Below are 59,779 nucleotides of genomic sequence, written 5' to 3' on the forward strand. Positions count from 1 at the left end.
GCGGCCGGAGAGGAGGAGTCGGGCAGATGGGTATCACAAAGCACCGAGAGCCTCAGCAACTCCTTTTTTCCAGCCCATGTCCTGCGAAGGGACAATTATAAGGTTTTCCCTGGGTGTGACACATGGCGTGGGGACTCCCCGAGCCGCCCCGGCCGGTTTGGGAGGGTGATGTTCCCCCCCACACCCCCAACTGCCGCCAGCACCCTGCTCCAGGCTTGCTGTCCTGCTCGCAGGGGTGGCCCTGCTCCTGCCCTGGCTGTGACAGCAGGCTGGTGGCAGACGTGTCCCCCGGCCCCTCTGGTGTGGCTGAAATGACAGTTCCCACGGGGACGATGCAAGCCCTGGGCATGGGAGGGGCAGGGGGCAGCATGGATGGAGCCATGGGTGGGTGCTGGGGGTGCTCAGCCCTGAGGCTGCGCCAGGCTCTGCTGGGCTCCGTGTCCCTTCCCGATGCCCAACACCTTGCGCTGGCACTTTGGCTCTGCCATACGGCACCTCCCGGCACCTCTTTACGCCACGAAGCGTGGCCGGCTGAAGGGGCTCCGACATTTCAGACACCCCCCAGAGCCACGGCTCAGGGCAGCCCTGCGTCTTCCCACCTGCTAAATACCTTCTCCGTCAATATTTCAGCTTGAAATAATTTTCCGGCGCTCACACAGCTGCTCCTGCCTAAACGGACCTCCTCATCCTTCCCGATGGATCCGCCCGGGTGCAGAAACCCCAGGAGATCACCGCCACGCTGGTGTCCCCTGTCACCTCCTCCCGCAGCCAAGTCCTCCCTGGAAACGGCCCCGGTTGGAACGCCGGCCTAGCCCAGCCGTGCACGGCTTATCGAGCTGGCCCGGCTCCCAGACGCCCGGCCAAGATCAGGCAGGGTCAGGCTCTGCTCCGCACTGGAAGGGGTCCCCCCCTCCCAGCACACCCCGTCCCCGGCTCCCCCCCAGCCCGGCCGCTCTCTCTGCGCTGGCAGGGCTGCGTTGCAACATCTCTTTTCACCCCGTTAATCTGCCGAGCCGTGCCAGAACGGCTGTCGGGCAGCTCTAATTCATACCCACCCACCAGCCGGGCCTGGCCGCGGGCTGCAAAGGGGCAGGCGAGCCGCCGGCATGGGCGAAGGCGGTGGGTTTTCAGGCCACCCGAGCTCCTCAGGTGCCTCAGCATCCTCCTCTTCCTCTGCCTTCAGTGATGGAGCCAGCCCGGCAGCCGGCGCAGGGAGCATCCCTGCCTGGGGAGGTTTGCATGTCCCGCAGGGCATGGCAGGAGCTGGGACAGACCGCGGCGTGGGGCTGGGCTGTGGGGCAGAGCGACGGGGGCTCGGTGGTGCCCCCAGCCCAGCCCAGCCCAGGGCGAGGGAAGCCGTGGGTCTGGGCGAGAGGCAGCCCCCCGGGAGCCCCCTCCTTGCAAAGGGCTGATTTAGTGAGGCGGGTCTGGCCGGTGGCACTGGCCACCGTGTGTCCTCCCAGGGCAGGGAGGACACGTCCACCGCCACCACCATGCCTGGTGACAAACCACGGGCTGGCAGAGCTCACGGCTGGCCGGGCTCTTCCCCTTGCCGTGAGACGGGCAGCAGGAGGAGGCTCGGGATGCTGGAAGAAGCTGGCACGGTTTCCCGCGTAGGCAGATGTGCCACATCTGGAACTCACTGGTGAAACTGGGCTTGGATCCGAGTCCTGTTACAGGCACAGACTCCGGGGCAGCCGACGCTGGAGCGCAGCTCTGCTCGCCGAGGGATGTCCCAGCACAGGGTGCAGGAGCCGGGGCGCAAAGGGACAGGCTTGGCAGCGACCACGCTCTTTTCCGGGGACGAAAAGCTCTTTTCCCTCTGCGGGGAGGAAGAGGCTCCTGTCGATACCTCCACCGAGGAGAAAACCTTGTGCAGACAATTAAGCTTTACCCCAAAGCAGCCCGGAGGCAAACGCAGGCAGCTGCCGGCCTGCAGTTAGAACAGAGAGAAGAAAAAAAAACCCAACCCAACACCTTTGATCCCGCAGCCCTCGGTGGCACGAACCGGTAGCCGGGGGAAGCCCTGCAGCCACCTCGGCAGCTTGCCGGGCTCCCCAGCCCCCCGCGGGGCCGGTTCGGGGTGGCCAAGGTTGGGGGGTGAGGGGGAACGGTGGGCACCCCCGAGAAGATAGGAGGAAAGGGAACGAGGCGGCAGCCGCCGATGGGGCTAATGAGAGGGTGGATTTCCTCAATTATAGGATAACGCCAGTAATCCCAGCTTTCGAAGGTTTAGGTGAGTGACAACTGCTGTGGGATGAGCCTCCCTTCTTCCCTCCCTCCCACCCACGTGATGGCCAAGGAGCCCGGCACCTTCGCTGGGCCGTGAACCGGGGAGCGCAGCAGCTGCCCGCCGGCCGGCAAGCACAAGCCTCCAGCACCCAAACACCCGCCGGCACCCTCGTCCGTCAAAGGGTCTCCCCTTGGCATCGGCTAAAAACCACCGACTGCTCCCCCCAGCCCATCGTGGTGGCTCCTGGCCACCGGCACGCTCAAGCCGGGATCGTCTGCCGTCGCCTCTCCTGGAGGCAGGAGCCAGCAATTCCCGGCTGCCGGTGGGTCTTGCACTTACCTGGAGCTGCGAGGAGCCGCCAGAGGACGGCTGTGCCGGTGGGGAAGAGCAGTGTGCCTTGAGGGCCGGGTGCACCCGGTTTCTCTGAGCATCACTGCCCTGCAAGGGAGGAATTTCCTTTATTCCGGCCCAAAAGACGCCATCCCTATCGCTGGGGCAGCAGGATGGCGGTGAGGGGAGCACTGGCGGAGCCAGGCCGGACGCGCTGCTCTGCTCTCAGGGAATCTGGTTTCTTCTGCAGGGCAGGTTCCACGCAAGTGGGGAAAACCCCGATTTAAAACCTTGTTTTCCCCCACTGCCAGCCCCCCTGGTCCCCCGCAAAAGCCCTGATCATCTCTTTTATTCTCCCCATCCCAAGGAGCGAAGAAAGAGGTGCTCGCAGATGAGAAACTGGAGGGATGGCTGAGAGATGGGGCTCGGTTTTGGCACCGGCTAAACCCAGTTCATCCAGCCTGGAGCCGGTTGGAAGATGGAGCTTGTCCCTTTGGTCCCTCCTGGCTCCCCTGCGCAGCCCAAGGTGGCCTCGGGGCGGAGGGGTTGAGGTCGGACGTAACGCAGCCTGCCTGGATCAAACAAATCATCGCTGAAATTAACCACCGGGTAATTATTGCTATTAGCAACGCCGACCGTCTCCAATTCCCTGGGCATTAATGGGAGGCGGAGGGTACCCGGCCCCTCCCGGGGTTAGGTCAGCCGTGACGTGGGACGGTGGTGAGGATGCGCTTACTCACGGCGCTCTGCACCCTCCGTCACGGGCAGCACCCACCGAGCACGAGCCGGAATAGCAGCATCCAGCCCCAAATGAGCAGGTTGGGTTCAAAGGCCGCCTGCTTTGGGAGGGCACGTTCCAAAACCCCCCCGAGTTGCTGGGGGGTAGGAGCAACCCTGAAGGACACGCGTGTTCCGCAGTCCCTCGCAGGTGACGGTCACCGTAGGGAAGGGCTGCAGGGCCGCGTCCCTCCTGCCTTCCCACCATCCACGATTAGGGAGGGAGTTTTTTAGCCTCCCTGGGATGGCAACGCTGCTCGCCATCTCAATAAAACACCCCCGACGCAGACGATCATCCTTTCAGGGGCCGATTCCTCCCCAACCCCATTGCGGCGGCGAGAAAACCCCTCTGGGAAGGGGGGGATGACCCCCATCTGCTCAGCCTTCGCCGTCATCGGAGAATGCAGGGACCATCCAGGGCTGCAGGGGAGGAGGAGCAGGGGAAGAAACTGGCTCAACTCGTTACACTGGTGATATTTGAAAAGGGTGGTTAGTAAGTGGCACGTTAACATTATGTCCAGCCTTTAAGGAATGCATCCAGGATTCATTAGGGGAGCAGTAGTTAGGTGAGTCACGCTGCGGACATGCGGATTTAACCGGGATTTCAAGCCCAAGCGACCTATAATTGCGTATTAGTAGAAGGATGCTTAAAGTAATCAGCTGTTCCAGCCACGCCGGCCGGTGGCTACTGGTGGGGGGGGAAGGGAGGAGGGCTGGAGGGGTGTCGTGCATCCAGCGCTTCCTTGGATTACAAGGAGAAAATATAGGCCACACAAACACCCCGGGGAACGGGCTGCTTGGTGGCTTTTCCTTTGAAGACAGGGTGACACTGCTCTTGCTGCAACTGGGGTTTGATAGCGGCGAGATAAGCCGGGTAAATATGCCGTGGTGGCAGGAGAGGGCAACGATCAACCACCCCGGTGCCATCGGCTGAGCCCCGGCCGGCCCGGCGCGGAGCCACCCCAAGGAGAGACGTCTCCATCCGTCACCAAAGAGAAACCTCCTGGCCAGGGAGGAGAGGTGGGAACGGCTACGACGCTCTGGAACAACGATGTGAGCTCTTAGGAGTGAAAAATGCATGTTCTCGCTTGCACGGGGAGAGAGAGATAACACCTTACGCATCGCCCTGCGCCTCCCCTGGCGCCGCTCCAGCTTAACGCCTGGCTCCGAAACCGCAGTCCCACCTATAAATCCTCTTCTCTCCTGGAAATGCCATTATTCCCCCTTGGCATCGCCGGGGAGATGTGCAAGGGGTTGGGGTAGGGGGGTACAAGGACACCCCGACCCATCTCACGGCTCAAGGCTGCGGATCGACCTTTTTTTTTTTTTTTTTTTTCCCCCTCCTTTCCTAAGAAAACGTGACTTGGCGACGGCCGTCAGTCATTCCCCTTCGTAACTTGGGATGCCAGCAGCTGATTTCGATCAAATTTGTCAGAGCCATCAAGTTTCTACAAGCTGAGACGGGTGGTGGGGCACAGGGATCCACCCAGCCGAGGGAGCAGCAGCCCGGCGCTCGGCACACGTGCGGCTGGCTCCGGCTCCGGTTCGTTCTTCCGAAGCCGGAGCTGCTAGAAGAGAAGGAGCAGGGAAGAGCCGGCACCCGGTGAATCGGTGTTAGCTTTTGCAGCAGCACACGGGGTTTTTCGGGGGGAAGCTGGGCTGTTGTCCTCGGTGGAGGAGGCGAGAGGCTCCGCACGAGCCGATCTCTTCTTGCCGTGGCGCGGGAGGGACGGGAACACCTGAGCTTCCCATTCGGGGCTGGATGAAGAAGCCGGAGGTGGGGGATGTTGGTTGACCAAGGGGATTCACGAAGCCTCCTCGCCCAAAGGTCTTGCAGCAAACCGCGTTCGGAGGCGACCAGCGCAAACGCCCCGGGCGCAGAACCAAAAAAAAGAAGGGGAAAAAATAAAAAAAAAAAAAAAAAAGCCTTTTAAAAGCTCCTCCACCCCCATGCCAGCTGAAATCCGATTTGTAATACAAAAGCCTGAAGGAGAACCTCCGGCAGCCAGGGCCGGGAGATAAGATAGGAGGGTCCAATGACAGCGCACAAGTCGCACACCACATTTCTCACTATCAGCCCCCCCCCGGCCCCGCAGGCTCAGCTCCTCCCGGGGCTCAGGACCACGGCAAAGGGGCCCGAGTCTGTGCCATCCTCCGGCAGCTCAGCTCCGTCCCCAACCCCGCTGCCGGGAGCAAACCGCCCTCCCCCGGTCCGTATGTATCAATGAAGCATTTGTCTCGTGCTTGGCACCGGGCGTCGGAGCACCAGGGTCCGTGCGCCGGATCGCCTAAGCACAGCTATAAATGGAAAGAGGAGCCGCACAGACAGACTGTTCTCTCTTTCTGCGCCATCTCAAACAGCAGATTTAACACCCGCGTTGCCCGAGCGGCTACCCAGGAGGAGGACGGGCGGGTAGAAACGCCAGCACGCTCTACGAGAGGCTGATTAGAGAGATTGAGAGGCGCTTTGAACGCCACGCTGGGTCTAGCTACCCGCCTGCATACACCCGGTGCCACCCTCGGCGCTGAGCCAGCAGATTAAGGACAGCCGAAAGCAGCAAGATGCTTCTTGCATTCTGGAGATTCAAGACAAATTCCTCCCCGTTTCAGTGATTTTTTTGGAGCTCGGCCAGGTGTCCTTCCAGGAGAAAAGCTGCCGCGGGCAGAGCTGCAGATGTAAAACCCGCATTGCAAACCCTGGGAAGGACCTAGCTGCCACGAGGCTGGGTATTTTTGGACGCGTCTCAAGGCACGGATCCCCCACCAGCCCTTTGCAGAGGTGCCGAGGGGCACGTGCCGTACTGCAGCGCTCACGCGCAGACCGCCCCGGGGGCTTCTCCGCTCCAGATAACCAGCAGAACCCAGACCAGTCTGCCCCGGGCACACCACCAGTGATCTAAGTACAGGGAATTGCCAGGGCAAAGCCACAGGCACCCCAAAACACATCTTTCCGCGGAGCAAAGCTCTAGAGCCAAGGCTGAGAGGTGCACTCGGGCACCCAGGGCCCACCGAGGCGCCCATCACCGGAGTCCAAATCTCCCCCCACCAGATATTCGGGCGCATCCTGACTTGTCCATCCGCCTGCGTTCAAAGGGAAAAAAAAAAAAATAATGACAGGCTACGGGCTGTGAGAAAAATATATGGGTGGGGTTTTTTTTTATTCGACAATTAACAAAAGAGGGATCCAAATCTCAGTTGTAAACATTGGCAGCTCCTTTCTGATCACAACTAGTACTTTCCACCAGCATCCCTTTGTACAGTCTGATCCGCTCCAACAATGACAAGCCGACTCTGTCAGGGCTTTTGCCGCTCTGCTTCCAGGGTCACAAATCCAGAGGCAGCTTATTCACCAGAGCATCAACAGCCACCGGCCGGACCCACCGCTGGCACGGAGGAGACGGCTGACAAACTAAGCAGATATTTTAGAACCACTCCCATAGACAAGACGCTCGGGGAAAGGCAGGAGCCGGGCACTGGGCTGCGTCCCACGGCCCCGCCAACAGGTTTAGAGAGAAACGGGCTGGGCAAGAGCAGAGTCCTACTCGCGCGGGCGATAGGGACAGCCTTACGCGGTGCCAGCCCAGCAAGAACCACCCACACCTGCTGTCAGAGGGAAATTTGGCTCCGGACTGTAACAATTCAGAGATGCGGAGCCAGCAAGTTTGTCCCAAAGAGGGACCGGCGCGTCACGGGCTCGATGGCTGCAGTGGAACCAGAACTGCCTGTAGCTTGACAAGGGGAAATGAAACTTCATCTTAGGCTGGAGGAGCCTGCACCCAGCTACCGACAGCCAGCTTCTAGCCACGGCATGGGAAATCCGGCCTAAACACCAGCAGATTCAAGCTTTTTTTTTGGGGGGAGGTAAACCTTTCAGAGCCTCTCGCCCTCCCCTTTGCAAGAGGAACCACTCTGCGGGTGGGTCAGCGACACAAAATAAGCAAGTCTTAGTTACGCAAGCAACCTTTGGCTGTTCAGGACCATCAGCAGACAAGAACGAAGTCGTGGAAAGCCAGCAGCGAGAGTCCCCCCGTACCATCCCCCAAGACAAGGGACCTCAGGTCACCGCTGCCACTGGCGGGCCACCCTCCCCCACCAGCAACTTGAGGAGGCACCAGGAAAAGGGAAGGTGCCCAACACTAAAGAACAGTGTTATTAATAGAAACCTCCCTGGGCCGCCGGAATGACCTGCCAACAGCTACACGCTTCCCAGGCTCCCACAGCTGCTTCGGTTTGAGGGACGGAGCAGCTCGACATACGAGGAGCATCAGGCCAGGTCCAGAACCAGCATCCCAGCTCGCTCCTCTCCACGGAACCAGTTGGTTCAGAGACTGGTTCTTGGTGGGAGCAGGGTCAGCCACCTCAACAGCACGCTACTCGGATGGACAAGCAAACAATAATAATTAATAATAAAAAAAATCCAACAAATTTGAATACACTGTATTTATTTGTAACAGATTCTAAAGAATCTAGTGAGTCTATGTCAAGCCCATCGCATGACAAGTGATACAGGTGTAGGAAAAAACAACATTTAAAACAAAATCAAGTGCCATTCAAGCTACTGGAATCTTCCAATTGCCCCCCCCTCACAGGAGGCAGCACAGTATCACTGCAAGGTCTAGAAAAAAAAAAATATAATTCAGATTCAATCCATTCGCAAGAGTCCCACCACACACACTCCGTAAATCAAAAGTGCAATCTCAACGGAAGTTGCCCTGTCGAGCTGTTGGCCGTAGGGAATCTTTTTGACATCTTAAACGGGAAGGAGGGAATCTCAGTTTAGTGCGTCTATGTGTCTGTGGGCAGAGGGGAAGCAGCCCGTAAAAAAAAAGCACGCTACATGTCATCTACGTTCATCTGAAGTTTAAAACGCAAGAAAAAAACCACAAGCGAACAAATATCCTCCTTTGAAGCCGTGAAGGCGGCATGCTTAGGATCTCAAAAGCAGCCCTTACACCAATTTTTTACCTTGCACTGGGGGAAAAAAAAAAAAGTCTCAAACTCGCACCACAGGGATCAGGCTCTGGGCAGCAGGGAGTTACCGGGCTGGGGCAGAGTCTACACACCAGCCCTGGCCCTGAAGGCAAAGCTGTTCTACAGGAAGGCAGTTAAACCTGTAATAACTACATCGTTAGTGACATTTCTTCAGCTCTGACTGGATAGGAAGCGAAGCTGGACCAGTTTCAAATTGGTTAGTTCATGTTAAGTGCAAGAGCCCCCAGACTGCTTCCCCCTCCCACCCCACATCGCCCCTACCCCAAAAAAGGTAGCAATCTGGCTATACACGTTCCAAGGTTCTAATCTTTATTAAGAGTGTTCAGTCTGCCCAGCTATTACAGTTTCGTCACAAAAAAAAAAAAACAAACCCCACAAAAAAAAATTAGTAAAGAGACTCAAGTATGTCAGCCTCGGAGGAAGCACCATGAAGCCACGGTGTTCCCAGAGCAGCATCTCTAGGGAGCGCCTGCTTGCTCACCCACCTCTCCATCCGTGCATAGTTAAGTCTGAGATGATGTTTCACGAGAACGGGCACGGCAATCCAGGCAGCTCAGTGAAAGACTGTTTGTGCTCTAGACACCCAACAACTTCAAAGCCAAACATTTGACTAAGAGAGCGTCAAACTCCCAAGACACAAGAGGGTTTGTTCGGAGAAGACATACTTTTTCCCCCCCTCTCCTCCCTCCTAAGGCCAACTGACTTCTGCACAACCTTCTCCCCCCTCCCCAAGCTCCATTTCTAGCTAGAGAATGAATTTCAAACGCTATCAGTGGCTCGCATGTGGAATCACGTAACTGGAAATAAGCTGCTTTTGAAGATAGGACCTGCCTGAGGGCAGAGGGAAGATCTCCAGCCCAAGTCTGGAAGAGGTCTGCCTAGCTCCTAGAAGGACACGGGCTCCAGCCCCCATCACAGCAACAGCTGGGGATAACTGACTAGTTAACTAGTTGGTTTGTGCTTCAAAGGACAAGCCTCATCGTCCCAGATAAACCCAGCCGGCCTCTGGCTTTACGCATTAAAACCACACTTGCATGCCAAAAAAAAAAACCAAAAAAAACCCAACAACCACCCAAACAAAATAAGCAGCATTTCAAATTCCCCTAGAAAATACACGATTAGGTACGGTAGCCTGGGGCAGGCTCCTGGACAGATCATCTGCCTCGTGGTTTACGTACACGATTACGTTTTGGCACTGCAGACTCGGGAGCTTGAGTAAATTCATACGTAGGTCCCTGCTGCCTTTTCTCCACAAAGCTCCGCACAGCATTTTCCACCATGCACTCCCCAACCCCCCCCCCCCCCCCGCCCCCACCGCCGTCCCCAGTTTTAGGCATTTACACAAAAAAAAAAGTCATTCCAAGCCCACCCCTGTTTATGCAACTCCGCTTTGACAGCTATTTGCTACAGCTGGTCCTTCACAGGCAGCAAGCCATGCCAAAAAACCTCAGCGACATGTAACCTGCGATCCCATTCTTGCTTCAGCGAGGCTACTAGAAATGATCTTAACGACCCTCCCACCCCCAACAGAAACATTTTCTTCGTGGGACATCCCCACTCAAGCTCTTGGGATGTCAGCCCCTGCGAAAAAATAATAAGGTTTACAGTACAGTTGTGTTTATATTGTTACAGGCACTTAAACAGGATTCTTTGGTCCTTCAAAGGAATTAGCCACTCGGGCTTCTATCTTCAGAAACCACAAGTCTGCACACCCATAACACCTCCCGCACTAAAAAAAAAAAAAGACAACCAAAACCAATTCAGATCCGTTTCAGGGCAGTGCAGCTCTACCTTAGCGTAATTCTACAGTCTCCCCTCACACAACCCCCACCCTCCCCCATTGCCTCCAGAATTCAATAAGCGATCGAGTCTTCCTGTAAACGTCCAACGTCAGCTACTTTCCGTAACACTGCACTTCCCATCACAGTGTACGGCAGACAGGCCTCGTTCCGACAACCCCAGGAACGAGACACTCAAGAAAAAGTCCAGGAAGTTTCCTTTTGTTGCAGTTCTAAGAAGGTTTGTTTGTTTTTGTTGTTTTGTGGTTTGTTTGTTTGTTGTTTTTTTTTTTTTTTGCCCCCTCCCCACGGCAAGGAAATACCTTGGAGGACAGACAGACCCTGAAGTTCGTCCTGGCTCAGTTACAGGGAAGCCACGTTGGGTAGGACTGATTGCAAGGCAGGAAGGGCTGCACGTGGGTGACATAGTAGTTGAAGTTTATTTCACTGACGTAGGGAGCTGGCTGGTAGTAGCAGGTAACGTTTGTGACCGTGGGGATGATGTTCTGCTCAGCCAGGACTCTCACGGCCAGCATGGCAATGAGGTTGAGGGTCTGCCTCCTTTCGTGTCCCATAAGGCAGACTGTGCTCTCATTGACCACCCTGTGGAGGGTCATCAAATAGTCATATCTTTTGCTCTCCATGCCGACAAAGTGGCTCTGGAGGTAGCACTCCAGCTTCCTCTGCTGCTCACCGATGTCAGAGAAGTCTATGAAAAACCTGGAGCACATGTACCTCTGTAGTGCCTTCATATCCACTTCCGATTTGGGCTTAAAACCCCTCACCAAGAGGTTGCAGTATTTCAGAAGCCCCCCACCTCTGATCTCCTCCGGGTTCCTCGTGGCGATGACCCTGTTCCGCAGATGGTCCATTGCCTCCTCAAAGTCCCCGTACATGCTCTCCCCAGTGACCGTGGGGTGGAAGTTCTCAGCCATGGGGTTCTCTGAACACTCCCCAAACAGCAGAAGCGAATCCAGGATGATTTGGAAGGAGTCCACGCTGAACTCGAACTGCCGTCTGAGAGAGTCCACGAATTTGAGTTCCACGTTCTTCCCGCTGTTGTTGGAGAGCGATATGAGGCTCCAGCGGTCGGTTTCGTTGCACACCTTCACAAGCTTCTGCACGTATGCCTCCTTCAGAGTCATGGGGGTGATCTTGTCTTTGTTGACACCTTCCGGGAGGAAGTCAAGAAGGCAATCCATGACCACATCTTTAACAAGCTGGAAGACATCTTCGCTCTTCAGATCCACACCGAAGATGAGATCTAGGTCTTTGTAACCCAAACCACTGTCTTGATGCAGAACGTGACTAGCTGCCGAGCCGTTCAACCTTACATTATGGACTGCGATTCCTTTCTTCTCCAGGCGACTACGGACAACCTGAGATATAGAGAGAGTTGGTGAGAAGCAAGACAGCATTCTTGCAGCAGTCTACAGTAGCAGGATTCACTCCCTGTGCTTATATGGGTCACTCCAGTGCAAGACAGTGAAATAAAAAGCTAATCCATTAGAAATAGGTCACTTTGGGAAGAATCCAGAGCCTTGCCAGCAGATGGGGGTGGCTCTCCTTTCTTTATTCCCTTGCCTTAGAGGGCTCTTACTGCGCTTGAAAAGCTGTTTCTGCTTCCAGTACAGCTGTTTGCCCTTCCCTTCCTTCCCCCCAGCAAAGCTGCGGGGTTATCCAAACCCGTTCTTTGGGGCGGTCTCTGCCCCCTTTGTCCCCCCATGGTTGCAACCAGCCTTCCCAGCCATCAAGCCAAGACCAGGCGATCCAAAAAGGACTCCAAATACGAGGCGGCAGCACAGTCTGCAGCAGTCCCTGTTGATTTAATCAGGGTGGCTCACTCCTTTCAGCCATCCCCTTTGCCTGTCAAGGCTCATTAAAGGCAAATCAAGATGCCAGAACTGCTCAAAAGCCCCAGCCAGGCGTATGCAAGTTCATGTCCTAACTAGTAAGTGTATCCTAACAATTTCCAGTGTGTCAGAGCTTCATGCTGAACTTGGCATGCTATCAAGCACAAGAAGCAGCTTTCATCTTACGGGTGTTACTCCGGTGATTTTAATGCTGCCTGCTCAGTCCTGGCTACACCCACCAGCACCTCCAAAGCTTTGTTCATTTAGAGCGAAACTGAATCACTTGCCCGATTACTTAATACAGGAGGCTGAAATAACCCCCAAGACCATAAAATAAACTAGCTGGACACCAGCTTATAATTTGAGTTTAACTGAGCTCAGAGATCCCAGGAAGATTAAGTTCACATCTTCCAGCAGAAGCTCTTCCCGTCCCTCACGCTGCTTTCATGTCTCTCTCCAGCAATTACCCACTGTCCTGCGAGTCCCACCTAGCCAGTCTGCTCACCCGGGGCTTGAGGCAAGTGAAAGAGCCAAAGCTTGGGATACAAATAGACAAGTCGTACCACTAGAAGCCCGTCTGACCAGGCTACTCGGCCTTGCAAGGTTGTCCTCATTTGAAAGGCCCCACAAAAATTCAAAACCTTATCAGAGGGGCTGAAACCCCCACTCGGTTGACATGGCCCTGAGCAGACAGTTCTGCGTGGGGACACCAGAGCACCGTAGCTCCGGTGAGTCCCAGCAGCTGTAAAACTGTCCCCCTGCACGATTTTTCTTTAGAAGAAACAATACATAAAGGTGAAGGACTGCAGTATACAACCCACAGCACATCACGGCCCACTTGGGGACAACGCTCAGACACCACGCCAGCCAGCTTCTGCTGCCCCAAGGTGCCTCGCAAACGGAAGGTATCTCGGTACAAACCGATGAATGTTTTTAAACTTGTTAAATCAGAAGTTCAGGAGGTTGTTAAATCTCACAACGCAGCCTCTCTGCTGGTGTTTCCCCTATTACTCCCTGACAAGACGTTAGAAATGCGCCCGGGCTCCTTGCCAACCCAATGGTGACAGTCACATGTCAGGCAACAGTTAAGCAGCGAGCTATTCACCATCGGAAGCCCCAAGTCCCCACCAGAACATCCAATCCAGCCAGGAAAGCAGTTGTTTTCAAAGGCAGATAGTGTGAAAACTGCATTTACTCCTAAGAGAGGCACGGGGTTATTCCCCTGTATAGAATAAATATCAGGCAGTCGATCCAAGGGAGTTCCTGGCGCGCAGTTGTTGCCAACTGCCACTGGAGTCACTCACCCGAGGCACGGCTCCAGCGCTACTTGTGGAGTTGAGTTTTGTGCTATTAGGGTCAGACGGAGACAAGATACAGGTCACAAAAGCGTTAGAGGCAGAGCTAGGACCAGTGCTTGGAGAAAAATCTCATTCCGGATTAATTTTCTAGCCCCGATGAATGTCTGCTTAACCCCTTCCTGGGCACTACTCAGGACCTGCAGCGTTTCAGACCCATTAAGCTTTAGGCTTACTGGAGCTTCCTGCGTTTCCAGGTCCGCCCATGTGAGATGTAGTGAGAAAAGTGTGTATGGGGGGAAATAATCTAACTGCTCAAAGTGAGTCTTGTCCCAAATCATCCAAAAAAGCTTCAACGCGCAGAGAGCCTTGCCGCTTCCCCGAGGACAGGAGGCTTCAGCCTACCAGTCTCAACCTGAAGCACACCAGCCCAGCTGCAGGCAGTGGGTTCAGGAATGCGTTTTCCCCAGAGGGTTGGATATTTAAAGGGTTAGGCAGCTGCTGACCTGCTTCCCAAAACAGCACCTCACGTTACGTGTGGTTCAGATAATTGACTCTGACAGCCAGGCACGAGCAAACCCTGCCTGCGTCCTGACCTGCCGCTTCCCACCTCCCACAACAACAAGAGCATGTGCAATAAATAACTGCCTTTTAGGTTACTTGTTTCAGATTAGTCAGCCCTAAATACAGGGTCTGCCAGCGCGGTTGGTCAGAATTACAGCCCTCAGTTATTTAGTGTTTGAAGTTGCTAGTGGCAACATCCTTTTCAGCAGCTCCGGCACCAAATTGCTTCAGTTTTGTGGAACTAAACAGTAATAAGTGGTGGAACATTTGATGCTGCACCGCGCCGGGCTTTTAACAGCGCCGAGCTCCGCTGGCCTTGCACAACCCAAGGGCAGTGCCCTGACAGTAGCTCTCGTCTGTCATTTGGTTTAAAGCTCCAGCAGCCAAGATTTAGCACTTCTGCCCCCAGCAGATGCAGCAGGAACTCAAGGAATTTGAAATCAGCTGAGGCTTGCTTTCTTTCATACAGCCAAGTGTCTTTCAAATGTCACCTTTCCTTTTTCCAGGCTTAAGCAGAAATATTTCTCAAGCAGCTGAGGCTTCAAAATCCCTGCGATTAGTTTATTGTGAAAGCCAGTCTGGTTTTAGCTTTGTGAATAGCCTTTTTAATTAGAAGCTAACATGCCTGATTTTTACATTTGATGAGTCATTACTGAGGAATGAAGTTGCCTCCCAAACATGAATATGCATCAGCTTATTTGAACTACATTGTTAGTTTAATATTAAACACAGTTATTACTTTATAGTTAAACTAACAGGAACTCTCAAACAAGATGAAGAGTTAGGCAGGCTCTGGAGGATACGGTCAGTGTGACAAGAATCAAAGGACACTGACATTTGATCCGGCATTTAAATTAACAACGGCCTCTTACAAACGTCCACCAGCACGAAGCCATTTGGTGGCAGCAGCTCCAAAAAGCCACTTTCCCTCACCCACCCGCATTCTGTAGGGCGCCAAACGCACACAGGAGGAGGTGGGGGGGGGACACACACACAGGACGGGATGAAGCAAAGCAGGATCCATGGGATCATGCATCAATTTTCAACCCGTGTCATTTTTCCAAAGAAGGCTCTTTCCAAGAGGGTTTTCCCAGCTTTATACGTTCCTGCTACCTTTTAAACACCCCCACCCCGGGGGAGAATCCCCGACCCCCCTCGGGCGACCCAGGCCGGCCGCTCTGTCCTCAGCCCGGCATGGGGGGAGGCGGAGGGTGCCCGGGGAGAGTTGGCCCGGGGCCCGGCGGGCCGGTTACCGCCGCCTCAGCACTTTTATTTTCTCCCTGACCCTCACGGGAACGGGGCAGAGTCCAACGGGGCGGCGGAGCGCGGCCCGTACCCCCCCGCCTCCACCACCCCAGCCACCCCCCAGGGCCTCAACCGCGGCCTACCCGCCCCCGGCCTCACCTGGACGATGGTGCGAGGCCGCACCGAGAGCGTGGGGAAGTTCCCGCGGCCGTGGATGGGCACGGCCTCCCCCAGGATCTGGTCCAGCCGCTGCAGCTGCTCCCACGACAGGACGCTGAAGCGGCCTCCGCCTTGCTCCGAGGCGCCCGCAGCGGGCCCCGCCGCCGCCGCCGCCAGCATCGCCGAAACGCCACCGGAAGAGAAGCCCGAGTCACCCGGAAACAGCCCGGAAACCAGCCGGAAGTGCCCCGGGATTTGAGGGAAAAAAATTTAAAAAAAAAAAAAAAAGCCGTTTGCGAGAGGAGGGCTACGGCGGGGCGGAGGCGGGGAGGCGCGGTCGGGGCCCGAGGGGACGCTGCGACGAACCGGGCCAGGCCGCGCTGCTCCCCGCCCGCCACCGGCTCCGCTGAGCGCTGCGCTCGCCCGCGCCCCGCGCCGCTTTATATAGGGCCCCGCGGCCGCGCCCCCATTGGCCCGGCCCCGCCGCCAATCCCTGCCCGAGCCCGCCACCCCTCCCGCGATCTCATAGGCTCAGGGTGAAGGTTGGGGCTGGGCTAGGAACCAATCAGAGGAGAGGGTAGGGAAAGAGGCGGGGTGAAGGGTGGAGGGGGCGGGACAAGAGCGGTGGAGCCCCGCCCCTCTGGCGCGGCACGCTGCGTGCCGGGAATCCCGGCGGTGATTGGTTGGGACGGAGCGCGGGTTAAAGGGACGCCCCATTGATGGCCCGTGGATGCCCCATTGATGCCCTGTGCCCTGGTGCCCCATTGGTGCCCAACATCCCTGTACCCCACTGATGCCCCATGGCCTGATGCTCCGTTGATACTCAATGACCTGATACCTCACTGATCCCCATGATCTGGTACCCCATGGATGCCTCATGGCCTCGTGACCCACTGATGCCCCACGGCCTGGTACCCCATTGATGCCCCATGGCCTGCTGCCCCACTGATACTCACTGATCTGATACCCCACTGATCCCCACAGTCTGGTACCCCATGGATGCTCCATGGCCTGATGCCCCATGAATACCCCATGGCCTGGTACCCTATTGATACTCCATCTCCATGGCCTGATGCCCCACTGATGCCCCATGGCTGCAATACCCCATTGATACACCATGGTCTGGCGCCCCACAGCCCAATGTTCCCCAGCCTGATACCCCCCACCCCCGGGCCCTCTCTCCCTGTCCAGTAGTGTCCCCAGGGACCCGCCACACGCACCAGCTGCGGGAACCTCTGGCACCCAGGAGACCCAGGGTGACACCCCGAGGTGATGGACCCCACCAGGAGGCTGATGCCGGGGGCTCCCAGCCCTGGGATTTCAACCCCAGCCCCTAAATCCACCACGTGGCCCCGCTGCCGGCCGAGCCACCGCCTCCTCCCCAGGCCAGCCGTGTTCCCAGCCGCCGGCTGCCCATTTCCTTTCATCCCAACAATTCCCATCACTTTAAAGAGCTCATTTCTCTGCGGCATTTAACCCTGCAGACATTTCCAGGAGACGCCTCCCTGCCGAGCCGGTGCCCGATGCCTCGCAGTCCTGCGGATGGACAGGCACGACTCCAGGCTCCGCATCTGCAGCCGTCCCTCCCATTTCCCCCGTTCCTGCTGGGAGCTGGGATCCATCCTCAAAAGCCACGAGCCCTGTCGGGGAACAAGTCAGCGCTGATTTATTTTTATACCCTCACAGGGTTGTTTTTTTTTTTGCAAAAACACCCCTGAAAAACCCCAAACCCCCATTCTGGGGCATTTTGCCTTGGGGAGGCTGTTGCAGAGCTCTTCCAACTGCAAAGTCCATCTCTGAAGCCAAGGTTTGATGGTTGCAGATTGTCCTCTCCCATGTCCCAGGGCTCTGGCACCGGAAGCTGGAGCTGGCTGCGGAAAGAGTAACATAGTGATGGGAGGATTTGGGTTTTTGGGGGAAATGGGGTGTTTAGGAGCATCCACAGCTGGGCTGGAGGGAGAGGAGGCAAAGGGGAGCCCTGGTCCCCTCTGAAATCCTCCCACCCCGTGATGTACCAACAACCCGACGCGTCCCATGGGGCGATGGAGTCCCCTCTGCCGGGGTCCCCATGTGGGGATGTTCCTCGTGTTGTGGGTTTTGTTCTCCAGAGTAATTGCACGGCTCCATCAGGCATCTCCGCCGGGATTAAACGCTGTTCCTGGTTACGCCACATGGGGCTCCGAACTGGGGCGCAGGAGGAGGGGAGCCCTGCCAGAAAGTCATTTTCCACGGAACTTGATAAAAAATCAGGTATCCACCTCCCATTGCAAAATCCCTTTGATCCTGTTGGCCAAAGAACCGCATCAGGAAGAGTTTCCCAAGAGGCCGAGAGAGGCCAAATGGCTTTAGGGATTGGGATCCGCCCTGTTCACCCATCCTGGGGGTCTGGCTGGGGGATATCAGGCACGGGAGGAAGAGCTGGCCGGGTGCTGAGCACCCTCTGGGCAGGGCGGTTTGGGGGTCCCCACCATCTGTGACACCCCTGGGGGGTGGGACAGAAAGGGGCCGTGGAGCTGATGGGATGAAGGAGGTGCTGCAGATCCTTGGGGGGGTGAGCCAGTGGCCTGGTGATGAGTCGGGAGATCCACGTTGGCGCTGCCCGGGCTGAGAGGGCCAGGCGTGCTGACGGCTCCGGAGAAAACACCAGCTCATTAAAAAGAGCTGACGTGCTCCGGCCGGACTGGCTGAGCCGCTCGTTAACATCCATCACCAAACGATTATCCCAAAGAGCCGCCGGCAGCGAACCCGGGACCAGGAATGGCACTGAGGCCGTTTCCTTCCAGCTCAGCAAGGGCCAGCCCGGGCTTTATTCGTTTGTTTTGTTAGCAATTAAGGAATAATCATCGTCTTGGGGTGAAACGCGGGCGGATCCTGCCTCCCGGGTGATGGCACGAGAGTTGCAAAGCCCCTTTGGGGGTGCGAGGGTGGGTCAGGGGCTGGGCAGGGGGATGGGGGCTCGGGGATGCCGTGGCCCCACTCACCCCATGGATCTGGGGTTGCCAGCATCCCAGTTCTTCTCAGGGACACCGGCTTTGCCCTGCCGGGAAATCACCCAGGGAGGAGCCGGGACGTGTCCCTGCATGTTTGGGGAGGAACAGGGCACCCCGCTGCCAGGGGGGATGGAGAGGGGCAGGGGCTGCAGGGAGGGCGGCTGGGGGATGGAGGTAGAGACCCCCCCATCCAAGCGGCGTCCCCCAGGGCTTTGGGGACCTTGTCCAGCCCCGAGCACCCATCGTGGGCTGCTCAGTGGGGGAGTTGGGGGGAAAAGGGCTGGAGGAGCCGGGGTGTGGGGCTGGGACGGGCTGAGGGAGGGGGGTGAGGGGTGAAAGCCCAACCTGGGGGTGAAGAGAGATCCTGGGGACTCCCTGACCTGCGTGGGACCGGCTCCGTCCCACCCACATTAAGCAGGGTGTGTGCCAACTCCCTGAGCAAGCAGGAGGGACCAAGCCCTTCTCCCGGAGCCACCAACGTCACCCAGCGTCGCCCCGGGGGAGCAGCAACGCTCCCTTGTCAGGGTGGGGGCATTCCTCCTGCCCCGCTCCCACGACAGCCGCCCCCGGCATTGCCACCCTGCACAGGCCAGCCGTGTCCCATGCTGTCCCCATGCACATACTGGCTGTCCCCGTGCCCACGGCCAGCTGTCCCTGTGCACGCACCCGCTGTCCCGTGCAGGCACCGGCCATCTCTGTGCACGTCTGGCGTGCCCCATGCACACGCACCAGCCGTCCCCACGCAGGCACGAGCTGTCCCCATGCAGACACAAGCTGTCCCCATGCATTTTCCTGCCATCCCCATGCACTTTCCTGCCATCGCCATGCACACTTGCTGCCATCTCCATGCAAACGCCCACCGTCCCATGCACACGCGCTGCTGTCCCCCGCCACGTGCCACTGTCCCCATGCACATGCTGCCTCCCCGCGCTCGCTGTGGGTTCAGGAGGTGGGGACCTTCTCATCGGCCGTGTCCGAAGCCTCCTTTGGCAAACACCACTCCCGGACACCTCCCCGTCACTCACATCCCCGTCCAGCCCCGCTCGCTCCCGCACAGTCCGTCCCAGAAGTGCCACCGCTGCTTGCTGCCCCCAGACCCTCACTACTGGGACACCCACGTCCCCAGGGGCTGTGTCACCGGCTGCCTCCGTGGCCCCGAGTGGCCACGGCAAGGCCAAATTTGGCACTGTAGGCAGCGCAGCTGTGTGTTGAGCACCCACGTTCACTGCCTGGCATGAAGGGTGTCGCAGCTCTGCTCTTAGCCTGGGGTCCCCGTGTCACCGGATGGGACCCCCAGACCCTGCCACATTCCCAGCTGCCTCCTGGAATTAATGATAAGTGACGACACTGGGACACCCTCGCCCTGGAGAGGGCCACCTTGAAGGCCCTGAGATGAAAGGGACCGCAGGGTGTTATTACAGCAGGTGACACAGAGTTGGGGAATGGCACCCGTCACCTCCCCTGGCTGCTGGAAAATGCTGCCCGGGGAGCGCGGGGGGGACACGGCATCGCCAGGGCATGGGGAGGGGGACACGGCACCAACGTGCCCCAGCGAGGGGCTGGGACCCAGCTGCCTCCTCGAAGCTGCCTGTGGTGTCAGCGGCCGGGAAGGTTCCCATCCTGGTGTCCCCCCGCAGCACGAACAGCAACCTGTACGTCCCAGCCTCGGTGGCTTCCCCGTGACACTACGTGCTGTGACTTTTAAAGCCGTGGCAAGGGACAACCCAGCTTAATGCCACTGATTTGAGCCAGGTAGAGAACGCAGCCGGCCCCTTCGCTGTGTGTTTTTGGGCCCCGGGTGATGTCCGGGTACGGCTGCAGGTGGTGGCAGCTCCAGACCACGCAGAGGGAAACTGAGGCACGGGGGAGCCCAGCCACCCCGGCCGGCGCAGATCCCTGCAGCTGCAGAGGCAGCAGCTCTAATCCCCGTGGATGGGGGTTATGGAAAGGGCCATAAACGCCTCGGCACACGTGTGTGCAGGGACAAGGTTGCCCCGCTCAGGATCCCTCCGTTCTCCCTGTCCTTGGCACCACTGCCATGCTTTGGGAAGGAGCGGGGGGCACTGGGGCTTGGGGAGGGGGTGCGGGGCACAGGGGGGATGCACAAGGGAAAAGGGCGTCACCGCCAGGACCGCGGGGTTGGGGACACGCACTGGGGCCCATCCACCCCCCGGCCTCGGCGCTGCGTGTGCTTTGGCAGTTGCTCAGCGGTGACAGCCCATCCCTGGAGGGATCATTAGGCCTTCCTCATTAACAAAAGTTACTCACCCTTTAAGACAGAAACAAGAATATCCTGGAAATGCCTTGGTTTGGTGAGTTCTCGCCTGAAAGGTATGACTGAAATCAAGAGGGCGGCCGCACATGACGCCCTCTGGCACGTGGGACGGGTGAGATGCTCGGCCACCTTCCTGCTGTCCCCTCCGTGCCCGGGATGGGTGGCCATCACCCGGCCTCTGGGCTGCGGCCAGCACCTCTCCGTGCTCCCACCCTTTGGGATGGGACGGCAAAACCTCAGCTCTCCCCCAGCGAGGATGGAGCCAAGGCCCGGCTTTGCCCATTCCTGCCAACCCCTCCTGCTTTTGGGGTCCCGCCATCAGCTCTGCCGCCCCGCGGATGAGGCACCCCGAACCCTGCACGGGGTCCAAGGATGGCACCCCCCCAAACCAGCACTGCCACGGACCCCACGGCATCGCCTGCCCCACGTCCCCACCTGCCTCGTCCCGCCCAGGGACCCCTCGGCAAAGCTGGGGGGAAGCCCTGGCGTGCGTCGGCCGGGCCGTGTCCCAGCCCAGGGCCACGGGGGATCCTGGGCTTTAGGTATTTTAAGCACATGAGCAACGCCAGCGATGATGCGCTCGCTGGATGGCGAGGGGGTGACTCACGGCCTCCTTGAATCAGAGCTTTAATTTGCAGCCATGAAACACGCTCCCATTGCAATTGCCCAAAAGCGAGGAGCTCCGGCCGCCCCGGGGCACCCGTGGCCCTGGGGGGGTTCCTTGAGGGGGGATGGACGACAAGGTGCCAGCGCTGCTGGGGCTGGGAAGGTCTTTCCCGGGGGGGGGGTTTGGGTCTTTCCTGGGGGATTTTCGGGTCGGGATGGAGCCCCTCGCCCAGGCACCGCCTTGAGCCTTTTCCCTCTCTCCGCTCGTGGGATGCTGATGGGAAGGAACCGGCTGCTCTTTGAGAGCTCGGCTTCAGCCCTGGCTCCTGGGGAAAGCCAGGAAAAAAGTCGCAGGGGTCAAATGTCCCCAGGCCCCCTTCCCTGGGGACGGAGCCAGCCCAAAATCCCACCGCAATGGAAGCAGGGACCTGGGACAAGCGGGTGCTCCCAGCAGTGGGACGTTGGCCCTTTCCTCCCCGTGGGGACCGCACTGGGCTCGGGGCTGGCAGAGCTGCTCTGGGATGCCCCACCGGCACCTCGGGGCCGTGACGGGGACATCCACGTCCCTCAAAAGGATCTGCCTTTTGCCTTCTTCCCCCTGCAAAGTGAGAAAACCAGCCCTTCCCCTCCCAACACCCCCTCACACCAGCATCCTGCAGCCCCGGGGAGGGACGCGGGAGCCCAAGGGACAAGATCTCACAGCCACCTCCGCCATCTGGGACGGCCGGGACGCTGTGACAGGGGCGGATGGCCTGAACAGCTCAAAAAACCCACTAAAAATTAACATTAATTTATTATTAATGATAAAAACCAAGATTCTCTTTACACGTGGTTTGTTTTTTTTGGTTTGTTTTTTTTTTTTGTTTGTTTGTTTTTTTTTTCCTTTTTATACAAGAGAAATTTTCATTGCTTTTTTTTTTTTTTCCCTCCCCCCTCCTGGAGGCGAGAGCAGGGCGGGCAGGCAGGCGCAGGCAGCGACGTGGGGTCTCCCTGGCCCCCCCGGCGTGAGCGACGGAGCCGCGCGGACGCCGGTCCCCCCGGGGGTCCCGGTTGGGCCGCGGAGGGACGGGTGCCCGCCAAGGCAGCGGGGCAGAGAGGACGCGTGGCAAGGCACGGCGTGGGGAAGGCGTGGGGCAGGGGGGGGAAGCAGTCCCCAGGGTTGGGGGCGGGGGGGCGACGAGCACCCCGCGGCACGGGGGAGGCAGCACCCACGGCGAAGGGTGGCACGCGGTGAGAGCCGGGTGGCACGTGAGGGACAGAGTGACAGGCTGGGGCACGACGTAGGACACCCTGAGCCTGGGGAGGGCTGGAAGTCACCGGAACACCCCAGCGCTCCCTCCCAGCCGAGCCTTGGGGAAAGACCGGTCCTGCCAAGCTCAGGAACACCCCCGCCACCCCCAGCCGTCCCCCTTGGGGGGTGACTGTCCCCTTCCTGCCAACCTCCCAGCCCCAACACGTCCCCACGCCGGGTGAGCCACCCCCGGGCTCTTCCCTGGCTCCTCTTGGTTGCAGGGAGAGAAAAATAACGTCCCCCCGCCACGTCGCAAATGGACCCCCCGGCGTGCCCCATCCCCGTGTCCCGGCAGCCCGGACGCCGTCTTTGGTTAAGGAGCAGCCGGTGCCGCGGCCGCGCTGCCAGACAGGCACGGGACGAGGGGCCGAGGCTGGCACAGGGTCCCCGTGGCGATGGGGGACAGGTAGCGGGTTCCAGGAGGGACAGAGAGGCCCGGGCTTGTGGGGCCGCTCAAAGCGAGGGGGGACCCAGCTCCCCCCTTGCATGGCTATAGGATATTTATTTAACAAGACCTGGCGTGAAATGCAGGGCCGGGGGAGAGGTTCCCGGGTGGCCACCGGCCCCGCCGGGGAAGTGGCCGAGGCAGGGAGAAGTGGCATGAGCCCGAGGTCCCTGGGTGGGTGCAGGGTGAGGTGGTGGGTGCCCCCAACCCCAAAGCAGAGTCTGGCTCCCATCTGCCCATCCCTCTGCTCCGGAGCAAGCCGAGGAGAGGCGAAGCTGTGCCGTGGGGCAGCCCCTGCGGACCCCCACCCCCGGCCAGGGCCCACCCCATGCTGGCCGCAGCTGCCCCGAGGAGCCGCTCATGGGTCCTGAGTGGGTGGGCAACCTCCGGGAAAGCCCCGCCGGGGCTCCAGGGCACCTGCAAATCCCGGTCCAGGGCGGTAAATCGTCTGTCACCCCCAGGCCACAGCAGCCATGGAGCCCGGTGCATCCCGGGGGCTCCTTCCCCGCTCCTCGGGACCAGCCCAGGGTTTGCCGGGCAGAGCTGTCCTGACAATCCCAGTCCATCCAGGACGTTCTCCCCTTCCTGAACCCGGTGTGTAGTGACAGAAGAAACCGAAAAAAAAGGAGAGCAAAGGAAGAAGATCAAACGAAGAGAGAGAAACTATACGAAGCATCGTGCGAGGCTTCGCCTGTCAGCTGCTACTGCCCCTTGGGGATGAAGGGTTCCCCCTCCTCCGGCTCCGGCCGAGGCCCCGGGTCGCTCAGGCACCGCAGCATCCGCTGGTTGCTGGGGCTGTCGCTGGTCCCCGGGGTGAAGACATCGTCGGTACCCGGGGAGGAAGGCTCCTTCACCCGCATCACCAGCCCCTCCTCGTCCTCCTCGGGCGAGGGCGGCAGGCCGCCGCAGCCCTTGGGCTCCTCGTTCATCAGGTCCACGGACTCCGGGGACTGGGGGGAGGCCGGGTCGATGGTGATGATGGGCAGGTTCTCCGAGTCCGCCTTGGGTTCGTAGGCCAGCGGGTCTGGGGAGGCAGAGAGGGGTCAGGCAGGGCCCGTCTCATGAGATCATGAACAACCGGGTCAGGATAACCTGGGGAAGGGAAAGGCCTCAGGGACCCCCAGCTAACGCCCCCCCCGTCTCCAAGATGTTTGGGGCTGGGATGCCCGGGCTGCCTCAGTGATTTCCAAGCCTGCTGTTTAATTGCTTTTCCTGATTTCCGCATCCCATCTGGAGCCAATCCAGCCAGCCCAGCCCAGCCCAGCGCCGTTTCCAAGGGGCGAAGCTGCCCTCTGCCGATTAACCGCCGGCTCCGCAAGCGCCAGCACCAGCGTCACACCCCGTCACACGCTGTCCCGCTGTCCCCAAGGCCGGAAAGGACACATAGGATGGAAGGAACGAAAAACGGCAAAGCAAACGCGTGATGGAGGAGACAGGAGTCCAGGGACGCGTCTTGGGGCTTGAGCACTCCTGGTTGTCACCCCTGCAGAGGGCAGGGAGAGGGATCTCCAGAAATGTGGGTGCGTGGACGGAGCGAGCTGAGCTCCGGAGAGATCTACCGACCCGCCAAGCTGACTTCCCGGTGGGAATTGTGCTGGGAAACGAGCAGGGGGCTTCTGCTCAGGTAGAAGCCCCAACCCCTGGGGCTTGGCTGCATCGCAGGCAGGGGAGCGGGACAGGGACAATCGGGGCTGGAGAACGGCGGAGGAGCTGATGGGGTGCGGGATGACACAACCACCGAGTGTTTCAGCAGCCAAACACCGGCGATGCCCAGCGAGGTGCCGGCAGCGGCGCTCCCCCGGCAGCTCGGTCCCACCTACCTGAGCCGATGCGAGCCCGGGACATGGTGGGCGAATCCAGCTTGTGAGCCGGCACCGTCAGGTAGTTGTTCATCTGGAATTGGAACACAGGGACCATTTCCGTCGGAGTGGCCAGGATAAATGGGGAAGGGGAGGCAGGGAATTGACCCCAGGCCGCGGGGATGCGTGAGAAGCAGCAGCGGGATGCAGAGGACGTGTGTGTGCATCCTCCCAGCTGTGCTGCCAGGACTTGCTCAGTCTGGAGCAATCACAAGGCCCCCCAAGGCTGTCCCCCGCTGCCATCTGAACCTCAGCCCCCTCCCCATCTAGGACACTGATGCCCTTCCCAGGCTGGGAAGCCACCCTCGGCCCCCCGTCCTTCCCAGTCCGTGGAAGCATCCCTGCTCCACCGTCTCCTTGATACCTTTTGTTCCAGCTGCCGGGCCTTCTGCCTCCGCAGGAGCATCTGGTTCCAGGCTTCCTCGTAGGGGTCGGCCACAAGCGTGTGCCGGTTGTAGGATCGCAACTGGGAAAAGGCCCCAAGAAAAGGAGAGGGGTTAAAAACCCCCCACACACAGAACGGCAAAGGAAGGTCACAGCACCATTTCCCTCGGAGATGGCTGAAACAGCCACCAGCTTGTGGCTTGTCCCTTGTGTCCCTTGTGATGCCCGATCTGGACCCACCTTAGCCCAGTGAGGGTTTAAACGCTGGGCTCAGCCACCAGCCAAGCTCAGCACTAGCCCAGCACAATCCCAGGAGGAAAAAGACCAGGAACACGAGGGGCAGGAGGGCAGGGATACCAGGGGTGAACGGCACAGCTGGCCTTGAGGGCTTCTGGTAGGAAGGGGTCCTGGCCACCCCCAGGGAAACACAGCGGGGACACACGGTGCCAGGGGACACCTTACCCTCTGCCTGGTTTTCTGCAGGTTGTTGCGAAGGATTTTCCGGATCTCCTCCTCCTTGTCTTTGGACAGGGCGGGAAGGATGCGCTCCACGGGGAGGGTCTTGGGGTTGATGTTCCTGCGTGGACAGACAGGATTCAGGCAGGGCCGAACGGCTGCTTGCCCTGCGGCCACTAGCAGGGAGCGTGCTCAGCCTACGCCAGGGGCCCATTGGAGGCAGAGGGTGGCCAGGGCTGGGGAACTCACTGGATGGAGACGGTGGAGACAGCGGAGGGGATCTTGCCTATGCCCCCGCTCTCCACCAGCTCGATTGCCTGCTTCATCTCCATCTTGTGATAGAAAGCGATGAGCTGGGGCTCCTTGGACCGCTCCCCCGCGATCAGGCACTTCTTCACGTACTTCTTGTTGAAGCGATTCAGCCTTCCCGAGGATGTGGGGAAAGGAGGAGCAGCGATAGATCAGACCCCCCCCCCTGCCCCGGCACCCACTCCCCACTCCCCATCCCTGGCCCAGGCCAGCAGAAGATGGTTCCGTTCCCACCAGTGCAGGTCAGGCCAGGCTTCCCTGACTCCCTCCCGAGCCAGGCAGCCTCCCAAACACCCAGCAGCTGCCGGACCACAACGGATGGTCCTGAGCTCCTGCAGGGACCGGCCACCGGCAGCTCCCACGCTGCTGTGGGTGACGTGGCCAAGGGGTGCAGCCCTGCAGCCCCACTCCCACCAACCCAGGGCCATAATTCATCAAGGGGAGTAGGTGTGTGGATGTTACAGCCTGGGGAAAAATCCAGCACAGGGCTGGAAAACCTACCAGGTGGCGATTCAAACCCTTCCCCACCTCCCCCACGGGTCCGCCGCGTCCCCAGACCTCCACACTCACTTGTCCTTCCAGTGGTGATGCCCGTAGTGACCACAGATGTCCTCGATCCCTGTCAGAAGGTGATCTAAGAACTGGAAGAGAAGGTCCAAGGTGTAGGCAGCTCGCAGGGCTGTCACCCACCCTCTCCCCACCCCGACACCCACGCTGACACAGGGGTGAGGGCACTCAGGGGGTGCAAAATCAGGGCTGTGGGTCCAGGATGGGCCTCAGGAGGGCAGCACGGTCCTACGCAAGCGGGCTGCTGCTCTACCAGGCACAGGGGAGGTCTGGGTCGGAGCGGGCACTGGACGACACAGATGGAGGAGAGCCCTCGCTCTGTCCCCCCTTACCTTGGGCACCGATTTAGGGGCAGCTCCCGCTCTGTAAACCCGCCTGGTTACAGCGGTGGAGGTGGCAGAAGCAGAGAGAGAAGAGGGCTAAGGCGGCGAAGAGAAGCGCGCGGGAAGGGCTGGCCGGGCGGAGCGGGTTACCTGCGTGTGGATCTCTTCGTTGATGGAGCGTTTTGTCTCTTGCTTCTTCTTCACGGCCAGCAGGTCCACCAAAGGCCGGATGGTCATGCCCTAGGGAACGGGGAAGGTGGGTTAGAGCTGTCGCCAAGGCATACCGGCTGGCTTCAGCACAGCTGAACCACGGGGTGGTGGTTCCGGTGTCACTTGGCAGCCTCAAGAGCTTCTGGAGAAGGGGGACAGTGACAGGGTCAGGGATGGAGGCTGGGGACGTGCTGCCCACCCTCCACAAACACACGCGGCTCACCGAATAACCCCCTTTCCTTCTGAAATTGCACCGTGACCACCAACCTGCACGAAGACTGTGAAGAAGATGACTGTGATGATGGCTGTGAGGAACATGTCCCTCATGCCGAAATGCTTATAGTCCAGGAGGTAGCAGAGGGAGAAGGCGATGGCTCCCCGCAGGCCCCCATAGGCAATGATGAACTGGTCTTTGGGCGTCAGCTTCACAATTCGGAACTTGTTGATGAACCAGGTGAGGACCAGGACGCCTGGGGGAGCGGGCCGGGGTCTCGTGTGAGTGGATGGTGAAGGACACCCTCCCGCCCCAAAGAGATCCCCCCGGGAGCCCAGCTTGCAGCCCAGCGCAGCGTCACCCCCTCGAGGCCATGGGTGCAGGTGGATACTGTCCTGCTGGCTCATCCCAACACCCGTCACAGGCTTCAACCCCATGTCGAGCACAAACTCGGCCTCAACCCCACCTCCTCACAAAGCCAACCACCAGCAAGGCTGACGCCCACAGTGGACCAGTGCCACCCAGTCACCTCCATCTCCCCAGCAAGGCAAACTTGGGCCTCGTGGCCGTGAGAGTCACCCATCACCCAGGACGGTCCCCAAGGCCTTTGCCACCACACTAACACCTCACCTAAAACTCTCGCGATGAGGCAGAAGAGCAGCGTGCTGATGACGAAGGTCCAGTTCCAGTAGTGGTGGCCAGCCACGGTGGAGACGCCCAGGAAGATGAAGATGAGGGTCTCGCTCACGCTGCTCCACATCTTAAGGAAATACTTGATGGTGGTGTGGGATTTGTGGGAGATGTTGGCTTCCACATAGGGTCGCATGACCACGCCGGAGGCGATGAGCCTAGGGGTAAGGTTGGGGCACTCAGCAGCCATGGGGACGTGGGGACAGCCCCAACCACTGGCCCTGCAGCAGTGTTTTGTGCTCTTCTACCAAACCCCAGAGCAGGACAGGGCTTGAGAGACATAAGCAATTATTCAAGGCCTCCAGTGAAGGCAATACGAGGTTTCTCCTTCCTCCTGGCAGGGCAGGAGTGAGCATTGGAGCCAGGCGGCACAAAACCACGTCATCTTGCCCAGGTGAATGGGCAATGGGCTGCCGGCACCCCAGGATCTGTGCAACAACTCGAAAGAGTCGCTTCCCTGCACAGCCCAGCCCAAACACACCTCTGGCCCTCCCTGGGCATGTACTGGCCACGCTGGGCCAGCCAGAGAGATGTGGTTACACCAGAGGAAATCCTCCAAACGGTACTGGGAACAGGAAGGCTTCTTCTCCCACCCGTGCCCAACTCACGCCATGATGCCGGAGAGGTGGAAGAGCTCAGCAGAGAGATACGCCATGTAGCTGTAGAGGAAGACGAAGAGGGGCTCGATGACTCGGATGTGGGAGGTGAAGCGGGACGTGAAGGCAGCGATCACCCCATAAATGACGCCCACGAAGACACCGCCCAGCGACACCACGAAGAAGCTGAGGAAGCCGAGGATGATATCGATAATGGTCACCTGCTCGAAGTTGGCAAACTCTTCAAAGAGGTGGTAGAGGACCTGGGAGGGAGAAGGGAGAGGGAGGTTCAAACTGTCCTGCTGGCAAGAGACAGCACCTCGGGGAGACCTGCTCGGGGACCTTCCTTGGAGAGGAGCAGCAAAGGGAGCCAGGCAGGTACCCAGCACGAGACAAAGTGTGCCAGTGCTTGGTGACCCTGAGCTGGGTCCTGCGTTTGACCAAGCCTTGTGTCAAAAAAAGCTGGTGATGCGAGACACAGACCCATAGGGACCAGGTCCCTGTCCTCCATGGCTCCCAGGGACATGGTGTCATCAGACATGTGCCTGGGACAGCTCTGCTCTCCAACACAAACCCAACCGCTGTCCCAGGAGGGCCTTCGGTCAAGGGTTGAACCAGCCAGAGACTGTTCCTGCGTCCCAACAAGCAGGACAGATCCAGGCTGGGGGACAACCGACAGCCACGTGGAGAGAAAAGCCACCACCTGCCCTGCTCAGCCCAGGGACCAGCCCAGACCTCCCTGTAGCTAAACGGGCAACCTCGCGGGAGGAGCCCACCCCCGGCTCCAGCGCCTTCGCCCACCCCCAGACGCATTTACTGGAGCGATTTTCAAGCAGAAGCTGACGCAGGTGTTGTCAGGGTGGGAAACGGGCTTCGGAGCATCCTGCAGGGATGGCAGCGCTCAGGAGCAGTGAGAGGGCGAGGTGCCAGCTGCAGGGACATGGGCAGGGACAGACATGACAGCAGAAGGCGAAAGCATTCCCCAGGGACGGGAGCGGGGACACAGACCCTGGAGGGAGCCCCTCAGGTCGAAAGCTGGGGGAAGAAGTGCCTGGGAAAAGCCCTGTGGTGGGACAGCGCGTTCCTCGTCACCGGGAACGTCGTCACCACTGTGCCGAGCAGCCAGCTCCAAAGGGGACAGCTGGGATACGGGAGAAGAGCCAGGAAAAAGCAGTGGGTTAGAAGCAAATTTAGAGGTCGGCTCTGCAGAGGAGGACGCCGCGCTAACGGCCAAGCCAGCACCTGGACGCAGATGTCCGCAGCGGGGGTGGTCTGGCCCCTGAACCTCCCAAAGGTCCCTGCAAAGCTGCTCACAAAGACTGGGGCTGAGGGGTGACCCAGGTGGGATGCCAGCTTGGATGCAGCCCCCACGGCTCCCCCCTTGCCATGGCTGACCGTGTCCTGCCCTCGGTGCTGCGGCTGGGGGACAGACAGCAGGGAAGGCCACAGGAGGAAGGAGAAGCAGCTACATGACCCAGCGCCAGCTCCCGCTCGCCTTCCCTGGCAGGATGGGCATGGGCAGGGCAGCAGGCAGCAATTTCACCCCGCAGAGCAGATTCCCAGGAGACCAAGGCACGGTCCTGCTCTCCACCGAGAGGCGGTGGCCGGCTGGGCACGTGCTCTCGGTCTCCCCAAACCGCCAAGAAAAACGTTTCACCTTAATCCGCCTCTGCGGTGTTTTACGCTGCTATATTTAGCTTTGCACCTGCAAAAGGTCAGGAGCAAGCGGGGCTGCGGCAGCTCAGCCGGCAGGAGGGACCCAGTCTACGGTTCTGATTGATTTGATTGATACTGCGTCCAGTAGAAGTACTGGATCCAGTACCGTGTCCAGTTTTGGGCCCCTCACCATAAAAAAAAGATACCGAGAGGCTGGAGTGGGTCCAGAGAAGGGCAACGGAGCTGGTGAGGGGTCTGGAGCACAAGTCTGGTGAGGAGCGGCTGAGGGAGCTGGGGGCTGAGGGGAGACCTTCTTGCTCTCTACAGCTCCCTGAAAGGAGGGGGCAGCCAGGGCGGGTCGGGCTCTTCTCCCAGGGGACAGGACATGGGACAAGAGGAAACAGCCTCAAGTTGCACCAGGGGAGGTTTGGGATGGGTATTGGGAAAAATTTTTACACTGAAAGGGCTGTCAAGCATTGGAACAGGCTGCCCAGGGAAGTGGTTGAGGCACCATCCCCGGAGGGATTTAAAAGCCGGGTGAACATAGTGCTTAGAGATACGGTTTAGTCGTTGTTTTTGGTCAGTTAGGTTGATGGTTGGACTCGATGATCTGAAAGGTCCCTTTCAACCTGGGCAATTCTATGATTCTGTGATTCTGTGATAGCTGCCAGTCCTGGTGCCACCACCCAGAGACATTCCACCAAAGCGAACCCCTCGGCCGATCCCCCTCATCCACTTACGACCGTGACGGCGTCGTTCAGCAGGGACTCCCCAAAGACCAAGATGTGGAGCAGCTCGTTGATGTGGATCTCTTCAAAGACGGCCAGCACGGCCACCGGGTCCACGGCCGAGATGATGCTGCCGAAGAGCAGGTTGGCCAGGAGGCCGATGTGGTTCAGGCCGGGGCCGCCGAGCTGGCACACGGCGTACATCAGGCCACCCAAGAAGAAGGCATTCCAGAGCGTCCCCACCACGGCGAAGATGAGGATGGTGCCCAGGTTCTCGGTGAATTGGCGCAAGGGGAGGAAATAGCCGGCATCCAAGATGATGGGTGGGAGGAGGAAGAGGAAGAAGATATTCGACTTGAGGATGGGGGGCTTTTCACCCACCCCTTTGATGAGTCCCCCAACCAAAAGGCCCACCACGATGAGCAGGCAGCTCTCGGGAACAATGTTGGATACCGAAGGGATCACGTGGAAGCCTGGAGAGGAGGGGGAGAGAGCAAGACACAGGTTGGCTACACGACTGGAGGATGCTCTCTGCAGGAGGAGACCCCAGCGGGAGCCCAGAACCAGTTCCCAGCCCTCCCTGCACTCTTGGGGATCATTTGCTCTTGGCGTGCCTCAGTTTCCCCTTCTAGCCCCCTTCTTCCCCGCGCTCCCAAGCTGTAAAGTGGAAAGTGCAGCTTCCCCAGGCCCATGTACCCTGGCATTGCTTGACCTCAGGCCAGAAAATACCAGCGAGTCCCAGTTCAACAGGCGGCAGTCGCCCTCTGGGCACCCCGGGGTGTCTCGGGGGACCCCCAGGCCCCGGTGACAGCTGCCTGCGGCACAGGCAGTTCTCCCAACACAAGCTGTCACTGGCTCCGGCTCTTCCCATCACAGCTACGCATTCCGGGCGCATGTAGGCACTGGCGTTTCCCTCCCGTCAGACGGCAGCCTGCCCACCCGGGCGCCGGCACCCCCAGCCTGACAGGCGCTGGCAGGAGGCGGCAGCGTGGTGGCCGTCCCCGGGGTGTCCCCGAGGCAGGGGACAGGGAGCGGAGCTGGCGCTGAGCGGCTTTGAGGATGAAATTGGGGTGGCTCCTTCTTCCCCCTCCTGCAGCTTCAGGAGCGAGACGGGAGGTTTTATACGGCCGGTTTAACAGGCTGCCCCACGGAAGGGGTTGAGGCACCAGCCCTGGAGGGCTTTAAAAGACTTTGTGTGCTGAGAGAGACGGTTTAGTGCTGGTTTTTGTCAGAGTTCGGCTGACGGTTGGACTCGATGATCTGAAAGGTCCCTTCCAACCTCTAGGCGATTCTGTAATTCGATGGTCGCCGCAACCCCTGCATTCCCGGCCGGCAGGGCTGCTCCCGGGCACGGAGCAGGGACAGGACATACCCTTACAGTGCATTCCTTGGGGTTCAAGGTAAGAGGGACCTCATTTTCCCCTTTTTCCGTCACAGCACGGCCCCAAACGCAGGTCTCTGAGCCAGCCAGGACCCGCTGGGATGGTCCCCATCCACCAAACACAGCCGCGGCAACGCGGGCATCTGCCTGCGGGGCCGGGCAAGCGGCACGATGCCAACCAAAGCAACGCTTCAGCCAACGCGCCCAGACCCACAGAAGGATTTTGGGTTCCCTGGATCCTCTCCCAGGCTTTATAATTATTATTTTGAAGTGCGGCACATTTGTTCCCTGGCAAGGGAAGCGGTTTAAAATAAGGAACCCTGCTTTGGCATCCCGTGTTCCTCCGTTCCTTCCGGCCGGGCGGCTGTGCCATCTGCACATCGTTTCACAACAGATTAAAAAAAAAACAACAACCCACCCCTCCCTAACGAGCCACCATCCCGCTGATGATTGGAGCCGCTCGGCGCTGCGGTGAGCCCCCCCGAACCCCCCTGTTGAGCCTGCAGGGACCACATCTGCGGCACCGTGCCGGCTCATCCCTCCTCCACCTGCGCAGCCGAGCGGGGAAGGCGCCGCACGAATCCGGCTCCGATGGGAAAAGTGGCCGCTTCCACAATCCCTCCCTAAGGACGGGGAATGAGTCAGCCACTGGCCACCGGCCACGGCCACACGCAGCCCCCCAAGGGCAGGATTAGACCTCAAATTGCTACCTGAGCTGCAAGCGCTGCCTCCGGCGTGGGTGTGATGAATCCTCTGGCAGCACTGCAGAGGCCAGAGGATTCATCACACCCAAGGCTCCACGCGGATCTGTCCGCGCCATTTCGGCAGCACCCAGGTGGCTCCGGTGGGTCTCGGGTGCCGGAGCGATGGGGGAAGGAGTCTGGTTTCGCCGTCGGTTTTACCACAGCAGCACCGATCCCTGAGCAAACCGCCCCATGGCCCTCGGGTTCGGGCACAAGGGGAAGCCGGGAGGAGCCGGGAAGCATCCGAGCTTTCTCCCAGTGCTCTCCCAATGTCCGGCCACCTGCACTCAGGGACCTCCCGGGCTGGATGTGGTTCCTGATTTACCTCCATGGGATTTTTCTTCTGTCTCCAACCTCCCTACAGCCCACACGAGTGCCCCAAGGCAGCCCTGGCAGGGAGCTCCCCATCGGAGTGGAGGCGATAATCCTTTTTCCTAGCACAGCTCATGGAAACACTGGGAATAATCAGCCCTTCCAGCACACGGGGCAATGGCCCATCTCAGCACGCACCAGCCCTGGCCGGAATAAGGTTTAAAGCCACACGAGCAGCCAGAAGCCCACAGCAAATCAGTTTTCGCTTGCTAAGGACGTTCAGTCATGAATAAAACACAAACACCGACAATTAAGCATCTCGCACTTCTTCCCCACAGGCCCCAGGATCCCATTAAACTGGAACATTTGCGTGCTGATGTGAATTCAGTGTTTTCGACCCTTTTTGTAGGGCCCTAAAAATACACTCACAGGGGCTGCGTGATAATTACGCCTTTGATTTCGCTGAATCTCAGCCATTTTTTTCGCTCCCCGCTTTCTCCGCTCAGTATTTTTAGAGCGTTCGACAGCACACGGGTACCAATCTGTTGCTGGGATCCTGCTGGGATCCTGCTCCCAGCGCCGGGCCGGTATCCCGCTTCGGGGCGGGGGTGATTAATGGGAAGAAACGCGATGCCAGGCAGGGGCGAACCGGCCCCATCCCAGCTCTGCGCCTCCATTTCTCTCCTGGGGGAGGCTGAGCGATGAGGACGGCCGGCCACGGGCACATCCAGGGGCAGCAGGAAAGGGAATAAATCTTGATAATAGCCTTAATAATAATAATAAAGCTTAATAATAATAATAAGCCTTAATAATCCCCAGGGTTCCCATTCCTGGCTGCTTTAGTAAAAGGTTATTTGCATAGCAGGTAGCCGTGCTGCTCGCTTACTCGGGTACCTACTGTTGCCACCCGCTTGTCCCCAAATGTGGTGGCCCTGCCGTGAACTGGGACCCCGCGAGCGAGCCGCGATCCCCAAATCACCAGCCCGGGGCACCCGCAGTCGCCCAAGTTTCTTCCTTTGGAAAACAAACCTCCATGGGTGCGGTTCCCCTACCACCGGCATCGAACACCACCCAAACTATTAAAAACAAGAACAGCGGAGTGAACACCAACCCCGCGAGCCTGAGCAAACAAGGAAAAGGAAATCCAGAAGTTCATCGTTCCTATTAAAATGGTTCCTTGCCCACGTGGCGCTTGCGTGTGCCCAGGAAGGCAAACGCGGGCACTGCTCTCGCTGGCGGCCAAGTCCTCCTCGGGTTAGGGCAGAGCGGAGCTGGGGACGGGTTTTCCAGTTTTTAATCGCCATCTGAGCCCTTGAAGGACAGGAGGAAATCACCGTCCTTCAAATTGAAGAGATTTGGGGCAAGGAGAGCTGTTGCACGGCGAGGCCCGTGCTGCAAAACTTGGCTCTGCGGCTCCCGACCACCAGTTGTCTTCATCTTGGCATCAGCAGATTCGCAGGGGGCTGTTTCTACCCGAGTGTAGGCGATGGAGGGCAACACCGGGAATTTTCCTTCCCTAACTTCAGCTGTGGCAAGAACCACCGGAGTCTGTTGGACTGCGCGGCAAGGCAGATTATTTTTCCCCACAATGCATAAAGCCAGCTTGTATTTTGGAGGCCGTGGAAGCCGAAGGAAGAGGGCGGCAAGCCACTTTCCGTCTCCAGACTTTGCAAGGGTCGGTTCTCGCCCCAGTAACCACCAGGGCTCCCATTTCAGCTGCTAAAGCTTCATCCTCATCCTACCAAGGGGGACCTGGGCTGCTTTTCCCAAGGCGCTGGCTGCTGGCGGATGCAGTGCCGTGTCGATATTTACTCCCGACCAAACAGCTTGGGGAGAGACTCCGACCTCCCGTGTGGGTTTTTTTTTTCCTTCCCGGGCTGTATCTGGGTTACCGCAGCCCGGGCTGGATGCTGCTGCGCCTTGGCGTTACGTAAAGCTCCATCCAGCAGCGTCTGCTCCTTCGTTGCTTAATGACTCAAAACCCGCTGTATCTGCTCTGCCTCCGTCCTCAGCCTGGCCAGGAAGAGCCTGAAGGGATGTGGAGGGAAGGGATACGGAGGGAAGGGTGCTGGGCACCCAACCCAGCCCCAGCATCCCCACATTTGGGGAGCGCTGGTGTCAAAACGAGCCAGATCCCGCATGAGTCTTTGCCCGAGGCGATGCTTCTCGCACTGCAGGTAGAGTAGAGGCCACCTCCGTGCCCCGAGCTGCTCACGGCAATTTGGGAACCCTCTCTCAAGGCCAGAAGGGGATGATTTGCAGCTCACGGGGCGGCTGCGGCGCTGAGAACCTACTGCAAAAGGGAGCGGGGAGGATCCCCCCCTTCGCTCAGCCCAGCCTCACCCCACAGCAGAAAGCCCCCAGGACCATGGGCGCCATGTCCTACAGCATCTATAAGATCCCCTCCCTCCCCACCTGATGGCATTTCCCTGTCCCACCCACGCAGGGTGGCTCCATATGGCACGGGACCCAAGGTCAGGCTTCCTCAGAGCTCGGGCAGCGCTCCCCTCCTTTTAAAGCCCTCTCTCGAAGCACTGCGGAAAGAACATTTTAGTAACCTTTTAATCAAACGCTTCACAAGAACTCTTTAAAGGAGGCAAAGCCTTCACGCACTTCCCTGCTCCGAGTCTCCCACCCCGGCGACATTGCTGGAGCTGGATCGTGATGGCCCTAGGGAATACTGGCATTTAGAGGTGATAAATAAGAAATAAAATAGTATATATAGATATATAAAATTATATATCTATATATAATGCTGATACTGGAAGCAGCCTGCGCCACGAGACAGTGTGCCAGGGCCGGGGGACCAGCATTTACGGGGTCCCCCCCGGTTCCCAGAGCCACCGTGCGCCCGTCCCCAGTGCCCGCAGCTGGGATTGCCATCGGCCACCACATCCCCCTCCAGCTGCAGGGTGAGTTTGGCTGGGGTTAACGGCCCTTCCTTCCACCGCAGGAGAAGAAACCTGAAGGAGGAGGGAAGAAAATCCACGGGGTTGGCGTTTGGGTCGGAGCAGGGTAAGGAGAGGGAGGAAGGAGGGCCGGGAGCGGGCGGCGTGGCGGGGAGGGCTCGGCACATCGATGGTTAAGCGGGATGCTCCTGCGGCTTCACCCCGGCTTCCCAAGCGCCCACGCACTTGGGAGCATTGCGGGAAAGCCGGCTTGCTTCCAGGAAGATGCCTGTTAGCTAAGAGGAGGCAGAAGAAAGGGGAACGGTTACAAAAACACCCCATCTTCCCAGGCTTCAGAAGTTGAGGAGTGCGGCTGCAGGCTCCAGCAGGCAGGCGGCAGCCCCGGGAGGGGAATTACACAATTATTAACCAGGGATTACACAGCTTTTCCACCCCCTGGATGATTTTTTTTTGCCGAAAGGAGGTAGATGAAGGGTTAGCCTGAGCGAGGGGGTGGTGAAGCCCCGCTGGGCGATGCTCGTAGCAGCCCCAGGGGGACCCATGGGTGCTTGTTTGGGCTGCGGGATGGGACCGAGCGGCAGCATGGCTTGGGTACGGAGGGTGCTGCGGTGCTGGAAAAGCCCCGGGAGAAGGCACGGAGGCCGGGAAGGAGGGAGCGAGGGGGAGCAGGCATGCTCAGAAGGGCTGCCCTTCTGAAGGACACTGCAGAGAGCACCGGCTGGAGGGGACACACGTGGCTCAGCAGCACCAGGGTCCCTCTAAGGCCACTTTAACCCTTCAGGACACCAGGCTGGCAGGGTCCGGGTGGGCCACACAGAGACGCAGCAGCCCCGTGTCCTCACCAAACCCATCGACCCGGCGGCGAGGGATGCGGGAACACCTTCCCATGCTCCTGTGGGACACGGGGACCACGGAGAGCCCTGACACGCGGACGCTTTGCCGGATGAGCCACAAAGTCACTGATGTGTCACCAGCCATGGGGACTAGCCATCTGCAAAGCCATTGCCCAGCACCGTCCCCTTCTTTTTTCCTCTGCTTAGAAGAAACGCTGGGGCAGGGAGGAGGGCTGGGGCTGCGCTCCAGGGTCTGCAAAGCACCGAGACCACCTTGACCTGGCTTTCACGCTCTGTATTTTCGGGTGGTAAAGGGGCAAGGATGTGGGGCTAAGCCCCAGGCAGGCTGGAACCGAACGTTTTGCAACCGGCTCCCAGGGGAAAACCCATCTCAGGCTCTCAGCTTCTCTCCATTTATCCCTTTTCCTCCCCAAAAAAAGGCGCTGGATTCCTCTCTTCCCCCACCCGACCATCGGCCACTGCTGCAGTTGCCCAAAGATCAGCCAGGCTTTGCTGATTGCTGGTGGCCTCCGGCACAAGCCTCGTGGGATGTCTCGTAGCCGCTGAGAGCGTGTCTCAGCCCCGCTGGGCACCCTCCCTGGTAAAATGGAGCCGGATCCATCACTCTCCCTGCAAAGAGAGGGAGCGAGGAGCCTGGGGAAGGGCACGGAGAGAGAGCCACGTGTGCCCGGCGCCGGCACGGGTACCAGACGTAATGGGGAAGTCTCCAGGGAAGGGGCTGAAAATTGAACTTGCTGGAAAGGAATTAAATAGGTGGTGATTTACACCTAAAAATAGAGCGAAGCCACGGCTCGTGTCACCCCGCAAGGGGAGGTGGTAAAACCATGATCCTGAAATTACAGCCGTTGCGTCTCGCAAGCTCTGACGGCACCATCTGCCCTGAAGCTCCAGCCCCTCCGAGCATCATCCCGGCTCGCTCCGGCACCCGCTCCGACGGGATGGCACCCGCGCGGGGCTCTGCCGCAGGTGGCTGGGAAACAAACCGCCCCTTGATTTTGCCAAATCCTTTTCTGCCTCACCACGGAGCAGGGGTTTAATGCAGGGCCAGGTCTCCCCGGTGCTCTCCTGCAGCTCTCTTTGGGCTGGTTTCAGCAATTTGGGTTGCGTGGGGCAACCTTTAAGGGAAGCATCCAGTGGCCTCAATGTCCAAAACGGAAAAGCTTGAATTTTTCCACGCCAAAATGACATTTCCTGGTTAGAAGTTGACTTTTTTTTTTTGTTTTAAAGATAAAGCTACAGAAAGAGCTCCTACACAAAACAGCTTCCTCCAGATCCAACCTAATGTTTCATTCAAGCCTCATTATTTTCTTGTCGCTAATTACGAAGAAAAGCCAAGAAGCAGGATGGTAATTAATTTATACTGCTTTTTGTGACTCGGGGAGTTAATGCCGATCCCACGCAGGGGCCACACAGCCGGCACCCACCCGGACAGGGAACAGGGAGAGAAGGGAAAAGCAAGGCACGTCGCCCTAATTTTGGGGATCACTCTTCCGCAGCCCAGCCAGGCGCGGGCAGGGGGCTGCGAGCAGCCTGTGATGCTCCGGGCTCGGGTTCAAATCCATGAGCATTCAGCACGGCGTTAGAGCTTGCCGAGATTTTCAGTCTGCAAGAAGTGGGGATCACTTTAAGCTTTTTAAGCGGGGCGCATCCGCGCGGGATGCGGGATCCGCACGGGATCCTCGCAGGCTCCGTCCACCCCAACAAAAGGTGCCCAGCACAGCCCGGCCGTGAGCGTGACCAATTCCCAGACCTCAGTTCCCAGCTGGATCGCACACAACGTCCCTACGAGTCGCGTCACTGCAGTAAATAGCTGTTCAGACCCGTTGCCGTTTGCCCAAGGTTTTATTTTCTCTTGGCGTGACGTTAACATCCCCCTTACCTACCGACCTCGCTCAAACGGCCGGCTCCCACCTCGCGGCCGCTGAATTGCCCCTTGTTTTCCCTTCTTTTCCTCCCAGACTGCAAACAAACTGGGGGCAAACGGAAATTTTCCGGCGATAGGAGAGCGAGAGCCGCCTGGTACAGCCTCCGGCTCGCTCCATCTCCTGTATTCAGCCCTAACGCCCACGGCAAGGCAAGCGTGCATGAGAAGGTGACCCTGCCTGGACCCTGCCTGCTTTGTGGAAGATAAGAACAGCCTTGATAGCATCAGTCCAGCCCACGAATGAGTCAAAACCTGAAAGCCAGAGAACAAAAAGCAGACATTGTCAGGTACCACGAGCCTTGCCGCAGCTTAGCGAGCCAGCCGCGGCGACCGATAATTCAGGCTGGCCTGGCCCTTCCCGACCGCGCAAGGACCGATGCAAAGCGGCGTGGTCAAACCCTTAAGGTACAGCCACGTTAGCAAAAGCAGAGGATGCCGCCAGCGCAGCATCACCGCCCCGGGGAAGAGCCCTTCATCCCAGGCAAAGGGCAGACGGATTCTCCGCGCCTTCGTCGCCAGGAGGGGCTGCGGGGGGGGTCCTGCAGCAGGGCTGAGGGTTTCCCAGTTGCACCATCCTCCCTCCGCAGCGGTTTGCAGCCAGTTCCCACTGCTGAGGCCTGAATAAATCCTCCGACGGGAGGGGAGACGAGTCTACACACCCTGCACCCCCGAGGCTGCTGGAGAGAGCAGGCACTTGCCTTGCCCACATCTCCCGGTCCCCTGGGCACCTTCGGGGAGCCGATCCCACGCCCCAGAATAGGGTAAACAGAGAAAAAAGCTGTAGTCAGAGCCTTCCTCCTGGGGAGGATGCTGAGAGCTGCCCCGGGCACGTCGGGGATGGATGCCAGGGCATCAGCGGGAGCGATGCTGGCCTGGCACTCTGCGAGGGGCAGGGGGAGGACAGCTCGGAGCTGGTTGGGGATCCGAGGCTGTGCCGTTTCATGCCTGGAGCCTTTCAGAGAGCAGTTATTTAAAGCCATTTCATGCATTTTAGCTGCTAGGACAAGCAACGGCGGTGGGGACTGGCGATAACGGGAACGGGTCCGGCGTGCTCTCAAACCAGCCGTTACGGCAGGGCCCGGCGGGGAGGGTGGGCAGGCGGGTACCGCTCCTCCCCACCCCGCACCGGCCCCTGGCACCACATGGCTGGGGAGCACAGAGGGCGAGGAGCTGAGCTACGCCACCCACGAGCCCCCCTGCAGCAGCACCATGTAGGAAAGTGCCTCTAATCCCCACCATCGTGCCTTGCCTTCCCCCGGGAGCGCCTGCTCAGCCCCCTCCAGGGGTGCTCGCTCCGCCGAGGGATGGACCAGGCACCGCCTGGCTCCGAAGGGCTGCAGGGGTGCCAGACTTCACCCCCTGCCCATGCAGCCCCCTCCCAGCCCTGGGCAACGTCAGCAGAGAAATACCCAAGGATGCTGACGGCACCCCCCGGGAAACCACAGGGTTGTCCCTTTAGTGCAGGGCTGGATGTGGAGACCCAGAAGCATCCCAAAAAGACGAGCAGCCCGGGGAACGCAACCAGCGGCGTCACTGCAGCAGCGGGAGTCACGAGCCGCATGCAGATGAGCCCAGCTCACTACCTGCCCCGACAACCCCCCCTCCAGAAGCACAACGCTCCCCTTGGCAAGGGAAATCTTGTTTTCTCTGCCCAGAGCCCTGCTGGAAGGTCACCGGGGAGGAGGAGGAGGAGGAGGAGGAGGAGGAGGAGGAGGATGCTGCGCTGCAGCCAAGGGAAAGGCGGGTGTCGCGGGACCTCGATGGCAACGCTGCAGTGCTGCAAAGCGGGAGGAGGACGCAACGCTCCCCGGCGCGCAGGAGAGCTGTGAATCATCTGCAGGCACCCTGGATATCAGCCTGCCAGGATGGGCGGACCCCCCCCTTGCAGAAAGCCGCTGTGTACGCTTATAAACAAGCTGTTTACGCCGACCAAGAGAACTTCAACGATAACAAGGAGAGATCCTTGGGGCCCAACGCAGGCTCAGCCCCGACTCGCCCCCCCCGGCACAAAGCCAGGGATGGGGGACTGATGATTTGCGGTTTGCCCGCTCGGCGCTTCCCCGCTCCGAAGGGGCTGTGTCCCTCTGTCCCTCTCTTTTCCCAAGCCTGGGGCAGCGCAGGGAAGCTGACCATGCCGAGACCTTTGCATGGTCCAACGCCCGGCGTTCCCTGCAGCTCTGCGAACCAGACGGCGAACGTTTGGGCCCGCGACTTCGCACAGAAGCGCCAAACAGCCGGCAGCAATTCCTCCCAATTAAACCTCGCCACCCTGACCCAGAAGGTCTGGTCAGGCAGGCGAGCCAGCGACAGCCTGGGCTCTCCCTAATCCTCCCCCCTCCTCCAACTCTAAAAGATACACTAATTAATTAAGATCAACCCAAACTAAACAGTTGGCTCCGCGGCGCTGTGCGGAGCAGCCTGCAGCAAGCCCTAATTGTGGCGCTGGCGGACGGCAGCGGGAAAGGGATCCATCCTGCTCCCACGCACCCTCTCTGCCCCGCTTCTCCCTCTGCTTTCCCTCCGCTCGGCCCGAGGTTTGGGTGAGACTTGGCTGAGGAACCAGCCTGCCCAGGGTCCCAGCCCTGCCAGCACCTCCCGGCAGAGCTGGCCCTGTCCTGGGGCACCCGCTTCCAAGAGCCGGATTCGGGGGAGATCCGCGTCCAGGAAAATCTCCCCAAACCAGGCAGGGAAGTGCCAGGCTACCCTCGAAGGCAGGGCAGGGCAGGGAGGAGCGATTGCTGCCTCCCTGACTCACCCGCCGCTGATTCAGCTGCCAACTCCCAGGCAAGCCCTAAAAAGCCCTTTTTTTTCTTCCCCCCCCCACCTCACGTACTCCACACTGGGATGCCGGCACGGCCCCACGCGTACCGGGAAGCGGCAGCAGAGCCGGCAGCCCGCCGGCAGGCTCCTGCCAGCTCGCAGAGAGCATCCCTGCAGGGAGACGTCCCCAAGGGCTCACGTTGCGGGAGGTGATGAGCACGACAGCGGCCTTTTGGGACCAACATCCCCCTCCGACCAGCCTGGGACAGTCCCCAGCCTGCCACTCGCCCAACGGCACCGTGGCTGGGAGGGGTGGCTGACACAGCAGAAGGCTGTGTACAGCGAGACCTGGCCAGGCTGGAGAGTTGGGAGGAGAGAAACCTCCTGAAATTCAACAAGGGCAAGTGTAGGGTGCTGTGCCTGGGCAGGAATAACCCCCTGCACCAGGACAGGCTGGGGGTGACCTCCTGGAGAGCAGCTCTGTGGAAAGAGACCCGGGAGTCCTGGTGGACAAGAGGGTGACCATGAGCCAGCAATGGGCCCTGGTGGCCAAGAAGGCCAATGGCATCCTGGGGGGCATCAAGAAAAGCGTGGCCAGCAGGTGGAGGGAGGTCATCCTCCCCCTCTGCTCTGCCCTGGGGAGGCCACATCTGGAGCGCTGGGTCCAGTTCTGAGCTCCCTGGGTCAAGGAGGACAGGGAACTGCTGGAGAGGGGACAGCAAAGCGCTGCCAAGATCATTAGGGATCAGAATATCTCTCTTATGAAGGAAGGCTGGGGGATTTGAGTCTTTTTAGTCTGGAGAAGATAAGACTGAGAGGGGATCTCATCAATGCTGATAAATACTTAAAGGGTGGGTGTCAGGAGGATGGGGCCAGGCTCTTCTCAGTGGTGCCCGGGGACAGGACAAGGGGTAACGGGCACAAACTTGACCATGGGAAGTTCCACCTCAACATGTGGAGGAACTTCTTTGCTGTGAGGGTGGCAGAGCCCTGGCACAGGCTGCCCAGAGAGGTGGGGGAGTCTCCGTCTCTGGAGACATCCCAACCCCGCCTGGAGGCGTTCCTGTGCCACCTGCTGTGGGTGACCCTGCTCTGGCAGGGGGTTGGACTGGGTGATCTCCAGAGGGCCCTTCCAACCCCTGCCAGTCCAGGATTCTGGGATTCTGTGAAAGAGCCCTTGGGAACGCAGTGGGGAGGACAGGGAGGCCACCATCACCCTCCTGGGAGGAGAAAGTGCCCGGGCACTGCCATAACGCACCGTGATGGCAATCCACAGACAGAGGCGTTTAGTGGAAACACTTGAATATTCTTTTTTTTGAGAGCAGGGAGAACCGATGCAGCAAAGGCACGTACCCTCATTTTATCTCCGAAGCACTCAGAAGAAATTAACAGATCAATTGGGAGTCTTTTATAGAGCTGGTATTAATTTCCTCCCAGCTGTAAAAAGGAAATGAGAGACAAAAGACATTAAATGGACTTGCCCAAGTCCCCAAGTGAACGGCGTGAGAGCTGGTGTGAGAACCCGGCAGCTCCCAATTTCCAGTCCTATGTTTAGATAATGCTTCTCCTTCAAATCAGAAGAAAAGCCAAGGACACTCTGCAAGAAAAGCAGATATTAAGAAAGACCTAATTGCTATTAAAGACTGAGAAACCCACGGCGCCCTGGCCTGTCACCCAACAGCTACAGCATTTTAAACAGGGAGGAAAACCCGGAGCCAGCTGGAGACGCTGCTGGAGCAAGCGGTGATGGCTTGGGAGGCTTCAAGGCTCCCATCGCGTCTTGAAGAAACTTCTTCCCGTTCCAGCTGTGCCCAGCGTGAGCAGAGCCGCTCTCCTCCCCCTCTCCCCAGCTCCAGACGAGGTGCTGCAAAACCCAACGTTCTCCCCCAAGAGAAGCTTTGAGAAGCCGGTGGAGGGCTTGGCGCTAGGTGCCAAGCTGGCTATTAAAAATCTCCGTTGACTTCAGGGTGCTCCGGTAACCCCAATCCCCGCTGACTCGGTGACTACATTCCTCTAACGGGCACGTTCCAAGGCCGCTCCCAAACCGCAGGCTGAGATTAGCAAACCTGTTTGAAGCCTTCAGGCTCCTCCACACGGGGTTTTTTCTAAGGCGGGACCCTACGAATCTTTACCAGCCTGTGGCACCCATCCAGCAGGAGCTGGGCAGGCAGGGACGGAGGCGCACGGGGACAAACTGCCAGGCAAATCGCTTCTGCTCTTGCTCCCAAGACTCATTTTGAGTCTTCTCCACCATCTCTGGACGGGTGCATGGCGCAGCCAAGTCAGAATGGCTGGGCTCTGCCTGGCACACGTGGTTTACCCCGGAAAACTGAGTTTTCTACAGGGCAACGGCATCCTCGTTCGGGTTTAAACCCTTCGAAAGCAGAACAGCGACGGCAGCTGGATTTGAGCGTTTTGAGGAGGCCTAATAGAAGAAGGTCTAGAAGAACTGCTTATGCTCCGGGGAAAGGGGCCAGGAGCTAAACATAACCGCTCAGCGGCCACGCTCTTCCCAGATGGCTTCAGCTGTCGCAAGAGGCGCTGGATGCCACGAATAGCTGGGCTAGGAGAGGTCAGCGCAGCACGGCGGCCTCAAGCTGGGGGATTTCTGCAATAAAACCATCTGAATTACTTTTTGCAGGGTGCAGAGCCAAACTTCACGCTGTTTAGTGTGGCTATTGAATTGCTCCGGAGCAGAAGGTACTCAAGGAGACGTGAAGAGACGGTACCCGGTCACCTAAAATAAGGCTATGGTCGTTCTCCCAGCTCCTCATCCTCAACCACATGGCGCAGCGTTTAATCCACGGTTCCTGCTGGCCCTCGAAGCCTTGGGAAGAGTTAAAGCCGAGCCAGCCCGAGGTGACCACGGACAAACTCCCCAGGCAGAGCAATGCCAATCGCCCTTCCCAGGAAGGGCAGATTTCCTACCGGGAACACGGGCAGGAAAGACAAACAAAAGCTTTTCAGGAAATAACCTGTTGGTCTCCACTCCGACGGGAGGGAGGAGGTAACTGCAATTATCACTGATTACTACCGGCCTTTGCAAACCCAGACAAAGCAACACCGCTCGCAGCACACGCCAGCGGCGAGACGGGAGCCAAGGCGAGCGCACCCAGACACCTTCACCTCTTCCCTGGCCTTCGGCACGCGGAGATATTAGAATCACAGAATGGTTCGGGTTGGAAGGGACCTTAAAGACCACCCAGTGCCACCCCCTGCCCTGGGCAGGGACACCTCCCACCAGCCCAGGTTGCTCCAAGCCCCGTCCAACCTGGCCTTGAACCCCTCCAGGGATGGGGCAGCCACGGCTTCTCTGGGCAACCTGGGCCAGGGGCTCACCCCCCTCACAGCCAAGAATTTCTTCCCAATATCTCATCTAAATCTCCCCTCTTCCAGCTTAAAACTGTTCCCTCTTGTCCCATGGCTCCCCTCCCTGATCCAGAGTCCCTCCCCAGCTTTCCTGGAGCCCCTTTAGGGACTGGAAGGGGCTCTAAGGTCTCCCCGGAGCCTTCTCTTCTCCAGGCTGAACCCCCCCAGCTCTCTCAGCCTGTCCCCACAGCAGAGGGACTCCAGCCCTCCCAGCATCTCCGGGGCCTCCTCTGGCCCCGCTCCAACAGCTCCGTGTCCTTCTGCTGTTGGTGCCCCAGCGCTGGAGGCAGGACTCCAGGTGGGGTCTCCCCAGAGCGGAGCAGAGGGGCAGAATCCCCCCCCTCACCCTGCTGCCCACGCTGCTTTCGATGCAGCCCAGGATCCCACCTGCTGAGCCCACGCTGGTGAGATCCGGGGGCTGGAGAACTGTCACACGCCATTTCAGCCTTCCAGCATCCCTCCTGCACCGAGCCGGGACGCAGGCGATGCTATTTCACACCCAGCCAAGCTAACAGCAGCGCTCCCAGGAGCAGATGCTCTCCCCTCTACGCGGCATTCACAGCCAGGAGAGGAGCCCCTGCGTTGCAAAAACGCACCCTCCAGGGACCGGGGCCACCGTGGGAAAAGCGCTCCCAAGGGAAACTGAGGCACTAGCAGGGCTGGATACACCAGCTCTTCGTTTTAAAGGCCTGCGCGTGCTTTTAAGTCTGCGCCTGCGGCATTTGCGCCGTTAAAACCCTCAGCAGCAGGGTGGGAAGCTGCCGTCTCACCAAACACATCATTTAAGCTTTAGCGCGTCGTGACTGTGACGTGCAGAATAATTCCAGGCACTGAAAAAAACCCCGCGGTAAATCGGCAAAAGGCAGTCTGCTTCTGCATATGTGCGTCCTGCAGGCTCGATAAAGAGAATTATTTCCCTACCAGCACCCTCTATTAAGCAGAATTGAAGAGCGGTCCCTCGAGGTTGATTGTATTGCGACTTTCTGGAGACAAAGACCATTGATGCTCTGATGTTTATGAGTCACTTCTGGGCAACCCAAGGAAACGCATTTGTTCCCTTCCGATTACAAAAAGTACTTTGCATCCTCCAACTTTCCGCTCAGGCTTCTCAAAACAGCACCTCGACTTCAAACAAGTCCTTACCCCATCCCTGTCAAATCCGGCACGCAGGTGGGTCAAGCTCTCCTGGGAAGGAACCCCAAGCCATGGGGTGACGTCCCCCCAAAAGGTGACACGCCACCAGAGGTGACAGACCACCAAATTTATTCTCCACTCCAAGCAATGATCAATCTTGGCTCTCACCTTTTCTGACCAACACGCAGCAACGTGTGCGCGCCTGCCCGTCTGCAGAGCTTCGAATTCCGTTTCTTCCTTCCCAAGCCGAAACACATGCCTTCTTCCGCCCGAGGAAAGAGCAGAAGAACAAAACACGACGAGATAGCCATCCCTCAATTAACACACAACTGGAAGATGTTGGGAAATTAGAGAGATAAGCGAGATACCAAACACCATACAGAACAGATGGCGATCGCACAGCTTGCCTAAGGCGGTGTGTCGGCCGGCACCGTGAAGCGAGAGGACCAAGCATCGATTCTTGGTCCGAGCCAAACCATCACCACAACTTCCCTGCTCCTCTGACGTTCCCTTTGAAGCTGCCGGCCCGCATTTCAAAACACCGAGGCTGTTATCAAACCTACGCCAGCAGCCTTGTGCCCCGACGGGCGAGAAGAATCCGCCGACGACCCCGGGCAGCCCAGCGAAGCCAGCGCAGGGGAGAGGCGGAACCCAGCTCCGTCGCCGCTCAGCAAGGCTGTGTTTTCACAGAGTATTCCGGATGGATTTCAGTTTTTATTTGAACAAATTAAGCCTCGGGGACTCAAAAGAGAGGGGGAAAAAAAAAGCAAAGAAATGTTTACGAGGCAGCTGCAGTAATTCATCCTCATTATTGCTTACTTTTAAAGTTTCCTCTCTCAGTACCCAACGATGCTCTAGCAAAGGACCGACTCCTGCCTGACCCTGGGACAGTCTCTACAGCCTCCACCAGCTCCACAGTCTACAGCCAAACCCCAGGACTTGCAGGAGGGAAAAGGGAAAGGATTACATTAAGGAAATACTCTTTTGCAAGCCCAATGAGCCTCTGGTCTACACAAGTGCCATTGAGATGTCTGTCTCTCCCGCAGAAGAGGGGCTCCAGTCCCGCGGTGCCCCAGGTTTATACTCTCGTAACCCAGAGAACGACGCTCTCCTCTTCCCTCCACCACCGCCCGGTTTCCCCTTCTCCTGCGTGTAACTCTCCAACCCCAAAGGACTCTATTTAGCCATGCTAATTGCAGGCAAAAGACTCGTTCTCCACCCTGCTAATTCCCAAGCACCTCTGGGTATCGTGGCTAAGCCGCGGTTGGGTGCCTGGGCACGTGAACCAAACCGGCCAAATATCGCCATGTTCTGCTTCTACCCCATAAACCACCCCAGGAGGGGTTGTTGGAGGTCTCAGGGGAGGGACAACTTCCCAACGTCTCCCTGCAAGCCGGGCCAGCACCCACCTAGGGCTATGGGTGTTGCAGGAGTCGGTGAGTCAACGCTCACATCCCCGATCCCCCCTGCAGACTGTGCGGGAACCAGCCCTGCCCCCCCGGCAGGAGGCGTCCAAGCCTTCGTTAATAAATGGGATGAAAGACCACCTTCGGTTCCTTAAGGTCCAGAAAGCAGAGCGGTGAACGGGGCATCGCTGCGGGCGACAGGGTCCCTGCAGGGGGGCAAAGCCGTGGCTGCAAACCCAGCGTAATTCTGCTTTAATGGACATTAGGGCTGGGATTACAGACAGGTTCAGCTTTTCCCACTCCATCACCATCCCGTATTTCACAGCGGGAACCTTTCACTCTTCCAGCCCTAATTAATCTAATGGTTTTTCTCAGAGCCGAGGAGGGAACAGTTTGGATGGGTTTGGTTTTTTTTGCTCAAACACCAGCAACGGGTAGATCAGGGAGGGAAAATAATGCTGTGGCTGTTCTTTCCGAGATGGCAAAGCAGAGAGAAAGGGAAACCACCGCTTGCGTTTGCATCATTCCCCGCCAAGGAAGCCGGAATGCAACAGGTCTGCATTAGAAGAGGCTGTTTAAATTCATTATCGTGACAATTTACACTTTTGTGGCACCAGCTGCGGGAGTATTTCAAAATTCTTTCCTGACAGTTATCTGTCAAGCCCCCATTCCCCTGCAAGAACGGCCACCAGCTCACCGATACAAACGGGGAAACGTCGGGGGTGCCCTCAGACCACACGCCACTTCGGTATCTGCAGCCCACACATGGAATAAGCCGGTGGCAAGCGGGGCAGGTTGGAAGACAAACATCTCCCTCCGGCTCAGCGAGGGAATCCGCATCAACCAGTCCCACGGATCCAGAAGAACCAGCCCACAAAACCTCCGGCAGCCCTTCCCACCAGCCAAGCGTTGCCCACGGCTGTCCCCAGAAGAATCCTGCCTGGCACAGCCCCACCCGGCGCCCGGCAGAAGGGGAACAGAGATAATCTCCTGCACGGTCATCCCGTACGTCAGACCCACGGATTTCCAATGCGATGACGAAGGCTGGGGTGACGCACGTTTTCCAACGCTTCTTTGCTATCCCCTTTCCCCTCTGCCTTGCAGGTGGCACCGGTGTCCCCAGGCCGGTGGCTTTGCTCTGGGGTGTTTCTGTGGCGTCTGGTTTCAAGATCCAGTTCCTGCATCCCGTGCCACCACCGCAACAGGTTTCTTACCCCTCTTATCACGCCTCGCCCAAACAAATCATGGAATGGTTTGGGTTGGAAGGGACCTTAAAGACCATCCAGTGCCACCCCCTGCCCTGGGCAGGGACACCTCCCACCAGCCCAGGTTGCTCCAAGCCCCGGCCAACCTGGCCTTGAACCCCTCCAGGGATGGGGCAGCCACAGCTGCTCTGGGCAACCTGGGCCAGGGGCTCACCGCCCTCACAGCAAAGAATTTCTGCCTCAGCTCTCATCTAAATCTCCCCTTTTCCAGTTTGAAGCCATTACCCCTCGTCCTGTCACTACCTGCCCTTGTAAAAAGTCCCTCTCCAGCTCTCAGTCCTCAAGTCCCTGACTCCCAGGTCTCCATCGGACCTCCGGGGTGGCCCCTCCAAAAGCCCCAGTTTCAGGGGAGGGATGCGAGCTGCTAAAAGCACCCAAGTGTTTTAGCACCCAAATCTCGCTGCCAGCCAGCAAAAGTGTTTCCGCTGGTAGTTTTGAAACCTGTCCCTGCTCCTTCAAGCGCAGGAGCCACCCCGCTGTGCCCACAGCCTCTGCCGGGCTCCACCACCCCACTCGCATCCGTCACGATTTGCTCTTCTTTTCCCGGCTCCTATCACCAGCTCGCAGGAACCGGGAACTTCCTTCATCTTGCTCCTCCCCAGACACCACCAGCGATGGGGATGGTCGGCACTGGCCAAAGGCAACTGCTTGCTGCAGGAGCGGCAACTGACGCCGGGATGCCCCGCGCCCGGTAAACCGGGCTGCCACGTGTCACCAAACAACCCCCCAAAGCAGCAGCGTGTCCCCACGTTAACGCCTGGCTGCCCACGGCTTCGGGTCGCCCTTTCTGCTCGCTTGGCACAGACCCCGTCCCCGGCTCGCTTCACGCCAGCCTGATGATCACACCGCGGTGATTCTGCTGCAAGCGCGGGGTTGGTGCTGGCTGCCATCAGACGGTCTGGAGGGAGGGGGAACCCGCCCCCCCCCCCCAGACAACAGCCCCGACCCGGAGACACGAGAAAGCTGAGCATCCGGCGAATTTGGGGAGAAGAGACGGAGCAATGACTCGGTGATTTCTACAGGCTCCAACCCCGACCGGAGTCCCACCATCAGGCAGCGAGCGAGCGTCTAGCGCGCACCGGCGAGCAAAAGCAAGGCGGAGAGCCTTGCGGGGACCCTCCGCCGCCGTCTCCAGAATCCTGAGTCCCTCCAGACTCTGGAAATCAAGTCCCTACTACGGATTTGAGCTGCGAGGTGGAATGGCCAGGATGCTCCGAAGAGGCTGGGCAGCTCTTAGATGCCGAAGAGTCGTTTGGTGCCGACAGACGGCCCCGCAGACAGACAGCAGGGCATGTCTCCATCGGAGCTGGCTCCTCACGCAGGATGGAAACATGACCCCCGTGCTTTTCTGCTTTAGAAGGCAGGGCCTGAGACACGCTTTGGAGACTCAAGTAACCCCGACTCTTCTCCAAGGTGGGCAGGAGCTGGTGGTTTGCAATAAAGCTCTGGCCACCAGGCCCCAGCCCGTGGCGGCACAGCCAGCGAAGGCACTGCTAGCCACAATCTGGTATTTACATTCCTGACTCACTCCTTCCCTTTCCCCTGAAACGGAAAAATATTTACAGTCGCACTCGAATTCCCCTGAATGTCTCCTGGAGCCCTGGGAGCTGAAAGGTCAGTCCTGAGCCAGGAAACCAGGTTCTTGTGCCGCAAGACCCCCCCCAGCCCTCCCCTGCCACTCCTTGGGCACGGCGCGACGGAAACCTTTACAATATCCTCGCAAAACCTTGGAGTCGGGCACAGAGGGCTTCCGACTTGGATGTTTTACAAAGGTCTGACCTTCCGCTGCAATGCAACAGGTTGAGTCCAAGCCTGGCTGCGACCCTCGGCAGCGAAGGCTTCTCCAGTTTTACTGGCAAAGCCAAGCCGTGGTCTGCAAGGTGGGTGGTGGGGCTTTGGAAAGGCACGGCTGTAGCTGTCCCTCACCCCCCTCTCCTCCTCCACAGTCCTAAAATACCGCGTGAGTATTAAGTAAAGCAGCCAGCACTGGCCTTCCGCTTCTCTACTGGGATTAGCAAAGCAGAAACAGCCCACGCCGGCACGACACGCTGGGGTGACATGTCCCTCTGTCCCACAAAGCCACCGGTGAGTCCTCCAGGAACCGACCTCCTTTGCGTCACTTTACGCAAACTGCATGAAGAGGGGAAGGGCTCAGCTCACACCTTTGACTCCTCAAACAAAGTGGCAGTTAGGGCTGCCGGAGAGGGGATAAGTCACCTGGAAGGGACAACGCCGGGACTCGTTTAAGCCCAAACAGCTGTCTGAAGCGTCAAGTGCGATGAGGAGAAACAGAGCAAGAGGACAAGGGCCAAGCTGCATCTCCTGGCCCAAGGAAGAGCCTTGTAAGCACTTCTGAGCTCCTCTCCGTGGTCACCCTGTGCTACGCCAGCGGAGGACGCCCAGAAACCATTTGTAGGGTTGAAAGACTCTCAATTTTGCAGCGAGACGTGGCTCCATCACCAGCCCTAACCCAGCCAAGGGGCAGGCAGAGCCGGAGGAGAAGGTCCCAAGCCCAACCGCACCAATTCCCCCTCTTGGAGAAAAGAGGGGAAACCTCGAGGTTTTTGCGGGGTTACACCAACGCAGCAATACACGCACACAAACGGGATGGGGGGGAGAGAGGAAGCGCTGCAAATTCCTGCTCTGCTCATCCTCCTCCTTCCCCTCTCCGTGCAAACTGGACGTTCCAAACCCTGTCAGATTTAGGGAGCCTGGAGATGTGTGTGCCTCCTCCTGCCACCAGAGACTGACTGCACGGGCGTGCAGCAGCGCCCGGTTGTGTAAGAGCTACCCCTGGGTGAAGAAAAAAATAAAAATCCTATTTTGCTGCTCCTGCATAACCTCTTCTGACCCAGGGTGGCATCGACGGGGGCCGGGACTTGAGACACTGAGCAGGGAGAGATTTTTGCAGGTCGTTGAGCCTGAATATTCACCTGTACCAGCCACTTGGGAACTACGTGCCAAGACAACGAACAAGCGACGTTACCCCCTTCAAAACCCCGGGGAGGTGGCCAAGGAAAAGGATGCCCCAGGGCCAAGCCCCTCTTAGAGGAGTAGGTATGATTTTGGCATAATCAGCATCCCCGGAGCTCTGCAGGATCACCTGCCACCTCCGAAGGACCCTTGCCAAACTTGCCCGGCGGCTCCTCCTAAAATATACCCCCTTACACACGCAGTCTTGCATAATACTTTTAAGACGTAAGAACCGCCGGGGCTCAGCTCACCGCCAGAAATAACTTTTCCTGCAGCACAAGCGAGCCCTTCACTTCAGGCAAGGGCGGAAGAAGCAGCTTCACGCAGTGCCTCAGCGCGGCGCCCGCGACGGAGGGTGCCCATGGGGAGGGGAGGGGGGGAACATCGGGCAGCCATGCCCCCCACGTCCCCCACCACGTACGTCCCCGGGGAGCGGCTTTTCGCTGGCCCCATTCTGGTGGTTTCCAGCGGTAGTTTCTCAAAGCAAGCTCGGAGCAGGGCCGCAGGCCGGCGTGCCGTTGGCCCCTCCTTTCTCCACCAGCTTCCGCACAGATATTTCTGATTTCATCGCGCCGGGAGGCAGGAGGACTGAAAATGCAGTGCAATAGCCCCGAACAGCTAGCAGAGGTCGCTTAACATGCGCCGGGTGAGCCCTGAGAAAGGAGATTTCACGGCTGCGTCTCCTATGGAGAGGCACCTTTGTCGCTAAACGTGCCTTAAATCATTTTTGGGCAAAGCCGGGAAGGGATAAACGCCACGGATCCCGCCTGGTTCCCCTCCGCCCCGACCGCTTGTCTCCCAGACAGGCAGGAAGCCTCCGGGTCTGAAGTGTTTGCACTCCTGCGCCTACATGTAAATAAAACAGCCAGGAGGGACTGTGAAAATGGGGCTTTACCTGCCTACGCGCGCTCACGGCAGGCTGGGAAGGGGATGAGGTATTTTGAGAAGCTGGGCAGGGAGGATCTGAGCTCCTGGGGGGTCTCTCGGATCCCTCCGGACCAGGACAGGGCACGGTTTCCAACAGGCACCAGCTTAAAAAAATAGCTCCCAAAGCAAGATTTCAATCGGCAAGCTGGAGCGCTCCAGAAGGAGCGCTGCCGTTAGCGTTATTAAATCGCTGATGGTAATTGAGGCGCAAAATGAAGGAAAGGCAGAGCTCCTCTCCCTCCCGTCACCTGCTCTGAGGCAGGAAGAGGCAAACAGTTCACCTGCCCTCTTGGCTTCGTCGCCACCGACGGGACCGGGGCCAGCTCGACCTCTGCGCTGCCAGAGGCCGGGTCCCGCGCGCCGGTGCCAGCGAGCGCGGAGCAAGTTACATCACATCACATGCTTTTTGGGGTAATTCGGTTGGTATCGATCCAGCTGCAGAAGTTTGGAAAACACTTTGTCAACAACCCCCGCCCTGGCAGAGGGATGCTTTCCCAGAGCGGGTCATGGTAGCGGGTGACTTTTCCCAACCCTCTGGCCCCCGATGCTCGTTATCTTTAACGCAGGAATCATCCGGACGCTTTACAGTGGAGGCAGCTGCCCACCCTGCTTTGCTGCGGAGGGGGAGGAAGGGGAGGCTGAAGCACTGGGAGATTTTTAAGTGACTTCTCCAAGGTTACAAAAGGCATCTGTGGTTGAGAAAAGGAAGCAAAGAGACAAATTGGATGCTTCCTCCCCGCTGCTGTCAGCGACAAAGGGAGGAAGGGAAACCTGGTCCAAGCAGGGAATGGTCAGGGGTTGGGGAGCATCTTCGGCCCCGCTCCCGGACAGCCAGACGAGCAAGAAGGGACTGGGGTGCCGCTGCCCTGACTGCCAGGCCTCCGGCAGAGACCCAAGGTCGTGGGGAGAGAGGTGCCCACCCCTGCCCTGGGGTGCCTGGGGGGGTTTGCATAGGCTGTGCAGGGCAATTCGCCCTGGGATGCTGGGGGTCCCACCCTGGGATGCTCTGGGAGGTCTGTCCTTGGGATGCTCAGGGGGTCCATCCTACGGATGCTCCAGGGGTCCATCTTTGGGATGCTCCGGGGGGGGGTCTCTTCTTGGGATGCTTGGGAGTGCCCGTCCCATTCAGCCGGGGGGTCCCACCCCGGGATGCTCAGGGGGTCCCTGCTTGGGATGCCCAGGGCGCCTGCCCCATGAAGCCGGGGGTCCCTCCCCGGGGGTGCTGGGGGCGGGGGGGGATGTCCCTCCTTGCCTGCCTTCCCCGGGACCCCCGCCGCGCCGCCGCCGACCTACCCAGCTTCATGAGACAGGCCAGCAGGATCCAGAGGGAGATCTCGAAGGGGATGCGGACGTGCTCGTAGTCGATGCCCAGGACCGGGAAGGCTTTGCGGGGCTTGGCGTGCCCCTCGCCCGAGCCGTTGGCCGGCTGCTTGTTCAGCGGTTGGATCTCCTGGGCGGAGGGGGGGGGCGCGGGGGTGAAACCCCCCATCTCCGGCAGCGGGGCCGGTTCTCCCTGGGGGGGCTCGGAGGCCAGCATGGCCTGCAAGCCCTGGCCGGGCAGCAGCGGCCCCAGCAGCAGCAGGGCCCAGGGCAGGGCGCGCAGGGCCGCGGCGCCCATGGCGGCGGAGGAGAAGGGAGCGGGGGTTGGGGGGGCGGCGGGGGGCTCGGGCGGGCGGCGGGGGCCCGCCGGCGGCGTGGGGCAGGAGCCGCCCCGCCGACAGCCGGAGCGCTGCTGGGGCGGCCGCGGCGCCGGGGCTCATCCCACCCAGCGGCCGGGGCGGCCCCGGGGAGGAGGCAGGGGCGGAGGCAGCGCCGGCGGCGGCGGCGGCGGCGGGAGGAGGGCGGTGGGGACGGGGGGGGGGGCGGGAGAATGGGGAGGGAGGGGGGAGCTGGGGGTGCGGGGATGGGGGGGCAGGGAGGATGGAGGGGGCTGGGGAGCTGGGGGGGGTCTGGGGGGCGGAGAGGATGGGGGGAGCTGGGGGGGGGTCTGGGGGTGCGGGGAGTAGGGGGGATCTGGTGGTGCGGGGAAGGGGGGGCTGGACAGGATGGGGGGAGCTGGGGGGGGTCTGGGGGTGCGGGAAGGGGGGGCCGGGAGGATGGGGGGGTCTGGGGAGCTGGGGTGGGGGGTCTGGGGGTGCGGGGAAGGGGGGAGCTGGGGAGGATAGGGGGAGCTGGGGGGGAGTCTGGGGGTGCGGGAAGGGGGCGGCCAGGGAGGTTGGGGGGTCTGGGGAGGATGGGGGGGATGGGGGGGTCTGGGGGTGCGGGGAGTAGGGGGGATCTGGTGGTGCGGGGAAGGGGGGGGCTGGACAGGATCTGGGGGGGGATCTGGGGGTGCGGGAAGGGGGGGCAGAGAGGATGGGGGGGTCTGGGGAGCTGGGGGGGGTCTGGCAGTGCGGGGAAGGGGGGGAGCTGCTGAGGATGGGGGGAGCTGGGGGGGAGTCTGGGGGTGCGGGAAGGGGGCGGCCAGGGAGGATGGGGGGGTCTGGGGAGCTGGGGGGGGCTGGAGAGGATGGGGAGAGCTGGGGAGGATGGGAGGAGCTGGGAGGGGATCTGTGGGTGCGGGGGGGGGCGGAGAGGATGGGGGGGTGTTGCATGAAAAGGGGCCAAGCAGTTTTCTGGCCAAAAAGAAGCCAGAGCTGGGGGGCGGTCTGGGGGTGCGGGGAAGGGGCAGGTTGGAGAGGATGGGGGGAGCTGGGGGGACTCTGGGGAGCTGGGGGGGGTCTGGGGGTGCGGGGTGGGGGGAGGCCGGGGAGGATGAGGAGGGCTGGGGAGGATGGGGGGGGTCTGGGGAGCTGGGGGGGGCTGGGGATGCGGGGAGGATGGGGTACTTGGGGTGGGCTGGGGGTGCAGGAAGTGGGGGGGCAAAGGGGGGAGAACAGGAGTGGGGGGTGCTAGTGGAAAACGGGGTGCCCTGCAGAGCTGCGGGCTGCTGGTGGGGGCGGGGGAAACTGGGGGTGCTAGTGCAAGAGGGGTGCAAGGCAGAGGGAGTGTGGGGAGGGGAGGTGCAATGGGGGGAGCACGGGAGCAGGGGGGTGCTAGTGGAAGATGGGGTGCCCTGCAAAGCCGGGTGCTGCTGCAGAGGGGGGCGGGCAGGAAAAGGGGAGCGTGGGAGCTGGGGGTGCACATGCAAAAGGGGGTGCAGGGCAAAAGGGGTGCGGGGGGGGGGGTGCGATGCAAGGAGGGGCGCAAAGAGGGGAGGAAGGAACAAGGCCAGGCAGGTGCTATGGCAAAGGGGGTGCCAGTGTAAAGTGGGGTGTGGCGCAAAGGGGGGAGCAGAGATATGGGAGGGTGCTAAGGCAAGGTGGGATCCGGCTGAAGAGGGGGTGTGAGCCTCAGAGGGGGGTGCAGTGAAAGGCGGGGTGCAAGGAGTCAAGGGGGGGCAATGCAAAGGGGAGGTGCGTAGAGGCAGGGCTGCAAGGTTGGACACAGAGGCACGGGGGGGGCAAGTGCAAGGAGGGGTGCACAGAGGTGGGGGGGGTGCGGGGGGTGCAAGGAGTCAAAGGAGCCCTAATTCAAGGGCAGGAGGGCACAAAAGAAAAGGAGGGAAATGGGTTTTGGAGACTGTCCTGGAGGGTGCCTGCTGCTGGCGGGGGGGGTGCAGTGGGGTGACGCAACACTACACCATGCCCAGCAGCGTGGGGGTGGCAGGAAGACTGCGGGTGCACGGCCCAGGCACCCTGCAGGGGGACAACGGGGGCTTGCGGGGCCAGCAGAGCACCCTGGGCCCGGCGGGGAGAGCAGAGAAGCCACCTGCCTCCTCCGTGTTGGCTGCTTGTGGGGTGGGGGGGACACAGCCACGGCCGGCTCGGCCTCAGCACGGAGGCACCGCTCCGGGGAGAGCTCTGGGGCGGTGGGATTTCCAGAGCGGGGAAGGCTGCTATTCTGGCCCACCATGGCGCTGTAACCCCATCTGTGCTCGCTGGTACAGCCGTGCCCTTCGCCCCGGTCACCAGCATAGTCTGAGTCACCGGGAAATCTGATAAGGCTCTAATAAAACCACTGGAGTTGTGTAGGGGGAGTTGCTTGTCACCCTGCGACTGGGCTCAGCTGCCCTGATTTCTTGGCTCTGCTACCGACTTTCCCGAGCGTCACGTGTGTGTGTGACTGCAGCCATCAAAACCGGTGGGAGTTTTGAACCGATTTATTAGCTAAACTTGAGGGGCAAATGGGTGTTTTCGTAAAGACGCAGTCCCTAATCCTTGGGGGCACTCGGTGTGGGGAAGGCATGGGCCCTTGCCATGATGCATGGCCGCTAAAACTCGAGCTTTGAAGGTTAACGCTTGCTGGTTGGCGCCGGTTACATTCTTGTTTTAAGACGGCATCAACTCCCAAAGCGCCGGCCATCGGATGCGCTCGGGGAAGGCTGCCCTTCACCTTCCCGGCAGACAGGAGGGGAGCACTGCAGCCTTGCTGCAGCTGCTTGGTGGAAATCATCAACAACAAACGTGACCCATCAATTAAAGTGAATCATCAGCCGGAGCAGGAACCAGCGAGGTGTGTCAATTCCTCTCTTCCGCTTGGTTATGTTCTGGATAGTCAAATTAACCTGTTTTAGCAATTAAGCAAGAACTCGTGAGCGTTTCACGTTTTGAAAGGGCTTCGTCGTATCTGGGTGAGAAGCCTGGTTCTAGACGACAGCAGTTCGGACGCGTTTCGGTTGAAGCAGGAGCGTGCGCTGGCAGCACCGCAGACAACGAGGGACTTGTTCAGGAGAAAACACTGGGGCTCGTTTTCTTTCAGAAACGCTTCCTAGAAGCTAAAACCAGTACAACGCTCCCGTGAAATAACTGGGTCAGATTTTTCCACCTCCTCCTGCCTGGATCGATCGGCAGCCGTGGTGGGTAGCTCTGGACCGTCTGGTACCTGGCTAGCGTACGTTTGCCAATGGGGGACGCAGCAGCAAATTAACTTCTTGCTTCTTTGGTAACGAACGTTCCCAACCTGCTTGGCTGAATGATACTGGCTGGCCAAGGGCCTTTTGACCTGTTGAATTCCGTGAAGGATTTTGGTCGCTGCAAATTCTTGACAAAGTGGAAAGATATTCCTGCTTCACGGAACCCTGGAGACATCCAATTAACTCTGTGTTCCCGAGTGAATCCATCAGCACTGCAGCGCTCTGACAGTGGCCAGTATCCCCATCAGGGCCTTGGGGCTTGAGCTGCCTTGGGGCTTTTTCCGGTTATTTGTGTCCCCTGTGGTAGGAGGGTAGTCCGGCCTCCTCCAGCTTTTCATGGCCCAGCTGAGGCGTTGGCGGTGATTCTTAGAACTTGCACCATCCTCGCACCGGGAGGGAGCGTAATTAGGATTAAGCTTCTTAGTCTGCAAAGGGAGAGCAATACAACCGCATGAACAGGCAGAGGGAGCTTTAAAAATGTCCCATCAAGCAAATTACAGGAGTTATAATACACCAGAGCTTATCCTGCTCTATCTTGGAGAGCAAAATCAGATGCTGTGTATATACCTAAGTTCATAATTGTCTTCCTTGGCTACTGGAAATGCTTCACACCTCCTGCCTTTGAGCAGACACGCACCCGGGCACCTTCTCGCACCCAGGCACCAGCGTTTCCCCCACTCCTCCGGGCCACGTGAGTGCACGGAGCTCCATAACACGCTAATACAGTACCCAGCGAATGCCCAGAGTTGTGTTCACATGTAAATCATGCAGAACTCAGCCCTCACATTGAGAGAATCTTCCGCGAAGCTTTGCTATTCTATAGTAGCTTTGATCACAGGGGCTAAATATTTTTCAACGGATGTTAATTGTCAAAAGGTAAACACCATTTACCTCGCACAGGGAGGCGAACCCAGGTAAACGCCAAAAGGGAAGCGTTTTCTGAAGTCATGCAAGGAATTGGCAGCAGATTTGCTCAAAGAAACCAGGAGTGCAGACCTTGTACATCCTGGCTGCAGCCCATGCTGGCTACAAGAATGTTTCTATCCATTTATAGTCCATTTTTATATTAGACACATCTCTTTCTTTCTCATCCTCTGCATTTATGTGCTAAAGATGAACTCAGGACCGCTATGTCTCTCTCTGTTTACAACTTGCCTCTGTTCCTCCATCCCCGCTTGCAACAATTGCCTGAGCAAAGAGGGTGCCGGTCAGGCTTTCTCTCCCACTCAAAGGATTTTTTTTTCTCTGATCTGCCCCAATAAACAGCACAGGGAAGTGGAAAGTAAAGGATGCATGACTCTAAATTTTATTGCAACAGCTCTAGCCTAACCATTTCAACCTGCAAACAAAACCCAGTCCAGCTCCAGCGCTCGCTGGCCAGGTGTCTGCAGGACAAACCGTGTTGCTTCTCTCTCACAGACTAAGGTCTACGGCTACGAGCCTATGTGTTGTGGCTTCCTAACTATGGCCCAGGGTGTAAAATTTAAATTTCTCCTTAGTTTTCTAAGGTTTTACACTGAATTTTCTTTTTTTTTTGTGCACACAGCATAGATTGAAGACAGAATAAGAGACAGGTATTTACTGAAACCATTAAAAAAACGCCTTCTGTATGACTTAGATTGTTTTCCCTCAACTATTGTAAGAAGAGCAAGTCCAGCTCTCAGGCAGCTTTATTCCTTGCTCCCTGTACCTTTCTATGGCCTGAAAACCCCGCAGCTCTGTTGTCGCGAGGATACCCTCCAAGGAGGTGTTTATACTGCAGGAGGTCGGGCGCTGGCAGGAGAACGCCTTGTTTACATTCCCCAAGATGCCTCCAGTTCCCTTTGAGACTGCAGCGGGAAACTTCAGCTCGGACAGTCAGGACCAGCAAGTAGCCCCGCTCCTCCTCGGCTTCAGCCGCTGTTATGTCTCTCCGTCACTAGTGTGGAAAAAAAATCAAGCTCCTGTGCCCCAATTTTCTCTCCGTCAGCAAGTAAAACTTCCATGTCAAGGGCATCTGAAGCCTGCCTGATTTCTGCGTAGAGCTTTAGATCCCCATGAGGATGGCATCTGAGAAAAGAAGATAAAACCCTGTTGTAAGGATGATAGTGATGGATCCTGATT

General features: G+C 59.0%; 2 protein-coding genes across 2 annotated transcripts; both read right to left on the minus strand.

Annotated features, from left to right (window-relative positions):
* Positions 1–8,620: 8,620 nt before the first annotated feature.
* TENT5B (terminal nucleotidyltransferase 5B) lies at positions 8,621–15,838 on the minus strand. The gene is made up of 2 exons (XM_074562854.1): positions 15,227–15,838; positions 8,621–11,489 (listed from the first exon to the last, which is right to left on the minus strand). The coding sequence occupies exons 1-2, from the start codon at positions 15,404–15,406 to the stop codon at positions 10,470–10,472; spliced, it is 1,200 nt and encodes a 399-aa protein (XP_074418955.1). The 5' UTR covers positions 15,407–15,838; the 3' UTR covers positions 8,621–10,469.
* A 6,033-nt stretch (positions 15,839–21,871) lies between these two features.
* SLC9A1 (solute carrier family 9 member A1) lies at positions 21,872–54,542 on the minus strand. The gene is made up of 12 exons (XM_074562827.1): positions 54,076–54,542; positions 30,838–31,298; positions 28,454–28,704; positions 27,786–28,003; positions 27,209–27,411; positions 26,882–26,971; positions 26,412–26,482; positions 25,782–25,955; positions 25,539–25,653; positions 25,057–25,158; positions 24,654–24,726; positions 21,872–23,857 (listed from the first exon to the last, which is right to left on the minus strand). Exons 1-12 carry the CDS (start codon positions 54,398–54,400, stop codon positions 23,535–23,537), a joined length of 2,406 nt encoding a protein of 801 aa, XP_074418928.1. The 5' UTR covers positions 54,401–54,542; the 3' UTR covers positions 21,872–23,534.
* Positions 54,543–59,779: the final 5,237 nt, after the last annotated feature.

This window comes from Larus michahellis, chromosome 19 (assembly GCF_964199755.1).
Source record: "Larus michahellis chromosome 19, bLarMic1.1, whole genome shotgun sequence".
Classification (NCBI taxonomy): Eukaryota; Metazoa; Chordata; class Aves; order Charadriiformes; family Laridae; genus Larus; species Larus michahellis.

Coding starts and splice junctions, on each gene's coding strand:
- SLC9A1 (XM_074562827.1), bottom strand. CDS start 54,400: ATGGGCGCCGCGGCCCTGCGCGCCCTGCCCTGGGCCCTGCTGCTGCTG. Junction 25,956..26,411: donor CATCACCACTGGAAGGACAA/GTGAGTGTGGAG, acceptor ATCCTCGGGAAG/GCTGAATCGCTTCAACAAGA. Junction 23,858..24,653: donor CCGGGCTCGCATCGGCTCAG/GTAGGTGGGACC, acceptor CTGCCTCCCCAG/ACCCGCTGGCCTACGAACCC.
- TENT5B (XM_074562854.1), bottom strand. CDS start 15,406: ATGCTGGCGGCGGCGGCGGCGGGGCCCGCTGCGGGCGCCTCGGAGCAA. Junction 11,490..15,226: donor GGCCTCGCACCATCGTCCAG/GTGAGGCCGGGG, acceptor TCTATATCTCAG/GTTGTCCGTAGTCGCCTGGA.